The 72,089-nt window shown below is 49.0% G+C and overlaps 1 protein-coding gene across 1 annotated transcript; it reads left to right on the forward strand.

Moving 5' to 3' along the window:
- The first annotated feature begins 15,253 nt into the window (after nt 1-15,253).
- Nucleotides 15,254-18,120, forward strand: LOC146062786 (uncharacterized). Its single transcript, XM_083174801.1, has 3 exons — nt 15,254-15,393; nt 16,026-16,102; nt 16,826-18,120. Exon 3 carries the CDS (start codon nt 16,827-16,829, stop codon nt 17,763-17,765), a length of 939 nt encoding a protein of 312 aa, XP_083030927.1. The 5' UTR covers nt 15,254-15,393; nt 16,026-16,102; nt 16,826; the 3' UTR covers nt 17,766-18,120.
- Nucleotides 18,121-72,089: the final 53,969 nt, after the last annotated feature.

Here is a 72,089-nt window from a genome sequence, read left to right on the forward strand (position 1 = left end):
TTGTCTCTGCATTTCTGGTGTGAAAGGGGTATTACTTATATTAACATTTTGAATTTTAAAAATTCTTGAGTTGATATTTACAGAAAATAAATGACTTGCTGTGAAGGAAATAGACTTTTTGTTGCAGTTGTTTGATACCTAGATTATACCTAGATTAATAAACACAAAGTTATACAAATAATCCTATTTGTTGCGGGACATTCGCATGTGCAAATCATTGCGGCACTGGGTGCACTTTACAGCAGGCTGAATTAGCCTAAAAGCACTTGGCCCAGCGAAGGGTGTGAGATCGGGCTGATTTAAACTGTATCCACCTGTGAATCAGGCCCAATATCTCCAGTGTCAGATCTCCCAACAGATGCGAGGGGATACGCATAGACAGATGGCCTATGTGCATGACAAGCATGGACGCTCTCCGGGCTACTGTACTACTGTCATCAGGACGGGTACAGATTGATCACTGACAGAGATGCTTCTGTTCTCCAATAGAAGAAACACTGACCAGCTCCACAGTACCAGCTGTTCCTCTCATTGCTAGAATGACACTGTGCCTGATTCAGAGATGTATGTCAATGTATTTACAGATGTGTCTTTGTATGCAGCGGCTGCATGGAAATATGCAAATGACACAGCTGCCAGGATTTGCATTAGGACACAGTGTCACAAAGACACAGTGTCACTCACAGATCAGTCATTTGTTGAATTCTGAGCAGCCCTAACATCCCTGTTACTCCCCCAAAAAGCTCCCTGACTATCAATCACGGTGTGTCATGCGAATAAACCATCATGGTGCATGTATTATGTGACTTGAACGCATGCGTCAAGGGCATAGTTACCATAGGTGCAGGGAGTGCTGCTGCTATGGGGCCCAGAGCTGAGAGGGGCCACTTTCCCTGTCACAGTTACATGTATTATATACAGGGGTGTAACTACCATAGGTGCAGGGAGTGCAGCTGCTATGGGGCCCAGAGCTGAGAGGGGCCACCTTCCCTGTCACAGTTGCACATGTTATATACAGGTGTGTAACTACCATAGGTGCAGGGAGTGTAGCAGCTATGGGGCCTAGAGCTGAGAGGGGCCACCTTCCCTGTCACAGTTACATGTGTTATATACAGGGGTGTAGCTACCATAGCTGCAGGGAGTTCAGTTGCTATGGGGCCCAGAGCTGAGAGGGGCCACCTTCCCTGTCACAGTTACATGTGTTATATACAGGGGTGTAGCTACCATAGGTGCAGGGGGTGAAGCTACTATGGGGCCCAGAGCTGAGAGGGGCCACCTTCCCTGTCACAGTTACACATGTTATATACAGGGGTGTAGCTACCATAGGTGCAGGGAGTGCAGCTGCTATGGGGCCCAGAGCTGAGAGGGGCCACCTTCCCTGTCACAGTTACATGTGTTATATACAGGGTGTAACTACCATAGGTGCAGGGAGTGCAGCTGCTATGGGGCCGAGAGCTGAGAGGGGCCATCTTCCCTGTCACAGTTATATGTGTTATATACAGGGTGTAGCTACCATAGGTGCAGGGAGTGCAGCTGCTATGGGGCCGAGAGCTGAGAGGGGCCACCTTCCCTGTCACAGTTACATGTGTTATATACAGGAGCGTAGCTACCATAGGTGCAGGGAGTTCAGTTGCTATGGGGCCCAGAGCTGAGAGGGGCCACCTTCCCTGTCACAGTTACATGTGTTATATACAGTACAGGGTGTAGCTACCATAGGTGCAGGGGGTGTAGCAGCTATGGGGCCCAGAGCTGAGAGGGGCCACCTTCCCTGTCACAGTTACATGTGTTATATACAGGGGTGTAGCTACCATAGGTGCAGGGAGTGCAGCTGCTATGGGGCCCAGAGCTGAGAGGGGCCACCTTCCCTATCACAGTTACATGTGTTATATACAGGGGCTACCATAGGTGCAGGGAGTGCAGCTGCTATGGGTCCTGGAGCTGAGCTGGGAAAAAAAGGAATGAGAGACAGATACATTTACATTGAATCATCAGCGCCATTTCCCAGCACTTTAGCAAGTATAGTATCTCTTACTAACTGATTTGGGCTCATCTACATTTGGATAAAAGTCATTATATAAGATTCCTCTCAGATGTAGCAGTACACACCCACGCTTCTAGGTGCCACGTTCACAATCTCTTTTCGCAATCTCTCCATATATGGTACTAGACATATACTTTGGGTGGAGCATGACACACCCCCTCAATGGGGCGCTGTGCAAAAATTCTACTACCAACTATAATCTACCTGAAACTAGTTTTCAAAAGTAGGCAAGTATGCCAGGAACCCATGAGCCATGACAACCAATCGGATAGTTTAATTCAATGTATAATTTGCACAGATCTATCAAAGAAAATGTCTGATTGGTTGATATTGGATACTGCTTATTTGCACTTTGTTAGTAAATCATCCCCATTGACATGTATTGGCAACCATTCTGGGCTGTTAATGGTTCCCTGCTGGGTCTATAGGGCCCTACATACGCAGAGATTTGTGCCAGAGATTCATAAAGGGAGATTCAGCATGGGAGATTTCCCTTAAACTGAATTTTTCAGATAATGAGCCACACACACACAGATTTGTGCCAGAGATTCATAATGGCAGATTCAGCATGAGAGATTTCAAATCTCTCACAGAAACTTCAGGGGAATAAAAAAAAAGTATTCAAATGTAAATAAGGGGTTGGAATAATGCCTGGGGGAGTGTCACCTGTCAAACTCTCTGACCTGCAGACCCATTCAAGTCTGCATCAGGAAATCCCAGATCATAGTATTCCAGCTTACTGCAAGCAGACATGTTTCCCAGCAGTCTCACGCATACACTCACAATAGTCAATCTATAGCATACCTCCCAACTGTCACGATTACAGCGGGACAGTCCCGATTTTCGGGTCCTGTCCCGCTGTCCCACCCGCGGCAGGCATTGTCCCGCTGCGGGGGGTGGCAGTTGGGAAACCCCCACAATCTAATAGAATAGACCCTGTGCGCATGCGCACAGCGTCTATTCTCGTATGAAAATGAGGTTGCGGCTAATTAGCATAAGCCGCGCCCTCATTTGCATACGCCCCGACCCCTTTTCGGGCGCTTAGTTTCTGAGTGTCAGCTTTTTGTAGGATGTGCCCAGACACATGTAAATGGTCTCCTTAGCTGGGCAAGGATGTGGCAGTGCTGCATTCAGTCACCCTTCCACTGGCCTCTCTCTCCTCAATCTCCTGAGTCCTGCCTGGCACGGGCACTACTGGGAGGGAATACCATTCTTTACCTGGTAGGGAGGGGAGAAGCATCGGGCTTTGAGATGGGGCTCTTGTTCAGGGGTCTTTGCCTCTGTGGGAGAGTCACTCGAAAAGCCCGGTCTAGTATCCACTCCCAGGAAGAAGGGAAAAGCTGGGACCGAGTAGATTGCTCTCTGGTCCGGGGGTAACATGTCGCCCCCGGCCAGTGAGACAGCGAAAAGCCCAGCCCAGTACTCAATCCCTGGGAGAGGTGAAACGTCGGGACTGAGTAGGTGGTTTCTTCTTCCTCAGGTGGTCTATTTGGGCCTCTGCGGGGGAGACTCACCGAAAAAGCCCGGTGGAGTATCCATTCCCATGCCGGGGGTCGGAAAGGGCCCACTGGCTGAGCAGAGAAACACTTGGTCGGACGCTGACTGGCTGGCTGCTTGGAGTCCGAGGCTGCACTGTGCCCCCGGGGAAACTCGGGGGTGCCGAACATGCACGGGTGATCCCAAAATCACCATGCACTAGTATGGCACTAGCACTGCGCACTTTCCCTCTAGGTATGCGCTTCACGTCCTTACCTCGTCCTTTTGGATGGGGTAGGACAATTTTTCACACCCCCACCCCGGCCTTCTGGCTGGGGTCCTCTTTATTATTTATTTCTCTTCTTCTTCACGTTCGTGCACTTTTCACGTTTTCTGTTTTCTGTAGTGTGTCACGTTTTTTTGGGTTGTGTGGTCGTCCCTTACGGGCCTTCCATTTCCCCAACGTGCCAAAGCTCTCGCCTTTTGGGGAGAGCTGCGGTCCCCCCGAGGACGACCCCGAGCCGCAAGGCGGAGGGAAGTCCACTGCGGGTCTCTCCAAACCATGGGGTGCGGAGGACCCACCGTCCTAACCCTTTCGGGGGTTGAGGAATGAGGGTCTCTCTAAGCTTCGGCGAAGAGGACCCACCGTTCCCTATTTTCCCCTCATCGGCCTTATGGCTGAGAGGGGTTAGGGGAAAAACGGGGCCCGTCTCCTTCGGGAGATAAGCCCACTCGATCGCACGGCCGCTTTTGCACGTGTTTAGGCACAGCACTGGTGGTAGGGAGCACACCTCGGGCTCCTGAGTTTCTTCAAACTCAACTAGGAAGTGGAACATGTGAAGTGGAACATCTGGGGAGGGGGGCCATATCCACTGGCCAGCAATGTTTATTTATAAGCTGTGCCACCAGCTTTTTTTAAATCTATATATTGGAGGGGGGGGGGGTTATTCCATATGAACATTATTACATTCATTGGTGCCCTGTGACTATGCACCCCCCCCCCCCTCCAGATGGGGAAAATTAAATGCATTGGTTGCACAGTGGTATGCCCCCCTCCCCAGATGGTGAATATTAAAATGATTGGTGGCCAGTGACTATGGCCCCCCTCCCCAGATGGGGAATATTCAATTCATTGGTGGCCAGTGGCTATGCACCCCCCCATGGGGAATATTAAAATCATTGGTGGCCAGTGGCCAGTGGCTATGCACCCACCCCCCCATGGGGAATATTTACCTCATTGGTGGCACAGTGGTTGTGGGTATGTGGGGAAGGACCCCACCAGATGGGCAATACATTGGTGGCACAGTGGGGAAAAATAAATACTTACCAACTCCGGAGTCCAGCGTCGCGTCCTCTCTGTCCCGCAGCGTCCACACAATGAAGAGTGAGGTCACGGCGGGACCTAGTCCAGAGGTGTCCGGTGTCCGGCTTCATCAGGGAGCGGTGTACGGCGTGTGAACGGGGGCGGTGTCCGGCGTGTCAAGGCGGGGGGAGGCGTTGTGGGACTTCGGGGCGGCGTTGTGGGACTTCGGGGCGGCGTCCAGCGTCGCTCAGAAGGCCCTGCTCACATCCGAGGCCACAAATGAGCAGGAGCTTCTGAGCGACTGCTCTAGATTGACAGGCAGGTCCATTCTGAATCCTGGGCAGATTCAGAACGGCGGGGGCGCGCATGTAAATCGCTGTGTGGGCTATACACACAGCGATTTACATGCATTTTCAGGGATTTTCTGAGTGATTTGTTAAAATCGCTTAGAAAATGCCTGAAAATTGTGCTGTGTGTGGGGCCCTTATCTATAGTGAGCAAAGTAAGGCCCCCCATACACTAGCCGATTTTGGTCAGATTTCAGCCAGATCAGTCGGATCTGGCCGAAATCGGACCAAAATTGGCTAGTTTTGATGTCCCCTCAGATCCGATGCGCGGTCCTGTGCGCATCGGATCTGCGTCGGGTGGTCGGACCTGCTGCACGTCCGACCACCCGACTTGGGACCTAGTGGGGCGGCGAGGCGGTAGAGGGAGCAGGGGGGGCTGGGGATGCTGCGGGGGACACAGGCGGCATAGAGCCGGGCAGGGGGAGCCGGCGGGAGCTGTCAGTGTTGAATAAAAAAAAAAAGCCCATACAATGCATGGGCGGCCTGTGATTGGCTGAGCGCTCTCTCAGCCAGTCAGCAATTGGCTGAGAGAGCGCTCAGCCAATCACAGGCTGCCCATTCATTGTATAGGCTTTTTTTTTTTCTAGCACTGACAGCTCCCGCCGGCTCCCCCTGCCCGGCTCTATGCCGCCTGTGTCCCCCGCAGCGTCCCCAGCAGCGGGGGACACAGACGCTGTCCCCCAGCAGCGGGGCACACAGACGCTGTCCCCCGCAGCGTCCCCAGCAGCGGGGGACACAGACGCTGTCCCCCGCAGCGGTGCACACAGACGCTGTCCCCAGCAGCGTCCTCAGCAGCGGTGCACACAGACGCTGTCCCCCGCAGCGTCCTCAGCAGCGGGGCACACAGACGCTGTCCCCAGCAGCGGGGGACACAGACGTGTCCCCCGCAGCGTCCCCAGCCCCCCTGCTCCCACCTCTGTAGCCCCCCCCCCCCTGCTCCCCGGGTTTTTTACATGTGATAAATCGAGACGATTTATCACATGTAAAAAATGGCACATCAAGTGCCAATCTAATCAAGCTCCCCCGGGGAGCAGCCGGGGAAGCTCAGGGGGAAGTCGGGGGCGACTTGTCCTAAGGACAAGTCGCCCTAGTGTATGGGGGCCTTAACAGGTCTACTGTATGAACAGCTACTTATCCCCAGAGATCTAGAGTTATGCTAAATATCAGGGACATTTGCATTTCTATGAAATCATTAGCATTCTTAATGATAATGTAAACCGATGGTTCCCCAGGTGTAGGGACACACCTGCCAGACAGGTGCTACACAATTCATGTTAAAGTTACACATCAATTTATAGTAATGTGAGGTAATATTGTGAGACCATTGAAACTGGTTTGCTGCGTGACTTTTATATGGTCACAGAACTTTTTAAATATGCTTTTTCCTACAGTAGGCAGCTGGTTACATTAGTCCTTAGAGCCGCCAGATGTATCAAGCGTTAAAAGTGTTAAATTGAAGTGTGATAAAGGACCAGCCAATCAGCTCCTACCTTTCATTTTTCAAACCCAGCCTGTAACATGGTAGTTAGCAGCTGATTCGCTGGCTGTTTATAACTCTCCATTTTATCACTTTTTGAAGCTTGGTACATCTGGCCCTGAGTCTCATGGAATGTCCAGGAGACTTCAGAAAAAGGGGCCTATTTATCATAAAATATTTGTAGCTAATTACCCGAAAACACACCTTCCAAATGTATGTAGAAAAGGCCACGGCCAGTATATCAGAGCTCATGTCCAAGTGTTTTCCCAGTGGTGCATCCCCCCCCCCCTCCCCATTCTGATCACATATTACAATGCGATCCTTGGTGGAAAGATCCCGCCCAGATCGCTGTGATTATGCGATCCATAATAAGTGGGCCTCTAAGGGAGAGAATCCCATTACTTACATCCCTACAAGATGGGTGGAATACAAGGTTGGCATAGCCACACCATCCAAGTGAATGATAATGGAAACTACTATATGCACCAAGAAAGGTGACAATCGTCTAGCGGCACAGTTGGCATGGGCCCTTGATACAAGTCCGGCTGGGGTAAACAATATCTGCTCTGCCCCCTCTCGACACCCTGGTAGGACATGTGCTGTGATGATGATGATGATGATGAAACAAGTGACATCAAGGTTCAAAAGGTTCAAGGTTCTCCAAATTTTAATTATATTTTTCAAGCGAAACATATCTCTGTCTCTCTCGCTGTGTTTATATTAGATATATATATTATATATTATATTATATTATCTAGATGCCTCATGAGATGGGTCAGTCCCATGTGATCGTATGGTTGCCGCCCAGTAATGCTCATTCCACATATTGGGGCATATTTATCACAATCTGAATCTCAGATGTAGTATACTCACACCAATACTCAATGCGGTCGTCACAGGGATGCACCAGTTATCGCATGCAGGGAGCGCGCTTGTGAAAAAGCTCTGTCCCTGCGAATCCACTTACTGCTAAATTTCATGAAAAATGCCCTGAGATTGTAACCACGCATGTGCCGCTGCTGAATACCCCTTGTGACACCCACAACCCCCGACCCGACCCTCTGATAATATGTACCTGCAGCCATGACTGGTGATCCTGGAGGGCTGCTGGTCATTTGATCATGAGATCAATGTGCTTTGCTAGGATCTCCTGTCCTATAAAGTGAACTGACGCTTTTCAGCATCACTTTACTGCACCGGGCGTCACAGCAGGAGTACAGAGATCCGATGACGAGCTGCCCTCACTGGAACACCGGTGTCTGAGTGTTGGTAAGTGCATTTTTTATTTTATTTTTTTACACTAGTTCAACTGCCATCTGGGATACCGGCCGAATTCTGCCTTTTTTTTTTTTTAGGGGCAATCATTCCCCCCCCCCCCCCCCCCCCAAAACCCCCCCCCCCCAAAACCATCCAAGTTCAGCTGGCATCCTGCACAGCCCCTCATCTTGGATGTTATGACATACAGCCAGGTGTGTCTATCGTGGCTGATTGCAATGGGCAGATCTAAGCACAGCTTTCTGTGCCAGCCAGCAGAGAAGGCTGTGCAGTAGCAGGGAAACCAGAGGGAATCCCAGGATAATGCTATCTCAAGATAGCATTATTATCACAGGGCTCCCGCCGTTGCTTTCCATTTACAATTTTGTTTAAAATTCTGTGCAAATCTCATTTCCCATTACAAGCATAGAAAATGTGATCCAGTTACTAAAACAATGTGAATTTAAGAGCTTGGAGGATCATTTTGCTAATTCTTCTACATTTGCATTATAGTACATTCCAGTGATACCAAAATAATGTGAAAAGGGTTTGAAAACAATATTGATAAATACTGTATGCTCACAACAATGATCTGCCAATGGAGGCATCGGGGCATCTGCAGTTCCCTAAGCGTTTGCAATCTGCAATTGAATGCACAGCCTGTAGGACCATCTAGAGTCACAGTGTGAAAAAAATGGCCTTTTAAAAATCTAACACGGGGCAGGTAAATCCCAGCACTGCAGTAGCACCAGGCCGCAGATAGGGTTAACCAGCAGCAGCTGCATGTGTGTGAGTAATATAGCAGAGGACTGGGACACTGGTCATCTGCTGATGGGGACAACTGTTGTATATCAGTAATATATCTGTGAGCTGCTAATGTTGGCCGAGATGATCATTTCTTCAATTTCTAATCCCTTCTTGAACAAATGTTTCCTGTCTGCAGCTGACCTCCCAGTGACTGCCCGCAGACCAGCAAATGAGACCGCTCACTGCTTTTACAGAGCAGCCAGAAATCACACACCATTACCCTGTTTGCTTATGGTAATGGCAGATTTGTCAGACATTGCTACCACAGTAGCCCCGACAATTCAGACCATGGGAAAGGGAGATGTTTGGGTAAACGCTCTTGTGTTACTTGGCACAGCTACTGATGAGGTGCTAAGTGCTTTCAGGTGCACAAGGCAAGGTGTCAGACAACACAGGCAGCAGCCACCCCGCAGTCACACAGAAGGCCGAGACAAGCTGCTGCACCCCAGGAGGCTCTTACCATCTGTGCCCTGTGTGTGTGTGTGTGCACTGACCGGAGAACAAGGAGCTTCTTCACAGGGTCTCCCTGCAGGATTCTAACCTGGACACAGAACGGAGTCATCTGGATTCCAGATCACTGAGCGCTGGAGGAATGTGGAACCGGACAGAGGGCCAGATTCTTAGCTTCAAAAGTGATCAAATGGAGAGTGATAAACAGCCAGCCAATCAGCTCCTGTCTGACATTTTTCAAACACAGTCTGTGACATGGCAGGCAGGAGCTAATTGGATGGCTGTTTATCACTCTCCATTTTATCACTTTTGAAGCTTAGAGAATCTGGCCCACAACCAGTGAATACACCACAATTTCTCCCGCCACATACTTTGAATCCTAGTCCAAGAAACAGCGTGCCATGTATGACATCATTGTGTAACTGTCCCCCTCTATGCAATAGCATCAAGCGCCTACTGTACTGGAGGTTTGGCAGGTCTAGTCTTTCTTGCATGGGAGAATTTGAGGATCTCCCTTACACTCCGGCGTATTTGGTAACTTTGTTTTCATCTGGAAAAATGGCATCCAATTCAATGGCTGCAATGACGTGAATTGCAACACAACAGGGACGGGCATTGGAGTGTTCGCCATTGATGGTTACCATCGATGGCAATACTGCAATCGGTCATCAATGGTAGCATACCATGTAATGGATGACCATCAGTGGTTTTATCTATCGACGGACATGACTTTTCTTTGGCTTACTGGCTCGTAGACCAATCAGAAGTTGGAAAAATCCTTTCGATGGTTACTTTCCAGCCAAGATTCCAGCCCAGGAGTAATGCTGGGTACACACCAGGACGACTAGGGCCCGATCCGCACAATCTAGATCCAATTCCGATCAATTGGATGTAGATTGTGTGCTGATTGGGCCCTTTTCTGACCTGGTGTGGACCGATACCGATCCGATGCGCGGTCCCGCGGGTCGGTCGGTCGTTATTGAGATCCTACCTGCTGCAGGTAGGATCTCAATGACGACCATACAGCCGGGTGCGGGTCGCCATCGGATCGGACCCGCTCACGGTGCACATCGTGAGCGGGTCGTGCCCCCCCGCGTCATCGTGAGCGGGTCGGACGAGACACTGACGACCCGCTCACGATGTGCATCGTGAGCGGGTCGTCCTGGTGTGTACCCCGCATTAAGGTGCCCACACACTAGAAAGATCTGCGATCATAAGATGTGCGCATAAATTAGCCTTCAAATCTTTTGTCCGATCTGGACAAAAGATTTCAGGCAAGCGCACATCTTTACCAAAGATTTTTCTTAAGATCCCGTGTGCGTTCCTGTGGATCTTTTGTTAAATCTTCTGATCTTTTGTGCAGCACGTAAGATCAGAAGATTTAGCAAAAGATCCACGGGAGTGAGCATCGGCCGATTTTCGACCGATTATCGGTAAATATCGGCCGATATATCGGCCGATTTATCAAAAAATCGGCCAATCGGCCCACAAATCGTTCTAGTGTGTGGGCACCTTTTCGGCTTTACGGTTTTCTCCGAATTGGGGGCTGGCGATTGTCATGTGACCTCCGACGCAGCACCCCGAGCAGGCAGGGGAATGCCTGCATTCATGAACAGTCCCCCACCAACGACAAGAGGGGATGAATTCGCTGCTCTACGAGCATGTCTGAATCGGTCCCTAAGAGAACACATTTGCAAGTGGATCAGTGAATTACGCATGTTTTAGTCGAAACTTTGTCTCTTTTCTACTATTTTCCACCAAAGCAGATTGATCAAAGTGTAACCTGCATCATCTGAAAAACCTTCCGAAAATGGCCGCCCTGATTAGGTGTGTGCTGATTGTTCTGGACGATATTGAATACCACCCTATGGGGTCCATTTACGTAGGATGGCATATACAATGTGATCTGGGTGGATTATTACCGCCAAGGATCGCATTGCAATATGCGATACTATGGTGGGGATGTATGTCCCTGTAGACGTAGGGACCAGGTGCTAGGGGGGGGGGGGGTCTGCGCATGTGTGGTTAGCACTGCACCCCTACCTCTGCTGACCACACAGCCCCACTGGCAGTGCCATCTGTAGTCCATAGGCTACAATGGGCTACCACTATCTCCGAATGGCAGCGGCCTAGAGACCCGATGCTGTCTGATATTGGTACATCGGGCAGCATCACATCCATCATTGAAACCTATAGGGGGTGCAGCGGCAGTACAGGAGAGATCACAGCAAGTACCAGACATTCCCGCTGCGGTCCCTCCTGATACATTCAGGGGTACTTAATATTTGTGGCTAATTCGTTTATTAAATGATATATAGGCCCCTATGTATTATATGTCTGACTGAGTAGATAGGTACTTGTTTCCTAGCACGGCCACACCGATATCAATCTTGAGAGTCTTGAGCATCGCGTCGCATCGGTGGTTTTTTGGTAAGGTAACGATGGTCCCGACCGATAAGATACCCCCGATATACTTTTGTACTCACGATGTATTTTTTTCGCGTCAATATTCATATCGCCATCTTGTTGATTGAGTCGGGACCATTTAAATTGTGTACCCCCGACCGACGCGATAGTACCGATTTACTTATTTTATCACGATCTTTGTATTAAATCGCGTCGGTCGCGTCGCATGTTTAAGGAAAACACCCCGATGCTCACGATGCACACGATTTTCTTCTGTCCCATTGGCCCAACGATTTTCCCGCTGTTTAGGCCCTTTTTAATAGGCCCAATTAATCTATATAGTCCATCCCCCTATAAAATCTACCTAGTAACATATGTTTTCATGTGTTGGAATGTGTGTTTCTATGTCAATATGAAATCTTCCCAAGCATCAATGTCAATATTTACTGTCATAGTCCGGCCCCTTACTGTCAGCCCCTTCTGTTATTTTTTCCCCTACTGCCTTTGTGGGTTTGTCTCGGTAGGAGTGAGACGTGTATTCAGTTGCTAGTGATTTCTTGGACGATTGATCCTTTGCTGGTGATATCTCCCTGATTGATCTTGTGCTTCGAATACTATTTGCTGTGGATCCTGAGCCTTGTGCTGCGGATTGCTGTTCATCGAGTGGATTATTGCTGATCCTGATTATTCTGCGATTGACTTCTGATTGATTTCTGCTGATCCTGACCCTGAGCCGTGCTGATCTTTAGTCCTGAGCTGTGGATTGGTCTGCTGTGGAGTGCTCTGTGGGTGATTTGAAGACCTCTGAGATGGCTGAGGTGAATATGTTCTCACTGCCTACAAGTGAGGAGGAGGCAGTGGCGTTTCTGCAGCGCCATCATCTGCTGCCATCAGAGGCTACGTGCGACAATGGTCATCCGATGCGGCTGAATTTGAAGGAGACCATGTGGCGCTGTAACGTGAGGGACTGCCGTTTGAAGCGGAGTCTGAGAGCAGGACTGTTCTTTCCTGGCTGTCGTTTGCCTTTCGCTACGCTGGTCCGCTTCATATTTTCCTGGGTGCAGGAATATACCAGCATTGACTACTGCGAGAAGAATTTGTCCCTCTCTAAGAAGACGGCTGTCCTGTACAACAAGTATATGAGGGAGGCCTGCCTGCTGGACCTCATGGCGCAGCCGCAGCGCCGGATTGGAGGTCCCGGCATGATCGTCGAGGTGGATGAGACCCTCTTCGTCAAAAGGAAGGCGAATGTTGGACGAGTTTTGCCTCAGCAATGGGTCTTTGGTGGCATATGCAGAGAAACTGGCCAGTGTTTCGCCACCAAGGTTGCCACTCGGGATGCCAACACCCTCATGGAAGCTATCCTGCAGTTTGTGGAGCCGGGCTCTCATGTGTACACTGATTGCTGGAGAGCCTACAGTACGGCCCAGCTGAATGCTGCAGGATATGAACATGCCCAGGTGAATCACCGTTATAACTTTGTAGACCCTACAACAGGGGTTCATACCCAGAATGTTGAACGGATGTGGGGGGCATGTAAGTGGCGGAATAAACGCCACAGGGGCACCGCCAGGCATATGCTCCAGAGCTATCTGGAGGAATTCATGTGGCGGAAGAGCCTGGGACAAGAGAACCCTTTTGCCCGCATACTAATTGCCCTGACTTTATTGCCCAAGGACTCTTGAGATTTACCCCCATTTCTGTGCCCCCCATTAATGCTGATGTCATATGTTTTGTTTGCCATTGAAGTTTTTCTATTTTCAATTCAAAAGTAAATTTTCAAAAATGCTTTTAAAACACTTGTGTTTCTTGTCTCAGGTGAATGATTTGTGATGGATGAATGCTATGGAGTCACACCACCACTACCCAAATAATTTTTGGAGTGCGGTGAGTGTAGTGAAGTACTAAGTCAAAATCGTGGTAAGCGCAGCAAACCCCAAGAAGCCTGTGTGGGTTATTAACATTATAATTTTCATAGGCTTCTGGGGCTTGGGGCCCTCACCATGGTTTGGACACAGAGAACCACTTTTTTTAAGCATATTAAGCATGCTCAACTTTAAGTTGACATGTTTAGTCGACATGTCAACATGATACACATGTTGACATGTTTAAAAGCATATCGCGTCGGCCGCAATGTACTGTGAGCTTAACAGCTCAATGCTGCCGACCGACGTGACATGTACTTGATTAAGCACTATATAGTGCTTAATCAAGATCTTAACATGTCCGTCGCGTCGGGGCCGTTTTACTACGACTCCGACCGACGCGACCGATCAGTATAAGCACTATACAGTGCTTAATACTGTTCTTAACATGTCCGTCGCGTCGGGAGCATTTTACAATGGCTCCGACCGACGCGACCGATCAATTTTGAAGTAACTCCCTGTATTACGCGCTACACCGTCAATATACAAAGAAATATCGCGTCGGTCGGTCTTATGCATTGTCGTGAGCGTAACATCACCGCCCGACCGACGCGATTTTTCTGCCTGCCGGAAAAAACGCGCCAAAAGCACTCTGGGGAAGGACATCAGCAGCCATTTTGATGCTAATCAGTGAGAGCACTACGCAGCAGCTGTGTCTGTCTCCCTGCCCCTGCACAAAACAGTAAGTACATTTACAGATTTACTGAGCATAGGTGGGCCTTTGGGTTTGTGAACAATATATACAGGGTTAGGAGGGTGGGGGTGGGGTGGGGGTGGGGGGGGGGGGGGGGGATTTGGAGGGGTAGGGGTGCTTACTGTGGTTATACATGTGTCCTTCATATATCATTTGTTTGAGGATTAGGGGTTTATCATTGCCTGTATAGAGTGGATAATGCTTATGTTCAAGGGGTAGTGCTTATCTACATAGCTATAAAGTGTTTATGTGCAGTAGTTTATGAAGTGTATGACTTTAGTGTCAAGGCAATAATGATAATATGGATAACACAGGTTTATGTATATCATGTGCCTGGAAATGATGTACTGTGTGTTATAATACATACAAAATAGTCTGTTGTTTCTGATAGTAATGCATGGTGACATAGACTGTAATGATTTCTTGGTACATATTTGTTAAATAGAGCAGTTTGAGGTGTGTTGTGCTTGTTATTGAAATGGTGCAGCAGGCAGTATGCTGTGTCTACTTTATAGTAATTTCCATGTAAAGTGGTTGGTAATTGAAGTGTGAAATGGCCCCCACAATTGTTAACACCACCCCCACTATCCACGTGAACCCGAAGCGTGGCGAGCGCAGCGAGCCCCGCGAGGGGCGGCGGTACGCGTCCTCCGACCTTTTCATGCCCTACTATCCACGTCGGCGTGGAGTTGAGAATATAATAGTGTGGCGAGCGCAGCGAGCCACCGAGCCCGAAGCGTGGCGAGCGCAGCGAGCCCCGCGAGGGGACGCGGATACCTTCACAGGTAAGCGCGTCCTGTCGCGGCCTTCACAGGTGTCCGTGGTGATGTGGACACCTGTGAAGCCCGCCAGGGGACGCGCTTACCTGTGAAGGTATCCGCGTCCCCTCGCGGGGCTCGCTGCGCTCGCCACGCTTCGGGCTCGGTGGCTCGCTGCGCTCGCCACACTATTATATTCTCAACTCCACGCCGACGTGGATAGTAGGGCATGAAAAGGTCGGAGGACGCGTAACGCCGCCCCTCGCGGGGCTCGCTGCGCTCGCCACGCTTCGGGTTCACGTGGATAGTGGGGGTGGATTTGAATGTCATTCCATTTTGATTATTGATGTTTTTTTTATCTGTTTTGTGGAATTGCAGTTGCGGTTATCGGTGAATTTGACCAACAAGATATTTTGAATATTTTGGAAGGCAATTCTACCTTTGAACAGAATAATGTAAGTTGTGCTTAAATTGTGCTTCTAATAAATTTGTTAATGTACCTAAAATGACTTTTTTTCACAGTGTACCACCCCCACTATCCACGTGAACCCGAAGCGTGGCGAGCGCAGCGAGCCCCGCGAGGGGCGGCGGTACGCGTCCTCCGACCTTTTCATGCCCTACTATCCACGTCGGCGTGGAGTTGAGAATATAATAGTGTGGCGAGCGCAGCGAGCCACCGAGCCCGAAGCGTGGCGAGCGCAGCGAGCCCCGCGAGGGGACGCGGATACCTTCACAGGTAAGCGCGTCCTGTCGCGGCCTTCACAGGTGTCCGTGGTGATGTGGACACCTGTGAAGCCCGCCAGGGGACGCGCTTACCTGTGAAGGTATCCGCGTCCCCTCGCGGGGCTCGCTGCGCTCGCCACGCTTCGGGCTCGGTGGCTCGCTGCGCTCGCCACACTATTATATTCTCAACTCCACGCCGACGTGGATAGTAGGGCATGAAAAGGTCGGAGGACGCGTAACGCCGCCCCTCGCGGGGCTCGCTGCGCTCGCCACGCTTCGGGTTCACGTGGATAGTGGGGGTGGATTTGAATGTCATTCCATTTTGATTATTGATGTTTTTTTTATCTGTTTTGTGGAATTGCAGTTGCGGTTATCGGTGAATTTGACCAACAAGATATTTTGAATATTTTGGAAGGCAATTCTACCTTTGAACAGAATAATGTAAGTTGTGCTTAAATTGTGCTTCTAATAAATTTGTTAATGTACCTAAAATGACTTTTTTTCACAGTGTACCACCCCCACTATCCACGTGAACCCGAAGCGTGGCGAGCGCAGCGAGCCCCGCGAGGGGCGGCGGTACGCGTCCTCCGACCTTTTCATGCCCTACTATCCACGTCGGCGTGGAGTTGAGAATATAATAGTGTGGCGAGCGCAGCGAGCCACCGAGCCCGAAGCGTGGCGAGCGCAGCGAGCCCCGCGAGGGGACGCGGATACCTTCACAGGTAAGCGCGTCCTGTCGCGGCCTTCACAGGTGTCCGTGGTGATGTGGACACCTGTGAAGCCCGCCAGGGGACGCGCTTACCTGTGAAGGTATCCGCGTCCCCTCGCGGGGCTCGCTGCGCTTGCAACGCTTTGGGTGCGTGTGTATAGTGGAGGGACACAAATATATAATTACTTCTGTTGTCAAATGTGGTGTAAATTGCATTTATTATATCATATGCTATCAATATCTCAGATAAAATTTTTTTTTTTTTGCGGATTGTATTTCAGTTTGATTGTGTTTTTTTGGCCGTTTAAGGGAATTAGTTTAAAACTCTTTTTTTTTTTTACACCTGCTACTGACTGAGGTAAATGTTTTTTTTTTTTTTGTAGTGTGTTAATGAATAACAGTGCAGTGCGTTCATTTTAATAGTGTAAACCTAATTTTTTTTTTTTTTTTTACAGAATGGCCCGTGAGGTTGATAGAAACGTCATGAAGAAGTTGATCGATCTCTACAAAGAGAATAGATGTCTGTGGCGAAAAGATCACATGGATTTTCACAACCAGGCAAAGAGGAATGAGGCCTTTGGGAAGATCTCGGCCTACGCTTTGAGACGTGTCCCTAATGCAGACGTCACGTGGGTCCGAAAGAAGTTCACTAATATGCGGACAGTGCTGGTGAAGGAGCACAATCGGGTCCAGCAGTCGCGGTCTTCAGGAACTGACCCTGCAGATGTGTACCAGCCAAAGTTGTGGTACTACGACCGTATGCTCTTTATTGTGGAGGAGCAAGGAAGGAGGGAAGCAGAGGGAACTGCTACGGATGAAGACTCTTCATCCACTGCACAGGAGAGTGCTGACGTAGTAGTTCCCTCTGAGTCGTCGCAGCAGGGTGAGTCGTTGTCGGAGGTGGCGCCTCCTGCGGTGGCGAGCACCTCATCAGCTCCCCCCAGGAGGCGTAGAAGGAGACGTGCGACAAGACCTGCTGCTACCGGCCAGGAATATTGCTGCCCATACAAGGAGGAAGCAGTAAACAATCCCTCAGATGACTGCAAAATGTTCACGAATCATGTGTGCGCAGAAATGCGAAAGTGGAAGGGATCAACGCAACACCACTTTAAGCGTGTGCTGTATGGCCTGATGTTGCAGGCAGCAGAGGATGATATCTGTGCTGACTGCAACGGAACGTCATGCCGCAATGCGCACAGACAGCCACCACGCCCACACCCACATCACCCCCCCATGTTCAGTGCGCCGGTTGCTCCTCCGCCTGCCCCTTACTATGCGCCGGGACCCCCTATGCCACCTCCCACTGATCCCTCGACTTTGCCTGGTGCTGTGTACTCCGCATTGCGGAATGTGCAGCCCTCCACCCCAGGCGAAGAGCGTTATTCAAATTATTAATTCGGCTAATTTGACTTTTAATTTATAATTTGGCAGCAATGTTCTTGTTTCTCTTCTTTTCAGAGTACTCTACTATAATGAGTTTTTAGTCATGTACTACAATTTTGGTTGGTGAACGTTGCAGTGCGGTCTTCCTGAATTTTGCGATGGCTGTACTAGTTTTGCTCCTTCACTAACCACTGTTCTGCATATTTGTAACTTCTTTCGGATTCATGTGATTGTTTGCATTAGTGGGCACTGTTTTGGAGTGTGCCGTGATCTTCCCACGCCTCATTTCAATTTGCCTGGTTGTGATAGCCAGGCATCTATTCTCTTTGTACTGATCGATCAACTTCTTCTGATTTTGTATTTTGTGTGTCGACATGATATTTAAACTGATTTTGTATTTTGTGTGTCGACATGATATTTAAATTGTTAAAAAATAAAAAATTAAAAAAAGAAAAAAAAAAAACAAAAAAAAAAAAGACAAAAAACATAATATTTGTATTTATTGAGATTTTGTATTTTGTGTGTCGACATTCGTATTGTTTAAAAATAAAAAAAAATGAACCTAAAGAAAAATGACAAAAAATATTTTAAAAATGACATTTAAATTGTTAAAAAAAAAAAAAAAAAAAAAAGAAAAAAAAATAAAAAAAATAAAAGACAAAAAACATAATATTTGTATTTATTGATTGTTTTCTATGTAATGTAATAAAATATGTTTCATTAAAAAAAAAAAAAAGGAAAAAAATAATAAATTTTGAAATACGTTTAAAAAAAAGAAAGGTAAAAAAAATAACTTTTCAATAAAAGTGTTGAAATATATTATCATGTGTCGTGTTATTTATTATTTCGGGTGTAAATGTGTGTTTAAATTTGCGTCGCTCGCATCAGGGCCATTGAATAATGACATTCAGTGCTCCCGATGGGAACGATAGTTCAGGTGTAGTTTGAAATAGTGTGTAAATTGTAAATGGGTGTTTGCAATAAAACACATTTAATCGCTCGCGTCAGGGGTATTGAATACAGACATTCAGTGCTCCCGATGGGAGCGATAGTTCAGGTTTAGTTATAAATTGGGTGTAAACTGTAATTGTGGGTGTAAATGTGGGGTTCAATTGGAAGCAGCCATGTAAAACCATAAAATGGCTGCTTTTGATAAAAAAAATGTCGTAGCTCATGTCAGGGGCATTGAATAGTGACATTCAGTGCTCCCGATGGGACCGATAGTTGAGGTGGAGTAATGCTGGGTACACACCAGGACGACTAGGGCCCGATCAGCACAATCTAGATCCAATTCCGATCAATTGGATGTAGATTGTGTGTTGATTGGGCCCTTTTCTGACCTGGTGTGGAACGATTCCGATCCGATGCGCGGTCCCGCGGGTCGGTCGGTCGTTATTGAGCGGATCGGACCCGCTCACGGTGCACATCGTGAGCGGGTCGTGCCCTCCCGCGTCATCGTGAGCGCGTTGGACCAGACACTGACGACCCGCTCACGATGTGCATCGTGAGTGGGTCGTCCTGGTGTGTACCCCGCATTAAAAATAGGGTGCAACTTGTACATGTGGGTGTAAATGTGGGGTTGTATTGGAAGCAGCCATGTACAACCATAAAATAGCTGCTTTTGATAAAAAAATCGCGTCGGTCGCGTCGGGGGCATTGAATACTGACATTTAGTGCTCCCGATGGGACCGATATATGTTAAAACCCCCGATATCGGTGAATGCTTCAATTATCGCGTCGGTCGCGTCGGGGACAATAAATCCTGTCATTTAGTGCTCCCGATGGGACCGATATCTGGTAATCCACCCGATTTCAGGAAAATCTGCAATTATCGCGTCGGTCGTGTCGCGGTAATTGAAGCATGGTACACGATACACAGGATTAGCAAAAATCAAGAAAATCGCGTCCGTCGGGGGTGATCGCGGCCCTTAAAGTGCACTAAATAAGTGCCGCGACCGATCCCGATTGTGGCCGTGCTAGGAAACAAGTACCAGTAGATACAAAGGGGTCTTAGTAAAAACTGGACCCAGACAAGACTGGAATGCCGGACCGGACACTACGAGCTCCAGAATGCAGAGTCTTGTCCGGGGGATTCCTGTCATAGCTTTCACCAGGGACATGGGGAAGGGGAGATTACAGCCTCCATGTGTGGTCCGGAACGTTCCGGTTTTTGCTACATGCCCACACGATACAGGCAGGCATTATTCCTTCCCCCTCCCCCCCCCCCCCCCCTATGGACAGGACAGCCCCGGACAGACACCCACCTTACCGGACACTACAAGCTCTGGAATGATAGAAATCGATGAATGTAGCCTGTCCGGTCCGGCGTTCTGGGGTTCTGTCCAGTTCTGGATTTCATCCGTACCAGCTAGAAAGTGCAGCTTTCCTATAACATCTTCAGAACTGTTTAACTGTGGAATCCTTAAGGACAACTCCTCAGGTCTCCAGATCTGTCCCAGCTGCTCTGACACTTGCATTTCACAACCTGGGGATTTAGTAGGCACTGGGGAGTCAGCCCAGAACCGCCGTTTGCTTCTCTTTCTCCTGACAAATTGCTGATTAATAAATCAAAGGTCGCTCGTTATTCTGCCTTCAGCGTCTACCGAACACATAATGAAGAAAACCTGAAAATTTTCTTTAACAGAGACCATTCATTCCTCAGAAGCTCGTTACTGTCTATTTAACTACATCATAAATTGAGTAGTGTGTTTTACTAATGACTGGGTTTTTACCAGTTGTTACAATCACATATTCAATTTCTTACCATCCTTTATATATATATATATATAGCTCTAACATAATCCATCATACCTATCAACTTTCGCAGTTAGGAAATTGGGAACTGCTGGGGTGACAGGAAGATAGTGGGTGACTGGGGAGGCTGGGGTGACAGGGAGATAGCGGGTGACTGGGAGGGTTGGGGTGACAGGGAGATAGCTGGTGACTGGGGAGGCTGGGGTGACAGGGAGATAGCGGGTGACTGGGGAGGCTGGGGTGACATGGAGATAGTGGGTGATTGGGGAGGCTGGGGTGACAGGGAGATAGCGGGTGACTGGGAAGGCTGGGGTGACAGGGAGATAGCGGGTGACTGGGGAGGCTGGGGTGACAGGGAGATAGTGGGTGACTGGGGAGGCTGTGGTGACAGGGAGATAGTGGGTGACTGGGGAGGCTGTGGTGACAGGGAGATAGTGGGTGACTGGGGAGGCTTTGGTGACAGGGAGATAGTGGGTGACTGGGGAGGCTGGGGTGACAGGGAGATAGCGGGTGACTGGGAAGGCTGGGGTGATAGGGAGATAGCGGGTGACTGGGGAGGCTGGGGTGACGGAGATAGTGGGTGACTAGGAAGGCTGGGGTGACAGGGAGATAGTGAGTGACTTGGGAGGCTGGGGTGACAGGGAGATAAAGGGTGGCTGGGGTGATAGGGAGATAGTGGGTGACTGGGAAGGTTGGGGTGACAGGGAGATAGCGGTTGGCTGGGGTGACAGGGAGATAGCGGTTGGCTGGGGTGACAGGGAGATAGTGGGTGACTGGGGAGGCTGTGGTGACAGGGAGATAGTGGGTGACTGGGGAAGCTGGGGTGACAGGGAGATAGCGGGTGACTGGGAAGGCTGGGGTGACAGGGAGATAGTGGGTGACTTTGGAGGCTGGGGTGATAGTAAGATAGCGGGAGGCTGGGGTGACAGGGAGATAGTGGGTGACTGGGGAGGCTGTGGTGACAGGGAGATGGTGGGTGACTGGGGAGGCTGTGGTGACAGGGAGATGGTGGATGGCTGGGGTGACAGGGAGATAGTGGGTGACTGGGAAGGCTGGGGTGACAGGGAGATAGTGAGTGACTGGGGAGGCTGGGGTGTCAGGGAGATAAAGGGTGACTGGGAAGGCTGGGGTGACAGGGAGATAGTGGGTGATAGGGAGATAGTGGGTGACTGGGAAGGTTGGGGTGACGGAGATAGTGGGTGACTGGGGAGGCTGGGGTGACAGGGAGATAGTGGATGACTGAGGAGGCTGGGGTGACAGGGAGATAGCGGGTGACTGGGAAAGCTGGCGTGACAGGGAAATAGTGGGAGGCTGGGGTGATAGAGAGATAGCGGGTGACTGGGGAGCTGGGGTGACAGGGAGATAGTGGGTGACTGGGGAGGCTGTGGTGACAGGGAGATAGTGGATGACTGGGGAGGCTGGGGTGACAGGGAGATAGTGGGTGACTGGGGAGGCTGGGGTGACAGGGAGATAGTGGGTGACTGGGGAGGCTGGGGTGACAGGGAGATAGCGGGTGACTGGGGAGGCTGGGGTGACAGGGAGATAGTGGATGACTGGGGAGGCTGGGGTGACAGGGAGATAGTGGGAGGCTGGGGTGACAGGGAGATAGTGGGTGACTGGTGAGGCTGGGGTGACAGGGAGATAGTGGGAGGCTGGGGTGACAGATAGTGGGAGGCTGGGGTGACAGGGAGATAGTGGATGACTGGGGAGGCTGGGGTGACGGAGATAGTGGGAGGCTGGGGTGACAGGGAGATAGTGGATGGCTGGGGTTACAGGGAGATAGTGGGAGGCTGGGGTGAAAGGAGATAGTGGATGACTGGGGAGGCTGGGGTGACAGGGAGATAGTGGGAGGCTGGGGTGACAGGGAGATAGTGGATGACTGGGGAGGCTGGGGTGACAGGGAGATAGCAGGAGGCTGGGGTGACAGGAAGATAGCGGGTGACTGGGGAGGCTGGGGTGATAGGGAGATAACGGGTGACAGCCTATTGTCGAACTTTTGTCAGTGTCGAACTTGGGTATGTTGACCATTTCAAGGTGTCGACCTAATCACTGTCGACCATTAGTGATCAACCTAGTGACTGTTGACCTAGATACTGTCTACCTTTTATACCAGAACCAATCTTATTACATAAGTGAATGACCTTGTTTGTTGGACACATGAGTTTGGCTGCTCTGGCTTGGGGCATGCATGGCAATTGGAATATATGTTTTACATAAATATTATATTTATTTAATGGTTTTTCCAGTCTGTGCAAGTGTGAGTGCCTGGGCGTGCCTGCGCCTTTCCTGACACTCCCAGAAAAAGCCGGTTACCACCCCCAAACCCCAGCTTCCTGTCAGGCAACCGCTAGTTGTTTTGTATTTACGATGCATATGCATTTTCTGTCATTATTTGGGCTTGTGCGATGCATATTAAACACATTCGCAGTCATTTGATAATCGCTTGATCTGTGATTTTGCTGATCACTGATCGACTCTGACTCAGGCTCTGAGTGCGTGCAGCACTTCGCCACTTCTTCTGGGCTCCAGGACAATCTCACCTCCAGCAACGTGCTCGTCTTCCCCACATCTCTTGGCTGGTATCCAGCATGCTGGAAAAAAATGTCTCTGGGAAGAGGAAAGTTCAGCAGTGTCTGGCTGCAGCTAGTTCTAGCAAGCTGTTGCTCACATTAGCAGCTGTTTATCATATCCCTATGGACGGTGACGGCTGAACAGGCCACTGAGAAGTTCAGTTCACAGCAGAACATCCAGGGGGTCTTCTTAACTAGACAGGAAAAAACAATGAGAAACATATGGCATCATACTGCGGAAATGGCTGTCGGCTAATTCTCCAAGTCTCCGCGATTAACTGCAGCACTTTATAGCGAAACATAGGAGGGCAATTCGTAAAAAGGCCCAGCTGGATGAGAGTAAAGGCCTCTCCCTGGCGATGAAAACCCTTATCTTTTGCTATTTACCAGAAGAGTGGACCTTTGTCCGGATTGGTAAGAGTTAACTTGCCACTTCGCCAGTCTCTGCAGATGTGTCAGGCATATGTTTGTGTAGATTCTGTTCTTTCTGCTACACCAACATTATGTATGACCAGTGGTAGCACCTGCAACCAGCTACTTGTAGATCCATCTGTGACTAATTCAGATGTGGATTGTATTAATATCAGAGGTGCGCGCATGGGGGTTTCAAATACCTGGAAACAAACCCCCCTGATGAGCCATTTTTTTTATTTTGAAACAAAGACAGTTGTCTCAGCAAGAGGACGCAGTATCGTATCATCCCCGCCACCATCGGGTGGCTTGTGGCACCCATGTGGACAAGCAAACCTCCTGACACCACGCCTTGCCACCCCCTCCCACAACTGGTATCCGACTATCAATCACTGACAGTCTAATGCTGTCCCTATGTAGAACGGGTCTTGTGCATGCACAAAGTACCAAACATCTGTTCTTCAGAGCCAATTACAAACTAACCTGTATGAGGCCCTCGGTGTGTCTGATTTGGGGTTTGTACGTAAAGTGGATCTAAATGTGGAATTTTTGAGATTAGAAATAAATTCGACAATCCACCTATATCCAGAGTCGGCCGGCCGCTTCTAGGTGACCGCACTCTCTTCATCCATCCGCACTCTCCCCGTCCTTTCATTAAAAAGAAAATTCCTGCGTGTGCCAAGGATTTGCATGTGCATGAGAAACAGGACTGGAAAACAGCGAATGTAGTCCCACTACACAAAAGTGGAAGAAAGGAGGAGGTAAGCAACTATCGTCCAGTGAGCCTTACATCAGTAGTAGGGAAATTGATGGAAACACTCTTAAAACAAAGAGTTGTAGAATATCTCAAAACCAGTAATTTACAGGATCCAAAACAGCATGGGTTTACTGGGGGAAGATCATGTCAAACAAATCTTATTGACTTTTTTTGACTGGGTGACTAAAGTAATAGATCAAGGTGGGGCTGTAGATGTAGCTTATCTAGACTTTAGTGTGTGCGAGCGCTGTGGGCGTTCGCACACAGCGGCTGCACATGCGCATAAAAACATGCGCAGTCGCAAGCAAACGTAACCGATTGAATCAGAATACTTCCCTAATAGGGCAAGATTCTCAACTGAATTTAAAGAGCGGTATTTGGCAATATGCTGTGTAATTAATTACTGTGCGCAGGAAGAATACTGAATGTTCCACCTCTCACACAAACACGGGGACTTTGCTTTCATAACCCAACAAGAGGATAAGTTCTGCAGATATTCATCTCCTGCTTGTTCTGCAGAATGCATGGAATCTTAATCTTTGGGCTGCGATAGCTCATTACTAATAACGGCACATATTTTCGAAAACTGGCAAATACGACTCTCCCACTAGGAATATGCGATTTCCACATTGCTCTTGTCATTGCCCTGTGTATTAATGACCGTGGCTGTGATCTCAGACATTCTTGGAGGTTTTGGTCCCGGAGAATTCAGTAGGGAATTTCACCGGGCACTAGGACGATTCTGGCCATTAAAGGGGGGGGGGGGGGTTCTCCCACCATAGGTCATGTTTATGCCTCTCCTAACACATTCTAGACTCCATACTATGAGATTTATTTTATTAAATGGCCGTACATTCCAATGGCTGCTCAGTTTCTTTGCATTGCGTGTTCCCCATGCCTTCACGCGTCTCACCTGAAATCCATTATAAGTGTGAGGGGGCACAGTACACTTCGGGACAAAAACGTGAAAAACTAATGTCAACCTTTTGACTATCAACCTGTCAACCTTCAGTGATCGATCTAATGTATGTCGACCTTTATTGAGTGGAACCTATATGACCCATACCCATGATAGCCAGGTCTCTGGGGCTGGGACCAGGAAGGAGCTGAGTGGCTGGAGGACTCTATGTGGAGCTCACTTGGCAGTAGGCACCTATATAGACGCTCATCGTCTGCTGATCCGCTCTGCCAGTCCCTCCATTGGTTGCCTGTATATTACCGTATTCAATATAAAACACTTCTACTTGCTTATAAAGCTATTAACCATACCGCACCAGCATATATCTCTGCACTTATCACAAAATATCTCCCATCTCGACCGCTCCGCTCTACACAAGATCTGCGTCTCTCTTCTGCACGGATCACCAGCTCCCATTTACTATTACAGGACTTTCATCGGGCTGCTCCCATCCTATGGAATGCCCTTCCACGCACAATAAGACTCTCCACTAGCCTCCAAACTTTCAAGCGTTCCCTGAAAACAAGTTGGGATCATTTGGTCTACAGCATGATGTTCGACACCATTAGGTTGACATGGGAAAATTGTCTGTCATTGGATATGCAACCTCTGTACACCTACAATCCCTGAGTCCCCCATTCTCATGTGTAGCTCAATACTTAAAGGAGGATAAACCAATCATGTTGACTTGAGAGAGAGAGAGAGAGAGAGTATAACTTAATGATACCATGTACTCCAATGAGATAGCAGTAAGATACTTTTTAAAATCTATATTTCTGATGTACCCCTGATGAAGTCTTATGAGAGATGAAACGCATAGGGGCCCTTCCCTGTGACGTGCTTAGCTGGGTGCCGGGGGGGATGGGGGGTCTGCACGTGCACAGTTAGCACTGACCTCCCGCTGACCGCACTGCCCTGCTGGTGGTGCGGTCTGTAGCCCATAGGCAAACACTCGCTTCGCCGTGGCTGCACACACCCTGCACATGCGCAGAAATGCTCATGCGCAGATAAAAAACATCGCGCTCGCATGCGAGCGCACAAACAAGAATAACCCCCAATGTGTGCTTTATATAAGAAACTGTGAACCATAAATAAATACATTGCAACATTATATCCACTGAACGGTGAGTTCTGTCCCTTTTTATCTCCCCTGCTGGGATTTATCATCTCTCTCTCTCTCTCTGTATATTCCCCCTAGTACCGCCCTGCCAGGCTTCTGAGCCACTTACATATATGTCAGCTGACTGTGAATGAGCCAGAAGCTGCGCTCCTGCAAATAATCATGTAAACGAGAAATAATGAGTGTGGCTCTAGAGGCGGCACACCCACGGCTTTCCCAGCATTGAGGTCACTATTGCTGTGCGCTATGGCAGGCTCACACTGATGTCTGGGCGGGCAGACGGAAGGGCCCGCAGTAATGTGCCTGGACTCTGCCACTCTCCACAGGTGCTGTCCTTGTTTGCATTCCCAGGCTCACACTGAGCATACAGCTGAATACAAACAGGCACAAGTGCTGGGTTACTCAGTAATTTGCAGAACACAGTCACAAGCTGTGCGGTCAGTCCATCAGATTGGTTCATTAAAAGAATTGCAGGGAACTTTATCTATACAGCTTTCGCAATACCATTACATAAGGCCAGATGCACTAAGCTTCAAAAGTGATAAGCAACCAACCAATCAGCTCCTAGCTGCCATGACACTGACTGTGTTTGAAAAATGTCAGGCAGGAGCTGATTGGCTGGCTGATTATCACTCTCCAGTTTATCACTTTTGAAGCTTAGAGAATCTGGCCCAGAATGTCATGTACTCTTGTGCCTTATATGATCGGGCAGGGTCCTTGGGTCGACACTGTTATGGTCAACATACATTGGGTCGACGACTGAAGGTGGACTGGCCTTAGATCAACACCTGAAAAAGGTTGACATGCCTAAGGTCAACAGGTCGACACAAGCATTAGATCAACCTGAAAAAAGTCAACATGGTTTTTTTTTGTTTTTTTTTGGGTCTCGAACGTCGACATGGTCGATATTCTCACAGAAAAAGTGCACTGCACCCCCTGGCATGGCACGCCATGCTTCGAGCACCCTATTATATTCTCCCTCTATGCCCTAGTGGATGGTAGGGCATGAAATACCGCCTGTCGGCACATGTTGGCACTAAAAAAGTGAAAAACCCACGCAACCTTCTAATTGTTTACCTAATGCTGGTGTCATCCTTTTGACCCTGTAGACCTTTTTCAGGTGTTGACCTTTAGTGTCAACCTAACGACTGCATTCCCATATGACCACCTCTGCATAGACACATACTGATGTATAGGGAATGCATGATGTATACGCTCAGTATAGCTCACAAGAAATCCTCAACACTTGAAACTTGCGGCCTGATTCAGACGTGTACGCTAGGCTGTGTATATTCCGATCCTAGTGCACAGGTGAACGCCTCTGGGGTGTCTCAGATCTGTGGGCGCCCTGTGCGGAAAGCCGGAGGGTAGCTCACATCCGCTGACGTCAGCTGCCCGCCCCCCGCATCCGCAATCATCTGGGAATTGCACATGCGCAAAAATCGAGTGGAAATTAGAATAACCCCCCCATGTTCAGAGCCCACCTTAATGCAACTCTAATGAGCCCCTGCAGGGGCGTAACTAGATATTCGTAGGCCCCATAGCAAAAGTTTGTAAGAGCCCCCCATTTAGCAACTGATGGTGATAAATGTATGTAAAATATATTACTTAGATGGTAAAGATGGGCCCCCTTTAGCTCTGGGCCCCATAGCAGCTGCACCCATTGCACCTATGGTAGTTACGCCCTTGAGCCCCTGAATATATGCTGTTACTGACATGCTGTGCTCTAAATGTTTAATCCACTTAAAGAACACAGAGGGGTAATGACAGACAATCTGACAACAGTTCCACCAGTTCATTGACAGCTGGTACTAATGTGCCACTCGGAGCCCTTCTGCGGCTTATTGCTACCGGCGTTCTGTCTGTAGCTCACTCTACCTCAACAGCTGCAATATCAGAGGCATTCCATGTCCTGTCCCGCAGGGAGCCACACACGTCTGCTGTGTGCCGTCACTGCCCTACAGTTGCCCTCAGACACCGTACACCTCTACATGTCCCTCCATAATCAGTGTGTCCTCATGTTTCCAGTTCTGGTCATCTGCAGACTTTACAGAGCCATGTGGTGCAATGCTGAAAGATTTACAGTCACAATAGACAGAGTATTCGCCAGGCATTATCTCATGCGTTATAAATGGATGCATATCAAGGACAACAAATAAAGAATGTGTTCTGTGTGAGTTTGATAGATAGATAGATAGATAGAGCGCCAGTGGAACATTGACTGTATTTCTCCAGGACTTTTCCTATCACAATAGTCTGGGTAACAGTGAATGTACTTGCTGCGTGGTAACAGGCTGCCGTTGTACTGGATTGGATGCCTACTTGGCTCGTCCAATACGATGTAATAGCAGCCTTGCACTGCACTCTGATGACACTGAAACGTCACCAGACTGTTCTGCAAAGTGTCAAAGAATCTTTATCGTAGATTGTCCAGTATTGTTTGTACTAGACCAGACCATCAGGCCTTAGAGCAACCCTACACTGTCTCCTATAGATCGGCTCTCCTAAGATGCCATGGAATGCACTGACATATCTATAATGGGTGCAAGGTGTTTGGTGCACATGGTCCCCTGGAGGTGGCTCCAGGGCCTGATTAAAGGTTCCAGGTACCCTAGGTTAATACACATGTAGCTCCCCTTGTAATGCTGCTAACCACATGTGTATGGGCGCTCAGGGACTCGCCAGTCATACTTCCCATGTGTATGTAACTAAGGTTATACAACCGGCATGTTGGCTTGTGGTGCTGTAGCACAATGTACATAAAGTGATGGTTCCATCAGTAAGTTACATTGGCACAGCCACCTTAGGAACTTCTCCCTCCACAGTACATCAGGTGCCTCCTGCTGCAGTAGTAATCCAACCTACGTCCTACCACGCAACATCATATCACTGCAACACCATCGGCTGGCTTGTGGAACCTATGGAGATCCTTGGCCTTTTCTCTCCTTCTATACCGCGGTGACCCGCTCCCTAGATGACAACCCACTGACTGTCCGCCACCTGTGTCGCAGAACGGGTCTTTCTCATGATCAAAGTACCGATAATCTGAATCAGGCCACTATGGCTTAAACCAAACCTAACTACTGTAGCATAATTCGAACCTCCCCTTGGTGGCTTAGCTAAAAACCTCCCATCCCGCAGCCTAATGTCAACATTCTGAGACTTTCCACGTGGTCTCAACAATATGAATATCAACATAGTTACTGTTGACCTAATGATTCAAAAAGTAGTCTTTAATCTCTAAGAATGTGGATTGATGATCACTTAAACTGTCAATTTTACATCCTAGAAGTGTATTGATTCCAGTGACTACAAATAGCTCTGTGCCGTTCCATTACCCGATCTCACAATGGCGGAGACAGCAATATTTAATGAGTGGTTAAAGAGACGGAAGCTTTGACTTCACCATTAAGTTAAACAAAGGCAATAATCAATATCGCTTATCCAGAAGAGAAGACAAAGGGTTCTTATATTTTGTGTGGTGTTACCACTTAGCATCAAGATTGCTGATGAAAGTAATTATAATGTAAACGTGGGAACCTATCGGATGCACAACTTGGCTTCATATCCTTGTTCCATTTACATAAATTACTTAAAACAATTTATGACGGAGCTTATCAAACAATGCAGTTAAAGTCTCCAGATAACAATAGATACATTATATCTGAATGGGACTGTGGAAGAAATTCAGAGGCGTTATTTTTTGTATAATAAATTCCTGCATTAAATTCAAAAGTAAATGATAAATTAAATAATTGAATTGTTTATGTTAGCAATAACTGACCCTAAATTCTAGATCTATCGATGGGAACTAGATCTTTTGATGGGGTGCCGATCGCATCCCATCGGTCCGGATGCCAGCATTCCGTATACCAACGCCGGGAATCCGGCAGCCATCAGAAAGACCGGCGCTGGATCCTCGAATGGATCCGGATGTCTACGCAGGAGTCCCGACAGTTCGCGTCCCAACTAGTAAATATACGGGAAGTGGTAGTGGTTTATTTTGTTGGAAGCCAATTAACCTACCAGTATATTTTTGGATTGTGGGAGGAAACCGGAGTACCCGGAGTAAACCCCCGCAAACACAGGGAGAATATACAAACTCCGCACAGTTAGGGCCATGGTGGGAATCATCTATGACCTCAGCGCTGTGAGGCAGTAATGCTAACCACCATCCGTGCTGCCCCAATGTTGTAATGCTCAACCTCTATCTCTTCTTCTCTCTATATTTCCCTCTTTCACTCTCCACTCTCTCTTTCTTCCATGTCTCTTTCTGATGCTGTCTCAATCCTCTCTCTCTCTCTCTCTCTCTCTGGCGCTGTTTCCCTTTCCCCTCTCTCTGAACCTGTCTCCTCCCCTTTCTCTCTCTGATGCTATTCCCCTCTCTCTGATGCTATTTACACCCCCACCTTTTCTCTGATCCTGTTTCCCTCTCCTCCCCCTTTCTCTCTCTTACGCTGTTTCCCTCTCCCCTCTCTGTGACTCTATCTCCTCCCCCTCTCTCTCTCTAATGCTGTATCCCTCTCCCCTCTCTCTGACGCTATCTCCTCCCTCTCTGGTGCTGTTTCCCTTTCCCCTCTCTCTGACACTGTCTCCTCTCCCTTTCTCTCTATGACGCTGTTTCCCTTCCCCCCCTCTCTAATGCTGTCTCCTCCCTCTTTCTCTGATGCTGTCTCCCTTCCGCCTCTCTCTCTGACACGGTCTCCTCCCCCTCCCTCTCTCTGACCCTGTCTGCCTCCCACCTCTCTCTCTCATGCTGTCTCCCACCTCTCTCTCTGATGCTGTCTCCCTCCCTCTTCTCTCTCATTCTGACGTTCTCCCTCCCTCTTTGTTTCTCATTCTGACGTCTCCCTCCCTCTCTCGTTCTGTTTCTGACATGGTCTCCCTCCCTCTTTCTTGTTGTGACGTTTTCCTCCATCTTTCTCTCTTTCTGATGCTGTCTTCCTCCATTCCTCTATCTTTCTGACACTGTCTCCCTCCCTTTCTCTCTTTTTTGACAATGTGTCCCTTCCTGTACCTCTCTCTCACTCTCTCTCTCTTGCTACCCCAATGCTGGGTACACACCAAAGCCATTCCTGTGGACGCCGGTATTGTAAACTATATCGGCTGTGCTCCAGGAGAACGATGTACTGTAGTGCGCATACACACTGACCAATATCTTCACAATATCGGTCAGTGACGTCACCTGCCCCCCCGCTCCGTACATGCAGCCTCTGATTATATTGACAACTGACGATACAGACAGGGGATGTGCACATCGCTAACGATATTGACTGTCCAGATCATTACTGATAAATCGCCAAGTGCGTATTGTCATGAATATGTGTGTGTGGGGGCGGGGGGGGGGGGGCTTTCAAGATTTTGCTATGGGTACCACAATGTTCTTGTTACACCCCTGGGTTAAGCACTTAGAAGGGAGTTAGGCTGTGGGGTGGGGGGTTAGGTTTAGGCAGTGGGGTACAGGGGTTCGGTTTAGGCACTAGCTGTGAGGGTTAGGGTCAGGATGCAGGGGAGAGGAGGTTTAGGGTAAGGGACAGATGGGGTGGTAGGGGAGAGGTATAGGACACTTATTTAGCCTTGTTGGATCCTCCACAGGATGCCGGGGTCGGTCTTTTAAAATCTAACAATCAAATCATATAAAGGGTTCCACATGAGGGTAACCTATCTGGGTAAATGCCAGCTAAATTTAACACTGGCCACGTTACCACATAAAGGGCCAGATGTTCTAAGCTTCAAAAGTTATAAAATGGAGAGTGATAAACAGCCAGCCAATCAGCTCCTACCTGCCATGTCACAGACTGTGTTTGAAAAATGTCAGGCAGGAGCTGATTGGTTGGTTGTTCATCAGTCTCCATTTTATCACTTTTAAAGCTTAATGCATCTGGCCCACAAGGTCTTCACCACAGGGCCCTTGCGCACTGGGTGATACAAAGGACGATCTTGCTCAATTTGGCCCTTCAGAGCGATATCAGTCATTATTTCCCCCCAGTGTGTACGCTCTGCCCGACGTACGATGTACACTCATGAGGGTCATAAACGCCCCCTCCGACATCTATGCATATCCATACCAGTGAGCGCATCATTACCCAGTATATACCCGCCATAACTCTGCATTATAAATATAGCCTTAAGAAAAATATACCTAGCACTGGTCAATTGCCAAAACACCTGTTTTTAACGATAACCAGAGGCGTAACTCTGGGAGGCAATGGAGTCATCTGCCGCCGGGCTCCTGCTCCCAAGGGGGCACCTCTCCTCTCCTGCCAGTTTGAATCAGTTCATTAAAAGCCATCCATATTGCTTCTGTGGCTGACTCCCCCTCATAACATCATTTTTGCAAGTGTCACAACCTGTATTCCTGTATTAGAACCCATGACCTGTCTTACTGGAGACAGACACCTTACTGATTGAGCTATATGGGGAGGCACCAATATTTATCTTGCCTCCGGGCAACTGGGGCGAATTTACACCACTGACGATAACAGTTATTTTCCTAAATACAGTATGAAGCTAGACTATGGTGTTTGTTTCGTCACAAGAAATGGGTTTCTGATGTTTATGGCATGCTATAAGTCCCCAGCCCCTGTCATAATCGCACACAGTCAGCGAGAGCCGGGATAATGCGCTCACACACAAATACTTGTGCAAGCTTCCTATGCTTATGTGAACTGAACGTAAAGACCCGTGAAATGGCATCAACCAGTTCGTCATTGTTACTTTACCGCAGGACTTCCCCTACGCTTTGTGCAAGATCCTTTGTTGAATGTGAACTTTTCACCTTTTCATATTCAGAAAGTTTGCACAGCGGTGTGAATAGTGATGGGCAGTCAGATCCTAGAATGTTGTCCTCTGCAAAACGTAGCATAGCTTCCTGGCATGGCCATAGTATGTTCCATATTTGTTTCTGGATGAGGTGTGGCCAAGCATCTTGGGTTTTAGCACTTAGGCCCTGCGACTGTCTTAATGACCGCCTAGGATGCAGGTGAAGAGGAGAAGCAAACATCCTGCAATCTCAGATTATCAGAGAAAATTCTATATTAATTGTTTTCATTTTATTTTATTAGTTGTGTACTGTCATTGTGTTCCCCCAGTTGTGTACTGTCCTTGTGTTCCCCCAGTTGTGTACTGTCATTGTGTTCTCCCCATCCTTTGAAAAAGTTGTCTGTGGACAACGAAACGCGTCAGGCTACACTCTCTTGTTGGACATTGGACTTACTGACACCCCACTTGGACCAGCTCCCGTACACAAACCTCCATCTTTATTCCCCATTTATCAACTGCAAACCATTTCAACTGGAAACATCAACTTGGGACACCACCACCTGCTTATTCTTGGGGCCTATCCTTACTGTGAGTCAGGACCATCTCACACCTGACACAAATAAAACCAAGGTACAAGGCATCCAGTAAGTTATATGGACACCTACCATACCAGTTCTCATTGGGACAACATTATTGGAGATTCCTAAAAACATCTGGAGGGGAACAAGCGGGACTCATATTAAGTATATCTTCCATTGTCCTTCAAAAATTTCACACAATTGAGTGCATTTTTTACTATTTTTATTATTATTTTAGAATTATTCTTAAAATGAATCTTTTTATATGTGATACCCAAATGATCAAAATATTTGTAACTGCATTTGTAGTATATTTAAGCGCTCCACCACCATTCTTTTTTTCTATATCCCTTTTTTTTGGGGAACTGACCCTCCCAGAGTGTGAGCAGCTAGCTCAACAACCCACTCCATAAGCGCCTGTATTTTTCACCTAGGTGAATACTTTCTTTCTAGTGTACTGTCATTGTGTTCTCCCAGTTGTGTATTGTCATTGTGTGCTCCCAGTTGTGTACTGTCATTGTGTTCTCCCAGTTGTGTACTGTCATTGTGTTCTCCCAGTTGTGTACTGTCATTGTGGTCCCCACAGGTAACAAATATAAAATACATTGACCCTTTACATGAAAAGAAGAGACCAGTAAATAACAGTTGAGCTGGTGGTCGCTGTAAACTGGTTTGGGCATCTCAAGATCTGGGGGCACACTTGAGAACAGCTCAAGGCACACTAGTGTACCACGGCACAGTGGTTGAACAGAGTGCAAAATTAACTGGCAGACGGTTCATCTGGAACCCTCCACAGCAACAACCACCATGTATGCGCAGACGTCCCAGCACTGATGTAAGCACACTGCAGGGAAGGGCATGATAACCGCATACTGCAGTGCAGTCTTGGGCTCCAATATTGCACCCAGATCACATTGCAAATGATTGATAAATAAGCCCCTAAGTGCAGTGCATGAATTGTTGGAATCTGATCTAGAACCTCCACTTAGATGTATCTGTATAACTGAGCACAGAAGTCAAACCGATTTCAGTATCTACTAAAACGACATGAATGATATATGTAGAGTCCGGAAAGCGTACTGTATAATGCCTCCCGGCTGCCTTCTGAGCACACAAAGGATCCAGATGATTTACAAGTTCTGCCATCAACTGTCGATACGTAACTAGCAATCAGAGGATATCACTTAGCTCATTAGCATTCCATTATCTCAGCACAATGGTGTCATTGTAACGCAAATGCTGGGTGATGGTCAGTAGCAGTAGGATTGTCACAATTGTCACAGAGATGTAAGGTGATGATTCTGTTGTCTCTCTCGGCTCACAGATGTGGCCAACACAGTGCCCACAAATTCCCATTGTAATTGTAATTACCTTTCCCTTTGCTATGGTTAGAAAAATGGTTCATGTGGTTTGCTTCCAAACAAGGTTCTGTGAGGTTGAGACATCAGGGGACTTTTACATAAGTGGACAAATGTTGTAAAACCTTATATAAATATTTATTTTATTATTATAGTTCATTTATATGGCGGAACAAGGGTCAACAAGTTAAGTACTATTAACTAGTGTTCCTTCTAGGAACCAAACGGGGCAGGGCGCTGGAGGGGCGGACCAGGCACGGCGACGGCACATATGGGGGAGTGCCCAGGCCGCCGCGTCACAAATGGGGCGTGCCCGGGCTGGCGCGTCACGAATGGGGGCGTGCCCGGGCCGGCGCGTCACGAATGGGGGCATGCCCGGGCCGCCGCGTCACCGAAGGGGGCGTGCCCGGGCCGCGCATCACCGAAGGGGGCTTGCCCGGCCGTGACTACGTCCCCGAGCTGCCGGGAAAGCGCTGTGCACCACAATCTATGGTGGAGCTGGGCTTCACCGGTGCACTCTGGCAGGACAGGCAGCAGGCTTTTTTAGCGGGGCACTGCTAGAGGGGCAGGGCGCATTTTGCCCTTTAAAAATTGGGCAGGGCTAAAACAGCCTAGCGGGAACACTAATTAACTATAGAAGTCAATACTTAATCAGCCAATCCGGAGCTGCATAGATAGTATTTCTCCAAGTCATAATCCTCCACCACCTGTAAAGGGCCCTAGACACGGAGAGATTTTGTGCCATAGATTAGGCAACTTTAGGGGAAGGGGCGGGGGGGGGGGGGGGGTCAGAGGTGCTATGGGTGGGGGAGGGGGTTCTGAAGTGCCGCAGGTGGATAAGTGGGGGTCAGGGGTGCCGCATCGCCCACTCAGAAGGCCCTGCTCATCTGCCCCTGACACACATGCGGGAGATATGCAGAACCTTCTGAGCGACTGCACTGAAATGATCTGACCCGTCCGTTCTGAATCGTGGGCAGGGCCGCAGGCGAGTATTGAAGTCGCTGTGTGGTCTACACACACACAGCAATTTACATGTGTTTTCAGGCATTTTCTGAGTGATTTAGTAAAATCGTTTAGAAAATGCCTGAATGTCGCCCTGTGTGTGGGGCACGTAAGAGACACGGATCCTATAACGCAGATATATCTGTATATTTGTTCTACTAACATCTTAATGTTCCATTATGCTATGTAAGATGCGCATGTGTCACCCCTGTCTGCTCTCCCTTATATGACGTTAGCTCTCACGGGCAGGGCCCTCTCCCCTCATGTGCTTTGTAGAATCAAAATGACAGAATGGGAATGGAATGGGTTGGGGATGGGCCTGTCTAGGGCATAAGGTGATAAAGTCATCCTATGAGAAGAAAAGGGGCGAGATTTAATAGAGTGTGATTTTTAGGCCGAATTCGCACATTTTCCGAAAATTGCACATTTAATTGGATGCAAATTTCCCAAGTTGCATTTTGAGCTGTCAATTTTTTTCTCACACTTCAATTCGTATCCAGATGTTTTCCCATTATAAAGTATACAAACTTGCAAATTTAATAGTGTGCAAATTTTGATATACGTTACCAAAAATCGCAAAAAAAAAAAATAGACAGGTTCTGACAGGCGAATTTGACAGAACCTTGCACAGATCATTGACATCTGTGCCTGGTTCTGTCTTAAAAAATGTGTAAAAGGTAGAATTTAAAAAAAAAATGATAGCGTGGGGTGGGATTTTTTTTTTTAAATCAAGGGGACCCTATTTCTTTTGCCCCATGATTTTTTGAAACCAGGACCGGTTCTTTGAGCCCGGGGCTGGTTATGCTCAGGAGGGGAGTCCTGAGTATAACCAGCCCCGGGCTCAATTAAATGGTCCTGTTTTCAAAAAATCACGGGGCAAAAGAAATAGGGTCCCCTTGATTTGTTTTTAAATCCAGCACCAGGCTCAAGGGCCGGTCCTGGTTCCCAAAATATGGGGGACAATATGACTAGGGGTCCACCGTATTTTGGCAACCAGCACCGGGCCCAAACAGCAAACAGGGTAATGCCACAGCCGGGGGAAACTTATTACGTAAGTTTCCCCGGCCAAAGCATTCAGCGTTGTGGCTGATCAGCACAGGCAGGGACCCTGGAGAAGAGGGGACCCCCCAATAAAGGGGTCAACCCCTCCAGAGTGACGCCTGCCAGGCTGAAGCCCGGGGCTGTCCCCGGTGCCCCTGGGTTGGTGGGCATCAGGCTGATAAACGGTTAAAAGTAGAATAAACTATTGTGTATTTTTGTGGAACTACAAGTCCCAGCAAGCCTGCACCACATGCAGGGACTTGGAGAACCACAAGTCCCAGCATGCGGAGCAAAAAAGGGCCCGCTGGGACTTGTAGTTCTACAACAGTACAAATAGTGAAAAAACACACACATAGGAACAGTAAAAGTTTATTACACACATAGCCCACTCATACAATATCATTATCACTATATTGACACAAAGGATCGGTCCCCGTCTCCTGTAGAATCCATTTGGGGTTCCTGTTGAAAGAAAACATACTTTACTCAAATGCTGGCTTCTCTGCTTCTCCGGGTCCCCACAACGCTGTAGGCACAAGAGGGACTTGTGTTTACATCTGTGGCTCCGCCCAAAGACCAGATTGGTGGCAGGTAGAGAATGCTGGACTCTGATTGGTGGATAAACAGCCAGCCAAACAGCTCCTACCTGACATTTTTCAAACACAGCCTGTGACATGGCAGGTAGGAGCTGATTGGCTGGCTGTTTACCGTTTAATCACTTATGAAGCTTAGTACATCTGGCCCTGTGTTTGTAAAATGACAGTTAGGTGCTGAATGGCTTGTATGGTAAGTCTCTGTTTTGTAAGTACATTTGTAGATGTACTTTGTTAGATGCTGCGGAACTCTTGTGGCCCCGTATAAATAAATAGAATGATAATTGCTCATTCATCTGCCCACGTGTCCTCTGCTTACTTAAGGCCCCCATACATTAGGCCGACTTGTCCTTAGGACAAGTCGGACCCAATTCTCCTGTGAGCCGCCCGGCAGCTCCCCGGGAGGCTCACATACAATTTGTCACTTGATGAGCCAAATTTACATGTGATAAATCGCTTGTGATTTACCACATGTAACGGGGAGCTGCGGGCTGTGAGGAGCAGGGGGCAGGCGGTGAGGGGCAGGGGGGCGCTGGTGATCCTCATCAGGGGGAGCAGTGGGGCGGGCGGCGGGTCCCTGAGCACTTAACTGGCCGGGCTGGGGCGCAGGGAGCCGTGCAAGAAGCCACTGCCGTCAGCGGGAGCAGGGGGGGCAGCGCAGAGTACCAGAGAGCCGGGGCAGGAGAAGACGCTGCCGGGCAGTGTTGGGACTCGGGAGCAGAACAATTTAAAAAAAAAAAAACCCATACAAACGCATTGGAAGCCATTGATTAGCTGAGACCTCTTTCAGCCAATTAGCGATTGGCTGAGAGAGGTCTCAGCCAATCAATGGCTTCCTATGAGTTTGTATGGGCTTTTTTTAATTTTTTTTTAAGTGCTCTACTCCCGGCGCCACTCCGTCTTCTCCTGCCCGGCTCTCTGGTACTCTGCGCCGCCCCCCCCCCCCCTGCTCCCGCCTCCTCTGCCCGGCTCCCTGCGCCGCCCCCCTGATCCCTCCGCCCGGCTCTGGTAGGTCCCCCCGCCAGCTGCAGTCCCCGCACGGCTCTGGGCAGCACATAAGATTTAGAAAATCTTATGTGCAGCCCGTCGGACCTGCCGACTCCGATTTGCACGGGGCCGCGCATCGGGTCGGAGCGCATGTCTCCATATGCGATTTGGGCCGATTGTACGGCCCGATTCATCCGAATCGGGCAAAATCGTGCCCAAATCGCATAGTGTATGGGGGCCCTTAAATCCGAATTGTAACTCCCTAGAATTAAACCGTTGTATTTATTTTTTAAATAAGCTATAACGCATATGTTCCCCGATGCTGGTCATCAGACAGCTTGCTGCTTACTCTACTAACACAATATCTGTCCGGTGATATTAGCTTTTCTTCCTGGCTGAAGGGGTCATAGAACTTGTTGTGTGTCTGTGATCTGTTTCCGGCATTTGACATGTACGTGCCTGTATACAACACGAAGCTCCGAGCTATTCGTCATCGGCGTCAAGTCTTCAGCCACTGCTGGTGGAACATTTCACTCAAATACTGTACACCTTAATCTTATTGATTGCTTGTCGTTTAAGTATATATTTGGAAGAAACATCGCAGAGACATCAACAGGTCCAGTAAAAATCTAGCCAAAAGGAACGACAGGGATCTATATAATGGCACACACAGAGCGATATTCAGCCACTTTGTGAGCGATTTTACATAATTTTACAAAATCACTCAGAAAGTGGCTGTCTCTCGCTGCGATAGGAATGCTCGGCCACGTGGGGCCTGCTTGTTATTGTCGCTCAGAGGCCCACGCATCTCTACTTGTGTATTGGCCTTAGGGCAGATATCCAGTTTAGTGGCAGGCTGGGGAAGGCTAAGAGGCCAGTACACGTCGGGCAGGACGCCAGGTAGCAGAGGCACGGGTATCACAGGCCTGTGATACCCGTGCCTCTGCTACCTGGCGTCCTGCCCGCGTGTGTCCGTCCAGCTCGTGGATCCAGAGTTCAGACAGCGCAATCCAGCGTTTATGGTCTTCTTCGATCCGGAGCCTGTGGATAGTACATCGGAGCGGTGTGCCCCTGGTATTTGTTTTAAAATCTTGTGGTAACCAGCCCACAGTGTTTACACTATCGGTACGAGCACTTGCCTTTACCTGATTTTATATTTGTGATATACCAATTAAATATCATTTACATGCACCATGGAGCGCTCCTCTTCTGCTTCTATATTTTATATATATATATATATATATATATTTTTTCCTACATGCTCATCGCCTCGCGGTTACATGTTCACTGCCAGGGGTTACATGCTCATTGCCAGGAGTCACATGCTCATTGCCTGGCAGTTATATGTTCATTGAAAGGGGTTTCTTGCTCGTTGCCAGGGGTTCCATGCTCATTGCCAGGCGTTTAATGCTCACTTCCCACCAGCACACCCAGAATCCGGCACTTTTACCTAGCACCATACACAATGCGCTTCCCTGACAGAGATCCAGTAGGACCTCTGGCATCTGTCTCCTCCAAGGAGGCGGCCATTATTGGAGGGCCGTTTTCAGCAGATTTCCTGCAGATGGCCAAACTGCATGGTATCTGCAGAGAACCTGCTCCCCCGGCTACCCAAAGCCACCGTTGGACTATGGTGGCATTGTTACACCACGGCCTCCCTAATAACCATTCAGTATGGCTGTGAATACACATCTTCACCACTGTGATAGAGGAAAGCATCGTGCACTACCCAAACCTCCGAATGCAATATATGTTCGGTTCCACCTAATGAAATTGCAATGTTCTTGTTGTACTGAGAACTGTACAATGTCATTTAGAAGAACAGATCCTAGACATAATGTAAAACCATATTAATTATAATAACGATGCGCAATTCCTTAGAAACTCAATATGTTAATTTAATCTCTGGTCTCCGATAACCGCATTAGATCTTATTACATTTCATGGAACCTGCTATTTGGCCAGCGTGCCTGAGCGATGCGGTGATGTCATTTGTCCTGGCTGCGTCCATTAGCGCACATTGCAGACGGAGGACGTCTGCATCCAGATGGAGATCGCTAGGAGACAGGGGTAATCTGAGACCATAATGGCATCCACGGTATTCAGCATTGTGAATTGGCTGATACCTATCTGCGTTACATCATGTGCACACTGTCTTCCACTTGTTCCTTATCCAGATTTCTCAGGCAGCAGACAGCGGACGGCTACAGTATTACAGAGTGATAAATATACTGACACGTACAGGAATGGAAATAAAATCTCATGAGCAATTCATAAACGTCCTGATTTGTTGTATGGGAGCAGAGAATGGGCAGGTGCTGAGCAGTGCGGTGGGGAAGGAGAGACATAGGGGGTTATTCTGGTTGACTGCAAATTTGCAGCCTTGCAAGGCCTCCAAACCCCGCCCGGTGGGCCGCCCACCCCCCCCTCGCAGCACGGGTTCGCGAATAGATATTTAACATCCATTCGCAGGCTAGGGGAACCCGCCCCCATTGAATGATGGCGAAGATGCACGCATATTTAAGGAAGTGGGTCGGCAGCTGGCATCCGGTGATGTCAGCTGACCGCCCCTCCACCCGCGTCACCGGGCGATTTGCTCAGGAACACCCAGAATTCTCATGGGCGTTCCCATGGGCAAATCTTTTTTTGTACAAGATGGTGTAAACTGTTGCGCTGTCTAAAATGGCAAGAGGGCTTCTTTTATCCTCTTCTTGGTCAACCGTCGGTCACCCGAGAGTTTAGATCAAAACAAGACAGGGAGAGACATGTCAGAGAAAGGTGATCACAGAATGTCCATACATGGTATCCGATCTGTGTTACTGCCCTGTCACCCCTGCCCTATGTGTACATAAAGGTATCTTTTAAGTTCACAGCTGGTCCCACGTTTCCAAATGAATAGGGGTTACCTTTCAGCCATGCCCTATATGCACATAAAGGTATCTTTGGTTATCAGCCGTGGATCTTCCCAATTACAGATACACAGATCAGCCACTCCAATGTAATCCACAGGTAAAAAATATTTATTCACCACACATAAATCCAGGATAAAAATTCCAAAACAGGTACACAAAATTCACAGAAAAATTAAAAAAGGATAATGTCACTGGGGTCACCTTCGCACCACCTCAACTCACCCGGGTTATAGAGTTTGAGATGGGTCTGCCGCTTGGAATGGAATAATGGCAAAGGGTCCCAGGACAAAAGAGATAGTAATTCCTCCTCACCAACGCATTTCGGGCCCTTAGAATGGCCCTTTTTCAAGGTATATCATGGGGAAATCGCCCTGCCCGCTGCCACCGCATGCCCCCCCAGGTTTAAATGCTTGATACATCTCCTCCAGTGCCCTCATATAGGAACAGTACCGCATTCAGGACCAGAGGTATCAAGCTTCAAAATTGTTAAAATGGAGAGTGATAAAAAACCAGCCAATCAGCTCCTGCCTGTCATTTTTAAAACCCAGGCTGTAACATGGTAGTTAGGAGCTGATTGGCTCGTGGTTTATCACTCTCCATTTTATCACTGTTTGAAGCTTGATACATCTGGCCCTCAGTGAGATATTTTTACATTATGTTTTGGATATAACAGGATGACATTATTGTAAGTAGAAATGAAATGTCCTGTAACCCATAGCAACTGTAAATTATTTTCAGTTACAGTTCAGACATTGAAAGCATTACAGTAGAACATTATTCATCACTGCCCCCCCTGAACAAATGGGGCGAGAGCTTCATATTTGTGTTACTCTTCTGCGGTATCATATTAAAAGATAAAGCTGAATGCGAGCAGGGAGGGCCTAACGCTCGCCAAGCAGCTATGGATATCCGCCGTGACAGTACGATGTATATTATGGGAGATCAGAGGTAATTACGCCGAACCATATTATGATAACATGAGGACACTAACCCAATAATCAGCCAGTCCTTCCTGTTATTGGTTCATGCTGCAAGGTCAGTGCGTTGTGTACGTGCAAGTGTCTTATTCATCATGTGCGGGTTATACTGCGGCTGACACAAGCCACCCATCTGCGATAAGGCTGGAGACTCCCCCCTTCCCCTGGTGTCTTTGGCCTGGGCTTATGATTATGTCATGTCAGCAGGAGGATGCATTCCTCAAAGTTACATCAGAGCTGCCTCCCATAATCCTGTGCAGCTTATACACTATACAGTATATCTGCCCCTCCCCTCATCGCTGTATCTCTATTCCTGTCTGAACATACTGTATGTCCCTGAGGCCGAGGTGTAGGATTGATCTATTTATTAACAATCAGCTCAAATTAGCAATCCTGCCAAAAATGGCAACGAGGTTAGCATTGCTGCCTCATATCACTGAGGTCTTAGGTTCCCATCAAGGCCCTATCGGTGTAGAGTTTTTATGTTCTCTTCATGGTTTAATGGGTTTCCTCTCACAATCCCCTAGCATCTGCAAGCTGCCACACCCCACCCCTGCAGCCTTCCACAAAAGCAGGTTGGTCGGGGGTTCCGTGGCGGTGTGACATGGGTGCCGGGGGCCCACTCCCCCTGTCTTCGTTGGAATGGCTGTGAATATAAGTCAGTCTCCACTGACTTATACTTGCGTGGCCTGAAGAAGTCTTTAAATGGTTGGCGACCAGGTAGAATAGAAATTAATTTTGGTACTTCCTCATCTTTGAGGCCACCGCTTACGCTACGGAACTTATGTAGCGAACGTCGAGCCGCGACGGTTATTTTCGGGGTCCTCCTGTGTCCATGCCACCATCTATTACCTTTAGTAAAGTTGTGGCGAGTGGAGCAAGCGAGACCACGAGCGGACAATCGCGATTCATGCAGAGGCTAACGTAACTGGCGGAAACAGTGGCTGCAAAGATGAGGAAGTACCTTAATTTTTAATAAAATGTTATAAATATACCTGATAACACCTGGCCAGTTTACATTAAAGCTGCACAAACTGGGTACACACCTAAAGATTTATCTGTCCAATCTGTCTGATGAGAACAAAAATCTGGTAATGTATCCCCCCCCCCCCCACCCTCTATCTAGGGGCCCCCTGTGGTTGGCATGTATTAAAAAAAAAAGTGGGGTGGGGTAGTGCTGCAGCTTCACCTATCTGCCAATGTGACAATGATTATTTGGTGCTGAGCATCGGGAGCCAAGGCACACTGACTGCACTACAATGCATTACTGGGAGTTGACTAAGTCCCATGAGACTATGCACAAGAGGTCAGAAGCTGAGAGGCTTGTGCTGAGCTCTGCTTCGTGGAGCTCATTATATGATTCTCAGGCCCATGGAAGATAGCAGCGGCCTCATCATGGGAGGGTTTTCAATCAGAGGCAGCTCGGAGCCTGTCAAGGCTCCTACAGAGTAAAGTACAGAGGGACAAACACAGGCTTTTCATGTGGTAATATATATATATATATATATATATATATATCTCTTATATATTTAGCCAGATCTGTCACTCAACCCCTGTGGAGAACGTTCCTGTGTAGAACAGTTTCACTTTCATGTGTCTGACGTTCCACCCCCTTGACATCACCTCCCCCCGCCCAGCCAGGGCTACAGTACACGCCCACCATCCACCATTACTCCACAGCCACCAACCACCATTACTCCTGCACATCCCTACCCTCTGCCAGGACCCCCCGCGACCCCCCCCCCTCCCGCGAATCGCGGGACCCCCGCGACCCCCCTCCCGCGATTCGCGGGACCCCCGCGACCCCCCCTCCCGCGATTTGCGGAACCCCCGTGACCCCCCCTCCCGCCATTCGCAGGACCCCGCACCCCCCCTCCCGCGATTCGCGGGACCCCCGCTTTCCACCCTCCCGCAAGTCGCGGGACCCCCGCGACCCCCCCTCCCGTGATTCGCGGGACCCCCGCGACCCCCCCTCCCGCGATTTGCGGAACCCCCGTGACCCCCCCTCCCGCCATTCGCAGGACCCCGCACCCCCCCTCCCGTGATTCGCGGGACCCCCGCTTTCCACCCTCCCGCAAGTCGCGGGACCCCCGCGACCCCCCCTCCCGTGATTCGCGGGACCCCCGCGACCCCCCTCCCGCGATTCGCGGGACCCCCGCGACCACCCCCCCTCCCGCGATTCGCGGGACCCCCGCGACCCCCCTCCCGCGATTCGCGGGACCCCCGCGACCACCCCGGTATCCGGACTATTGTTAGACAGCACTTACATCGACAGCCATTACATCGACACCATTAGTTCGACACCTCAATAGGTCGACATGGTTTTAGGTCGACATACCATTAGGTCGACATGTCATTATGTCGACAGCTCATTAGGTCGACAGCTCATTAGGTCGACAGCTCATTAGGTTGACATGTTTTAAGGTCGACACTGCCATTAGGTCGACAGTGTCTATGTCGACAGTCAAAAGGTCGACATGGGTTTTTTCACTGTTTATTGAGCCGACATGTGCCGACAGGCGGTATTTCATGCCCTACTATCCACTAGGGCGTGGTGGGAGAATAAAATAGTGTGCCGAGCGCAGCGAGGCACCGTGCCCGAAGCATAGCGAGCGGCTGTGGTACACTTCAAACTGTGTCCATGTCGACTGTGTCGACATTTCGGCCAAAAAACAGTGAAAAAACCCATGTCGACCTTTTGACTGTCGACATAGACTCTGTCGACCTAATGGCAGTGTCGACCTAAAAACATGTCGACCTAATGATCTGTCGACCTAATGAGCTGTCGACCTAATGAGCTGTCAATATAATGACATGTCGACCTAATGGTATGTCGACCTAAAACCATGTCGACCTATTGAGCTGTCGAACTAATGGTGTCGATGTAATGGCTGTCGATGTAAGTGCTGTCTAATATCCGTCCCAGACCCGACCACCCCCTCCCGCGATTCGCTGGACCTCCGCCACCACCCCCTCCCGCGAAACGCGGGACCCCCGCGACCCTCCCGCAAATCGCGGGACCCCAGCGACTCCTCCCTCCCGCGAGCCCCCTCCCGCGATTCGCAGGACCCCTGCATCCTCCCCTCCCGCGATTCGCGGGACCCCTGCGACCCCCCCTCCCGGCATTAAAAGGGCCCCCCGCGACCCCCCCTCCCGCGATTCACGGCACCCCCCCTACTATGATTTGCGACCCCCCTCCCGCAATTCGCGCCGCCCCCTCCCGCGATTCACGGAACCCCCCGTAGCGCCCCCCTCCCGCGATTTGCGGGCCCCCTCGGCACTTCTCGCGATTTGCGACCGCCCCCTAATTCAAACATTCGGGGACCCCACCTCCCGCGATTCATGCCCCCCTCACGCAATTCACGGCACCCCCCTTCCTGCGATTCGCAACCCCCCCCACGACCCCCCCTCCCGCGATTCACGAAACCCCCCGTAGCGCCCCCCTCCCGCGATTTGCGGGCCCCCTCGGCACCTCTCGCGATTTGCGACCGCCCCGTAATTCACACATTCGGGGACCCCCCCTCCCGTGATTCATGCCCCCCTCACGCAATTCACGGCACCCCCCATACCCCCTTCCTGCGATTCGGAACCCCCCACGACCCCCCCTCCCGCAATTCATGCCCCCTCCCGCGATTCACGGACCCCCGCACCACCCCCCTGCGCCCACCCTCCCTTGATTCACGCCCCCCTCATGCAATTCACGGCAACCCCCCACACCCCCCCTCCTGCGATTCGCAGCCCCCCCTACGACCCCCGCCTCCTGCGATTCATGACCCCTCCCGTGATTCACGGACCCCCGCACCACCCCCCCTTGACTCACGGCACCCCACGCGCCCCTCCCGCAATTCACGGACCTCCGCAACCCCCCCTCCCGCAATTCACTAACCCCGACAACCCCCCTCCCGCAATTTGCGGACCCCCCTTCCCACGATTAAAGCCCCCCCCGCACCCCCGCCCACGATTTGCGGACCCCCGCCCCCTCCCGCTAACCACGGATCCCCACACACCACCCACCCACCCGCAATTTGCAGACCCCCCAGACCCCCTTCCGGCAATTCCACCCCCCAGCGGACCACCGCGGCCCCCGCTCCCGCATTTCACGTACCCCCGTGACAATGGGGGATCCTGTACCACCACAAGCAGGTACCGCCCCTAGGTGGGAAATCCGGCCCTGGCTGCCGCACTGCAGGTTTCCCCACTGCCCTCTGCACCAGCGCCACAACTTTTATCAATGTCTTGCCCACATACCACTATTATACAGCCTCTTGCTCTCATGCACGCTCACTCCCTCCCAGTGGGAGGAGACGCTCACCCACTGCCGGGAGCTGCATACTGTCCCCCACCCTCCTCCAGTTCTAGGGATGCCCATCGACCATCAATGATTTTCAAATAATCGATGGTTTATGGCCGATGTTGAATACTTTTGCCATCAATGTGGGAGGACACTGCCCTGCCTCCTGTTCTCCTGCCCCGTAACTTCCGCCAGTGGAGACCCGCTCACCCTGTGTTGCCCACATTCCCCTATCATGCTTTACCGCCCAGCCTCCTGCTCTCATGCACCCTAACTCCCACCCAGTCGGAGGAGACACTGACTCCTGTATTTCTGTGCTGCCACGCTGGACCCTCACCCACTGGCAGAAGCTGCACAGTGTCCACCACCCTCTTAAGTCCCCCGTATGCCCACACACCCCTATCACTACCCAGCTTCCTGCTCTCCTGAACCGTAACCCACATACCCCTATCATGCCTCATATCCCAGCCTCCTGCTCTCATGCACCCTAACTCCCACCCAGTAGGAGGAGACACTGACTCAGGGCCACCGTCCGGTACTCCTGTGCTGCCACGCTGGACCCTCACCCACTGCCAGAAGCTGCAATACAGGGCATCTTTCATACAATTCTAACCATATTTCTCACAATACAAATGTTCACAAATTAAGGGGCGTAGCCCCTTACGCCGGTGTGAAGAGCGCCCGTAGGGCGCGATGAATCACCTAGTATATATATATATATATATATAAAGAGAACAATGATACCCAGCGCAAATGTCCTTAATGATATCAGAGTCCACAGTATCCTGCAGTGTGTGCAATCTCCTTCCACAACAATCGTACCAGGATCAGTTCAATAGATGCTTGTAAAAAAACAGAGAAGAGACGCACCAAATGAGCAATAAATTTGATAACACATTTAATGAACAATAAAGCTCACATACATTGCAGTTTAGGTACTTGTTTCCTATCTGGGCGCCCGCTAAGTTAATTGCGCACCATGCTATTCTCCGTAGAGAAATCTGATCGCATCGCATCGTACACATACACGATATTGAACGATGCGATGCGATGCGATCCGATTCAATTTCCCATAGGAAACAATGTTAAATGGATCAATTTACCCAAATCAGCATAGGGAAGAATGGTAAATGGGCCAGAAACCCCAAAAAAACCCACAGAGCAGTGGAATGTCCCCCCAAAAGTAGTTGACGCCACCCCGCCATCAACGTGAACCCGAAGCGTGGCGAGCGCAGCGAGCCCGCGAGGGGCGGCGGTACGCGTCCTCCGACCTTTTCATGCCCTACTATCCACTAGGGCGTGGAGTGAGAATAGAATAGTGTGGCGAGCGCAGCGAGCCACCGAGCCCGAAGCGTGGCGAGCACAGCGAGCCCCGCGAGGGGACGCGGATACCTTCACAGGTAAACGCGTCCCTTTGCGGGCTTCCCAGGTGTCCGCGTCGCCATGGACACCTGGGAAGCCCGCGAGGGGACGCGTATAACTGTGAAGGTATCCGCGTCCCCTCGCGGGGCTCGCTGCGCTCGCCACGCTTCGGACTCGGTGGCTCGCTGCGCTCGCCACACTATTCTATTCTCACTCCACGCCCTAGTGGATAGTAGGGCATGAAAAGGTCGGAGGACGCGTACCGCCGCCCCTCGCGGGCTCGCTGTGCTCGCCACGCTTCGGGTTCACGTTGATGGCGGGGTGGCGTCAACTTCTTTTGGGGGGACATTTCAATGTTATAGGGTGTTTTTGGCCCATTTACTATTGTTCCTATGATAATTTGGCTAAATTGAGCCATTTCACATTGTTTCCTATGGGAAATCGAATCGGATTGCATCGCATCGCATCGTTCAATATCGTGTATGTGTACGATGCGATGCGATCCGATTTCATTACGGTGCCGTACGTAGAAAACCTTGGCGCCCAGATAGGAAACAAGTACCGCAGTTTAAAATGATGTGCTTGCCAGCCTAGTAGTTTTCAGAGTCACCGCAGACCCCTCCGACCATGTACACAGGACACCGCCACTCAGCCACAGACCACTGGATCCTAGACCAAGACGCCGGAGCCCCTCACACGGACAAGCAGGACTTCAGGTGGAAGACGGACGTCACTACATCGACAAGAATAAGCCACGCCCAACGCGTTTCGACTACGGTCTTCGTCAGTGTTTTTTTTACAAATATATATATGTGTATATCCCCCCCCCTGCAGTTACCCATTGACCAAGTTTATACTGCCTTTTCTCTGTGTTTTGACAGTGTAATATTCTCCCGTGCAGTTTGCAGCCTTAAATGACAAGTGGGAGGGGGCCCCCTTGTCTAAAGTGCCCCAGGCCCCCCGAAGGCTTAATCCGGTCCTGTCTAGGTTAGTATACTTTCATATATAATATATTCAATTGATTATCTTGTGTATCCAAATATATTAGTAGGATTATATATATATATATACAGTGGTCGAAGTGGAAATTTTGAAGTGGGGGTATGGAAATTTTGAAGTGGGGGTATGGAAAAGTAAAGAGTGAATATAGTGCGCACCTTCGGACACCCCCCTGTCCATCAACGTCCCCTGCCAGACTGCCCCGTTGTACAGGGGTATTACAAAAGCACAATATGTGCTGCTGAGTGATCAGATTAAAGTGGGGGTATGCCATACCCCCGTATACCGCCCCACTTCGACCACTGTATATATATATATATATATATATATATATATATATATATATGGTGCAGAAATGAGGCGGCACTCTCGGATTTAGAAAAAAAAAAAACGTGCTATTTATTATCCGACATGTTTCGGGCATGTGCTGCCCGTCCTCATGTCGGATAAAAAATAGCACGTTTTTCACGTTTTTCTAAATCCGAGAGTGCCGTCTCATTTCTGCACCCTATACCAGGACCTGCGGGTCCACAGTGGAAGGCACCGGGTCAGCATTTATTGGACCTCAATTTGGGAGTGCCGGCTAATACACGCTGTGTATTTATATATATATATATATATATATATATATAATGTCTGATTGTGTGTCTCCAAAACACTGCCAGCTGTTGGTAGCAAGTAAAACTACATCTCCTTCTCTGTCACACATGCACAAACCATACCTCCTAACTTTGAGGAGGGAGGAGGAGGGACGCTGGTGCGCAGCTAAGACGCGCATGAAAATTTGGGGGGCATGGCCTAGTGGGAAGGGGCATGGCCTCTACTCGCGACGCCCCTGCGAGGCCACACCCCCAGTTTCAACGCTGTAAGGGCATGAATACACGCTGAACAAGAGTCCGTCCTCGCAGGTAGGTAAAGAATAGCTGGTGGTGCCCATTCAAAAGGAGCATTTCATTAAAAATGCAGGCAGGGGGCTGTGAGTACTTTGCTCTATAGTGAAGCGTTCGCATCTGTGTGATACCATTGCAAGATTTTGCAATCGCGGAGAGAGACCCGCCGGGGCGGCCTTGCTTTGTGCTTGGTGTGGCCTCCCTATTTTTCTCCTGACTAGATCATAGACTATCATTAGTTAGACAATATCGCTAACTCAAAATCTCCAGTGCATCTGGTCAAAATAGCTTAGTCAAAATTGGCCATTAGACAAAATCTCACCATGTGTATGGGGCTTTGTAGATTTGCGATTACTCGTCATGCTGAATTAGACCCATAGAGTGGGGCGGGAATGGATGTGAATGAATAGTAAAGTGCTACAGAATATGTGTGCGCTACATAAATACCTGGTAATACACTAGTTTGCAGGAATCTATGATCTGCAAACTCTCTTTGTTCTAGGGAATAGGATTGCCACCTAGCAACAGCTGGTGGGTTATGGTGTAAGCCTCCCGACATACGCTGGAATGGTATAGTGAAATAAAATTTTCACTTACCTTACCAAAGCCAGGGGAGTAGGGAGCTTAGCTGCTGATGCATGACATGTGCACAGGCAGTGCACATATACTGCAGGTCATGCAGGTGCACTCTAGTCACATGCACCTGCTGTATATAAGGCTAAGCTCCGCCCCCTGAGGTCAGATTTTACAGAAGCTTACAGATGGCAATCCTAAAGTGGAACAAGAGAAAAATACCATTGTATGCAAAGACCATTGTATGCAAAAATAAATGTTAACTAGAACATTCATAACGAACATAGATCAGATCTGAGAAACTCTACTGGAAGGAGTAAGAATGAAACTGGGTTGGACTAGGAACCAACAACTGAAATAACTGCCATGCTGTATTGTAGCCAGGCATGTTATAAACTGAGGCAAACTTGTGAGTATAGCAGAGAAGAGGAAATAATTAATTTCTGATCTTTAGGTGACTGCACTTCTAGGCCTTTGGAGTGCCTTGAATCAAAGGATAAGTTAGGTATATAACCGAACCTTAGAGAGAACAAGCAGCAGACCTAGCAAGGTACTGGGTGGGAAGGGTGGGAGCTGTTGCTAGGTGGCAATCCTATTCCCTAGAACAAAGAGAGTTTGCAGATCATAGATTCCTGCAAACTAGTGTTTGTTCGTCGGGAGGCTTGCCACCTAGCAACAGCTGGTGGGTAGACTACCACACACCTGGTGGTTGCTCTAAGGAACGCAATTCTTTGAGAACCAGAAGGCCTCCAGCAATGTCTAAAGAAAGTCCAAGCGGATGAACAATGTGCAGCTTGCAATACAGGCTGAAATGGTATGCCTCTAGCAGCCATTGAAGTAACTGCGTCACAGTGAAGGGGATGGCCTCTGAAGTGGAGTGTCTATTCCAGAACTCTGTATGGTGGAAACTATACACTCCCTAGTCATAAAAAGGTCTGGCAGGATGAAAAATATTCTGGCATGTGAGAGAGAAGTTTGTTTGATGTCTCTCCTTACAGGTACTGTGAGGGGTAAGTAAGTGGATTGGCAATCAACTATACAAGGATCTGGATCTGACTGGTCTCTGACCAGATCACATTCCACCAGAGGTGTGTGCATGGAACTTGTTTTTGTGTGTCCCCGTAGAATAATAAGGAAACCCATTGGCGTAGGGGTCATCCAGGTTCAGATATGTGGTTTGACGAAAACTCAGCCCCTCTGGCTGCAAAGGCAGGGGCTAACAGTGAAGCTAACTTCTTTGAAAGGCCAAAGATATCTGCAGATGGTGGTATAGTGGCCAAGAAGTACAAAAAGGGATTAATGTCCCACCAGGTAGAATGCCATAGCATGGTGGGCTAGCTAGAAAGAATCCTTTAAGTATTCTTATTCTCTGAGGCCTGGGATAAGGAGAGCTAGAGTCAAGCCATACATACATGTTTCGAATGTGGTGGCAAGGAAGTCCAGAGTTATGCTAGGCTCGGAAAAGGGGCCTGAAGAAGGAAGGTTAGAGGACTGTAAGGCTAGAAATTCAATTATGGATTGATATCTGGATCTTTTTCTAGGCCTAAAACAGGCAAGGCGTGGAAAAGGCAGAGAGGTTGGGAATGGTCTGCAACCTAGTAATGTTGCAATCCACATACAATGTGGAAGATGTTTCAGTAGGTCTGTGCTGCCCTGGAAGCAGTCTGTAGATGAACCTAGAGGAAGGCCGGAACCTTGTGAAAAAGGTTGATAAAGGGAACAAAACTCTGGAGGGCCAGACAGAGTATGCCAGAAATATTTGGGTATTTTGGACACGTCTGTTTTGATTTTGTGGATGACCCACAACCGCAGAGCCAGAGGGAAAAAGGCATATGAAAGTGGAATGTCAGCCCGCGAAAAAGGACATAGCATCCATGTGGAGAGTCCCTTGATATTTGGATATGAATGTCAGAACTTGTACGTTTGATGGTGTTGCAAACGTATCCACTTGTGGGTGACCCAAGGTCTTTGCAATTCTGAGAAAGATCTCTGGTGTGTTATGACAGCAGTGGGATCTAAATCTACACCTCCGAAGGAACTGGAGAGTCGCTAAATCCACAGTATGACTGGTTATGTATAAGGAAATGGCTATCTTGTTTAACTCTTCTTGTATGCATGTAGCAAACAGGAGAATGGACCGCTGTACTGCCCACTTCCAGGCATTTATTGCCTGCTGACAGAGAATGCAAGATCAAGTGCCTCTTATTCTTTTGAGGTAGATAAACAGTGGTTTTGTTGTCCAGACATAGCTGAACTGAATTATCCCGTGGGTCTGAGGAAAATACAGAGGATATAGCCAATCTGGCAGCTCTTAGCTCTGAGATTGATATGAGCTTTAGAATCTCAAGCGGTCCACTTCCCTCCTACTGTATTGCACTGGGTGAATGCCCCCCAGCCCATGAGGGATGCATCTGATGTGATGACTATGTCTGGAGTAGGAGGTAGGGGAGATCTGGAATAGGAAATGTTTTCCAACTGTGAATCTCCCTGTGGACTATGGGAGATAGTATCATTTTGTCTGTCCTAATCCTGTCAAATAAGGGATGATAGGAGGTTCTGGAATTGTCTGCATATGAGAGGTACGTGGAGAAAACCCAGGATCTGAGGCTCTCATTTTCCTTATCAGCCTAGCCAAGTCTCTCAGTGAAAACTGAGCACCTAAGAAACAGACTTGTATGGCGTTCCACTTGTCTGAGGGAACCGCTATTGATAAAGAAGAGGAATCTATCAAAGACCCCAGAAAGACAACAGATTGGGAAGGTATTAATACAAATTTCTCAAGGTTCTTATGAAAACCTAGATGCCAGAGGAGCGACAGGATAAGATACCTGGGAGAAAAGGGGGACAATTGTTCTGCATGCACTACCAGGAGATTACCTAGGCAGATAATAACAGTGAACCCTTTACTGTCTGAGGTGTGTAATTGCTGCCTTCATGATGCATATGAGTATGTAAGGGGCATTGGACAGTCCGAAATCCATTACAGTCCAGTTGCATGGAACGTCTCTCCACAGGGAACTTAGCAGCCTCCTATGATTTGGATGTTCCAGTATCATGTTCAATGCCTCCTTCGGGTCTGTTTAGCTACAATGTTTAGCTTGGACCAGCCTAAAGGGTATATCTGGTAAACCCTCCATATGGAAAGACCAAGGTTTCATATATATTCAGTACTGGCCTATATAAAAAGGTCCTGTTTCCTTACAGGGAAATGGTAGCTGACCCAACCTATTTGCAATTGTCTGCCGACTCGATCTAGCCCTGTTAAAGGGCCAGGGACATTATTTATCCAGCATCCAGAACTAGTGTTCCCTGGATGGGAGCATATCTGGTTAGGAAAAGGAACAAGGGGAATATGCCCCTCCTCCCACCTGTACATGGTAGTCCGCCTACAGGAGGCCAATGCTCTGGAAAGACAGGGAGGAATCCTCTGTCTTTATTAGGATGGTATTCACTTCACCTCTCGTGACCTGTGTCTGGGAGAAGCCTCCTCTGAGCACTCTGTGGCTGTCACATTGCTCTAGGTTCAAACTGCTGGCTCTAACAGAATGACCCTCCTAGCAAACAGGCCCCTTGAAGGGCTGGGGACTTTAGCAGAACTTAACCTTGTGTATGAAGTCAGGACTGAAAGATCAGAATTAGGTTTGGGACATCCACTGATGCAGGAGCTACATTACTGAGATCTGCACTTGCTTGCTGGCAGTTCTGCAGGCATTTGAAATATAATTAAAGGCCTGGCCAATCATCAGGGTAGCTCTATTAACAGCTTTCAATAGGGCCATTTGGAAGCAGGGAATCTAGGGAGTTCGCTGGAACCCTTCTTACTCTGCCTTATCCAGGGCAAATAATACTGGCCCACAGTGTCAGTTACTATGAACTTTATTTATTTTTATTTATTTATTTTTTGCAGCACTTTTCCCCCCACATGTGCTGAGAAAGCAGAGTCAATCTCTAGGGTAAAAAGGGCAGGGATTTCAGGAATGCCCAGGTGTTACAGAGAACAATCTGTCCTCCTTAATGAGGGGCTGCAAAAGCCAGCTGGGTGAATTACTACACCTCAAGCACTTGTTCAGGGCAGAGTGTGCTGTGTATAGCATAAATGGGGCATTTCACTTGCCAATGCCACTCAGGTCATTTGCAAATCACTATGGCCCTTATTCAGAATCGTGCGGTACGGCCCGCGTGCGGCCGTACCGCCGATGTTTTTTGTCTGCACATGCGCAGAGGTCATTCTGCGCATGTGCAGCCCCCTTCGCCGCAGACGGATTTCGTCCGCCGCAAAGGGGGCGGATAGGGGCGTGAGGGGCTTCAGCCCCTCATTTCCCTATGTGTACGCCCCGCGTTTCATGGGCGTTCCCATGCAAACGCGGGGCGTATGCATGGTAATGAGGGCATGACGCCCTCATTACCATGACATGGGGGCGGAAAGCTGACGTCGCCGGATGTCAGCTTTCAGCCCCCTTACAAGCTCCCACACGGACGATTGTCCGTGTGGTCTGAGCTTGCGGGAGCTGCCGCGGCGTGCGGGCCTGCCTTCGATGGTCGTCGACCATCGAAGGCAGGGGGCAGCTCCCACCATGGTGGAGGCGTAGCCTCCACCATTTTTGAGCGGATCGCCAGCCGTCCGTGTATGGACGGCCGTGGCGATCCGTCTGGTGGGCGGCCCTTGGTTTGTGCGGTCGGAGCCCCGTGTGCGGCTCTGACCGCACCAACCAGAATAAGGGCCTATATTCACCCCTGTGAGAGGATTCACTGGATCTTGTTACATCCTCCAACTCCCAAGCCACTCCCTGTGAGTTAGCTGGGGACTGTGTACTGTGGTGACTAGTCCCTTTTCTGAGCACTAGTCCCTGTTATGAGCTTGTTGTTGAGCATACTGCCAGTGACAGGCAGGAAAATGTGCCGGCCATGGGCAAGAGAGGGTGGTCTGTTACAGACCTCTCAGGTATTCCTCCTGCAGGCAATACCTGGTAAAGAGATGTTATTGCCTGAACAGGCATCTCTTGAAGAAACATGTACTGTTGTTTGTTTATTTTTGTGCCTTTCCACAACACTGTGAGAATAGGCAGAAGGAGGAGACTCTGCCTGTCTGGGCTCTCCTTTCTCCTTTTACAGACCTCTCAGGTATTCCTACTGCAGGCAATACCTGGTAAAGAGATGTTATTGCCTGAACAGGCATCTCTTGAAGAAACTCTGCCTGACTGGGCTCTCCTTTCTCCACAGAAACTTCCCTGCTGTCTTCCGACCTGACAGGGTTAAATAACTTTCTCCTCTTAAATAATACCTCATTCTGTGAGGAAGAGGAGGTATAAGCAGCCACAGCCATGTAATGTTTGGAGGGCCGTTTGTTTTGCTGAAGGATGGGGATTTTATTAGTCTGTCTGTAGCAGACACAGACACAGCTTCCTCCTTCCTTCAGCGCTGAGGTAAAATCTGACCTCAGGGGGCGGAGCTTAGCCTTATATACAGCAGGTGCATGTGACTAGAGTGCACCTGCATGACCTGCAGTATATGTGCACTGCCTGTGCACATGTCATGCATCAGCAGCTAAGCTCCCTACTCCCCTGGCTTTGGTAAGGTAAGTGAAAATTTTATTTCACTATACCATTCCAGCGTATGTCGGGAGGCTTACACCATAACCCACCAGCTGTTGCTAGGTGGCAAGCCTCCCGACGAACAAAAAACAATTAAACCTATTGCCTCCCATTGCAGTGGGCGATACATTGGCTGCTTAGCCAGACCTGTGCTTTCTGGGTCAGTGCATGAATACTGCTGATTATGTACTGAGCAATGACAATCAGTCACTGTCAACTAGGGTCTTTAATATGAACAGCCAATCAGAGGGGATTTCCCATTTTACCCATTGTATTTTTTCATTTACTATGTATTTCTTCATGATTTCATAGGGAAGAATAATCAAGTTGACAGTGAGGTCACAAAGTTGATGATGATATATTTATATACAATGGGGTATATTTACGAAGATGGTAGTTCTTTTAAAGGTGGGATGTTGCCCCTAGCAACCAATTAGATTCTGCTGTACTGTTCATTTATTTAGCATCTTCTACGGTAGAAGATCATTGATAGAATCTGATTGGTTGCTAAAGGCAACCAATCAGATCTTCAATAGAACTCCCATCTTAGTATATTTATTCCAATACAGTATACTTACAGGTGTGGATCATTAGGTGACAGTCAATAGGTTGACAACTATTGGTCAACAGACAGAAAGTCGACGCGTTAAAAAGGTCCACACACATTAGGTCGACATGGTTAAACAGCCGCCACGAGCAAAAGGTCGACATGAGAGAAAGTTGTCGTGAGTTTTTCAGGTTTTTATTTGGTGTCTTATGTCGACATAGGTCGACATGGACACCGTATTAGCATGCCGTGTCCCCCTGCAAAATAGCATTATTCGTGTCATTTTTGTGAACCCGCAAATTCTGGAATTGTGTCAGCAGCTTCGGGGGATGGGGAGCATGCGGGATACTTGCCCACCTTCCCGGGGGGCCGGGAGAGGGACCCGATTTTCAGCAGCCTCCCGGCCATTCCCGGGATTGTAGCCAAGAATGCTTAAGATGCACATTTCACACTTTGCATTTATAGTTTTTAACATTCCAGCAAATAAACTGAATATTCTTCTTACTGAGCCCCACATTGAGTTTCAGGGTGGCATCCCAGTCTATGGGTATAGGAGTGGGCTGGTGTAAATCCCTGTGTTTGCCAACAGCGGGACACAGTTACTATGGTGAGAAACATATAAACACGGTTATCTAGAACATATTACAGAAGTATGTGCTTCTGGCTATAAGATAAATTACAGTACGTGCGAACATATTGTCTGAAAACCGTCATCTGTCTTTTCATGTCCTTTGCTTCAGACCATGATGATCACAGACTGCAGCAATATACAAAATGTAACAGTTATGCAATAGTTTTAAGCTGTGTCATCACAAAAACTTTCTTTAATTGAATTTGCCTTGTATGTATTTATTAGTATTTATTATTAGCCACAGATGTAACGCATGACCGTCTGGTGTTAAACTCCCCATCAGGTATCCCCAGGTCCACACCTTCCATCTCACCATAAAATTAACCTAAACCTTAACACTAACTTATCTAATAAAAAAGACACGGACACAAGTGCTGGCGTTTCAAAATGAATGTCAATTTATTTTGACAATTAAACTAACTATATATATATATAATGGTGGCGGCACCAAAGAACGGTCATTATAGGAAAGTGGGGTTAAAGATGTTACCATACACACCATCGCTGGTGATCGCTCTCCCCGGTCATCCACTCGTGCTAGTGGTGACCACCACCCCGGGCGGGAGCATGGCCGATGACCATCGATGTCAGGAGAGAGCGACACCCCACTATCTACACACACACATGAAGATCTTACAAGGATGACCGTTCTTTACCGCCGCCGAAGAGAAAAGAAATAGGGAAGGGTGGGCGGGGCTTTTTCAGACAGAGGAAGAACTTCCTGTGAGTATGTTCCTTTTCTTCCCTGTCTATACTCCTCCCACAGCTCTGATAGGCCTTGTGCCCATCCTATTAACATATCAGCTGACCTTCCAGCGTAACCTGGGGAACCATCAGGGGTTTATGCTCACTCAGTGCTTACTCAGCATTCGTGGTTCTTAAACTCCCCATCAGGTATCCCCAGGTCCACACCTTCCATCTCACCATAAAATTAACCTAAACCTTAACACTAACTTATCTAATAAAAAAGACACGGACACAAGTGCTGGCGTTTCAAAATGAATGTCAATTTATTTTGACAATTAAACTAACTATATATATATATATAATGGTGGCGGCACCAAAGAACGGTCATTATAGGAAAGTGGGGTTAAAGATGTTACCATACACACCATCGCTGGTGATCGCTCTCCCCGGTCATCCACTCGTGCTAGTGGTGACCACCACCCCGGGCGGGAGCATGGCCGATGACCATCGATGTCAGGAGAGAGCGACACCCCACTATCTACACACACACATGAAGATCTTACAAGGATGACCGTTCTTTACCGCCAAAGCTAGGCCCTAAGCCGCAGCACCGCCACCAAGTAGGAAAAACGCTCAGCACTGTGTATCTAACCAACTAAAAACATCGCCCAAAAACAGAGCCACGCCCTCCGGGCTCAGATGAACGCCATCGCTCCTATACAGCGCACTCCGCTGAAAGCTGATGGCGTCATGGCGAATAACACCCCCGCCATTGGTCAGCAGATACTTCTCACTGCAGCGTTCACCGTCTTCCGTGAACGCTCCAGGCGGGGGCAGGATACCGCATTTCTCCACACTATCCTTGATGTAATGGAGGACCACACCAACTTACATGCAGGCAAATACAAAGAAATAAATAGGGGTCCCGCACAATCACTGAGCGTAGCTCGAGAGCAGTCGTCCGCCCTAAGTCATTACCACCCAGGTGGAAATTAATGACCCTCGGGACCCCAAAATCTCTCAGGGCTCGAATCAGCCCAGCCTGCAGCCCTTTCCACAGCATACCTCTCTCACCCAGCCACCTAACCTCCCCAGCTCGACTAAACACGCGTACATCAGATGCTACCCAATAGACAAAAGAATGTCCAATCATCCAAATGGACTTAACGTCCTGTCGACCTGAAATATTTATAAGGGGTTAGAAGGCTGTCGACAATCTTGCATACCAAGCGTTCACCACACTTGTTAGAGAGAGGAACGAGAAAAACCGTGGCCGACCAGCTCTTGAGGCACAAAACACACCGTCTGGGGTAAACTAACAAGTACGCCATGCCAGATTGTGATTATAGCCGAATTGTGCCCCCAGACGGATGTGAAAACACACCTCAAGGCCCCCACTGGAAGTTGACGAGCGCTTATGCGTCCAGTCGACCATGGTGAAAGTGACAGATAAGGCTGGCCGAATGTACCTCGGAATGCTGCCGAGCGCCATCGACCCAGGGACTGAATCTCTGAATCGGAGCAGCCCTCCGCAGCCGCCGAGGTAGCAGCCCCAATCCGAAAGGAATGCGACCCAAATTCCTTTGGACCGAGACCCGTGGCCTCCAGCGCCCGTCCCAATCCATGGCAAAACTGATACTCGGTGAGCGGTGACCCCTCATCATGCATCAGCCATGCACCAGGTAGGTCTGGGTGCACCTGCGCGAAGGCCGTAACCAACGCCACGGGGCACACCCCTTCCACCGCACATGGGAGCAAAGACAGCCACCGCCCCCTTCCAGCCAGGCTAGTCTTGGAACGGCGCAGGTGACATAGCACCGAATCCACATGGACCACCAGGTCATCCACGGTCAATGGTGAGGGTATTCGCTATTGACGGCGCCACCAGCTCCCAAACCTGAAGGCACCATGATACGCCGCTGTATACGCCATTCGGAACGGGACCTCATAGTCAGGCCCGCAAAATGTCCCTCAGGGCACCCAGCAAGGCTGGGAGCAACGGCAATTCAATTGGTCGCCCGCAGTCTGGGAGTGCCGGCGAGGCGCGCAGCCATCCACGCAACGCCCTGGGCACCAGAAAGGACCGGGACGGGTCCGCCCTACCAAGCCGAGACAAAAGAAAGGCACCCCTGCCAGCATCCGGCGTACTGAGGCAACAACGCCCCAAGGAGTACCAACTCCATACAACGGCCACCCTAGCCGCACCAGGTGTCTTACCTGCATGAGGGGCAGACAGCCTAAACTGTTCCCCCTTGTGCCATCCTTCCTGATAGCACCCCCGTGTCCCGGGCATGATAGCCCTCATAACTAGCTCCTCCCTCCAGTCCAAGCATCTGAAGTGCCTGCCTCCGACATGAGGCTCACCTTTGTGGACATGCCAGGGGTCCCGATGGCCGAGTTCCGGGAACAACCACCAGAGGGGGAGCTGGCCCGCCCTGTGAGGCCTAAGTGGCGAACGGCCTGAGCTCCTGTGCCACTGCACATGTTGGGGACACAATTACGGGCGCCACCCGTGAAGAGGCTGTAACCCCAGGCAGCTCATCAGGGGTAGGCAAAATACCGGGTTGGGAGCTGGCAGAGCCCCAGTAGGGGAAAAACCCAGACATGCGGTCCATGCAGGAATTCAGAAAGGGCCATAAACTGCTGTACTCCCTTACAGGGAGTAGGTGGCAGGGGCCCTACACCGCATCAGCCCACAGAGGGGAATTATTTTCGGGAACTACCCAAGACCCCCTTTAGCGCTGCACTGAGGGACCAGCCTGGTCCTCCGCAGCCATCGTCGCCTGGCCGGTCCTGCAGGAGGCATGTCCCCGGGGATGGACAGGAGTAATTGGGGTCCCACAATAGGAGGGGTGGCCGTCCCCAGTAGCCTGCACTACCAGCCCTACATCCCTGTCACACATCACCCCGCAGGCCGGTCTAAAGGGAGAATATACAAACATCTCACAGCTGGAGCCATGGTGGGAACCAAACCAATGCCATCAGTGCTGTGAGGCAGTGATGCTAACCATTACACCATCTGTAATGCCGGGAACGCCAGAGGGGCGTGCCGCGCTCGTGGCAGGAGTACACCGCCCCTTACCTCTAACGGACCCATTATATAATATGGTGGTGCCCCTTAAGGGGTTTGAGGCCTGCCTCATGGCGTTAACCATCGCGCCAAGATGCCGCACCTCCCCAATGGCGGGGACTGGGCAGTGGCATCATCCAAGCGGCCCTGCCGCGCCCCGGGGTCGATGCGCCATAGGCACTACTCTGCCCAACCCCCCAGGCTGCCAGGAGGTCCTGGCGCCATTGCCGCGGCCTACCCCTTAGTGATGGGAAATCTAGTTAATTTTCGTGACTATTTTATTATGATCTAGTTCGCCCAACGATTAGCTCAGAAGACTACCATATATCTATATACTCGAGTATAAGCTCACATCTCGATAACATTTTTATGTTGAAAAATGCCCGTCTCGGCTTATACTCAAGTGAGGGTCCCACTTGAGTCAATAACCTTCCCAGTATTTAATGTAGACCCAGGTGCTTAGGCTTATATTGGACGACCTCCACTCGAGCCTACCTACGGCAGTCTGTCCGTCTCATTATTCCATCAGAGACTGAGAGGCGTGATTATAACTAGATGAACCAGACTAACTAATTACGCGCAGAGCAGGGATTTCTAATATTAGCGCATTGGAGGAGTAATATTCTTGTTAGGATGATCAGATGGGAATAATCTGATTTATTAAACCTATTTTAGAAGGAGTAAAATATACAGCACCCTTATACCCCCTTCACACTGCACTGCACGGTATATTGCCGTTGTTTCACAATTTAAACACGTTTAAGGCAAGCAGAAAGTGCCAGCTGATTTACCGGTGAAAGAGAACCGATATTTCAAAACGGTCCTACACGTTTTAGGGCCATCTGTTATGCAGTGAGAATGGCTCGAGACGGTATTTAGCAAAACAAACATCAGACTACAGACCCGTCCCCTACCCACTGCCTTGAAACGTGTTGAGGGGATCAAACGGGTTGATTGATGTGAATAGTATTCAAATGGCATTCAAAGCGGCCATCTACTGCAATGTCAAGGCTCAGACCTGGCTTGAATACCGCCTTAAATACAGCTTTGTAAAGCGTTTAGGCAGTGCTAAAGCGCACTATAGTGACCCATTCTTTGTTTAGCTCTACCAAACTTGTCCCATTTTGGTTATTATTTTCAATTCCATAATATGCCATTAAAATACCCAAATTCAGAGTAATATACTGTCACTATTTTTGCTTTTAAAATACAGTATTTAACCTGTCCCTTTCCCCCAATGTAACTGACTTTAGCGAGAGATAAAGTAAAGAGTTTGCAAAATATCCCGTCAGTTTCTGACATTTATCTTCCACAGCCCAAATGTGACCTAAGCCGATCGGTTGCCAGGGGAAACTGCTCCACTTTATGTCTCATGGAGGTTCATACATATCCCTCTTTGTCCTGTGGAGTAAACAGAGCTACAGTATATAACATCCTAAACATGATTGGGAGTGTAGCTCGTGACCTAATAGGAAGGCAGCATGGCAGTGCCTACTATAGTTCAGCTCCATACACACCCTACGTGTGCCTGAGCACGGCAGTTCCCACATGGCAGCCCAGAGGCACTGTACAGTCTCGCTATGGCTGTATGAGTCAGAGATTAGTTTTTGGGAGCTGTAGGAAGGGAACTAACTGAACTACTGAACTATTCACATGACTCATGAGTCAACAGTACAATGTAGGTCCACAGAGTCTAGACCATGTCTGAGCTCAGCATTGCCCCCTGTGGAGCAATTATGTACTGCCACCTATGTACTGCATGAGAGCTGAATAACATGGCTGCTGAGGAAACCCTACCCAGATCCCAGCAGAAGATTTTGCACAGCAGTATGCTCAGGCCCTTAGGGGTGTCAGCGGGGGGTGCTGGACCATCTGGGCCCTATTCGGCCCCTGACCTCCTCCCCTGGCTCGCCCACGGCCCCTACCCGGTCTACTAACGGTGGGAGAGGGGGCCCTTGAAGGGAGACCCCTCTGTGGCACTCTAGAGGCCAGGATGAGGATGGATGATGGGCGAGTACTGTGCGGGCGCCTAACTGTGCCCTGAGCCTGCGTGGGGGTGGTCTGTGGGGCCTGTAACTGAGCGCCGCTGGCGCTGGACCGGGCAGAAGGCCGCGATCCAGGCCTGGCGGTATTGCCCGGCGTGCGGGGGCCTAGCCCTCTCGCACGGGTGTTTGCTGCACGGGCGCTACCCCTGCCCGACCCCCCTTGGCTGCCGCGAGCACCGCCGCGCGCGCCGCGGCCTCCGCAAGCACTACGCGAGGTCCGGCGCCCGGCCGCGTCATCAGCCGGCGCCGCGACCATCGCGCCATGACGCGCGGGCGGCACAGGAGCCGCAGGACCCCGCCGCGATCCCCTCCGGTCCCCACTGGAACCACCAGGGACCGCGCCGCTAGGCCCCACAGCCTCCCAATCCGCCCCCGCCTCAGCAAGGCGGGCGGGCGGGTAGCTCAGCGCGGCCTGTAGGCCATAATGCAGTTGACAGAGAGGGACAGGTGGAAAAGAGGGACAGATCTATTAAGAGGGGAAAGAAGAGACAGAGCAGTATTATAGATGAGAAGAAAACGTTTTAAAGACAAACGGAATTTTGATTGCTGCAGAGCAGCCTTGCCTGATCCTGCAGCAGCTTTTTCAGACAGAGGAAGAACTTCCTGTGAGTATGTTCCTTTTCTTCCCTGTCTATACTCCTCCCACAGCTCTGATAGGCCTTGTGCCCATCCTATTAACATATCAGCTGACCTTCCAGCGTAACCTGGGGAACCATCAGGGGTTTATGCTCACTCAGTGCTTACTCAGCATTCGTGGTTCTTACACAGTGATGGTCTCTCTTATATTTTAAGGTGCCCATTAATCAACATAAAACTCATTGTGTATAAGTTTTTCTCCAGCCAATCAGCTCACAACAGCTGTCATTGGTCACATGGCATGGCAGTTGGGAGCTGATTGGGTGGAGCACCATTTATCAAACCAACGCGTTTTATCACTTGTTGGGTAAATGAGCTCCTTAGTAAATATTTCCTCATACTAGTCACATAACCGGCGCACACCATGACCTGGGAGCTAAAGCACAGGGCAAGTTTGTTGCTTGGCCGCACATGAAATGTAACAGATTAGAGCAGGAGTCCTCAAACTATTTTGTTCTGGGACCCCATTAAACAATAAAAATAATTAGGGAACCCAGCAAGTGACTGCAGAAGGTCATCACTCATCACGTCATATGTGTAGTCAGCAGACAGCACATACATGGCAGCATTGTGGAGGCACAGAGTGATGGGAGGAGCCTAATATACCATAACCCATCACATCACATGTGTAGTCAGCAGACAGCACATACATGGCAGCATTGTGGGGGCACAGAGTGATGGGAGGAGCCTAATATACCATAACCCATCACATCACACGTGTAGTCAGCAGACAGCACCTACATGGCAGCATTGTGGGGGCACAAACTGATGGGAGAAGTCTAATATACCATAACCCATCACATCACACGTGTAGTCAGCAGACAGCACCTACATGGCAGCATTGTGGAGGCACAGAGTGATGGGAGGAGCCTAATATACCATAACCCATCACATCACACGTGTAGTCAGCAGACAGCACCTACATGGCAGCATTGTGGAGGCACAGAGTGATGGGAGGAGTCTAATATACCATAACCCATCACATCACACGTGTAGTCAGCAGACAGCACCTACATGGCAGCATTGTGGAGGCACAGAGTGATGGGAGGAGCCTAATATACCATAACCCATCACATCACACGTGTAGTCAGCAGACAGCACATACATGGCAGCATTGTGGAGGCACAGAGTGATGGGAGGAGTCTAAAATAACAGACAATTCAACAGATCTTTCAGACTCCTTGAATCACTGACTGATTAGAAAAGTCATCATCCTGATGGTCAGTAACATGGAGTCGCGAACCCATCCCGAGAAGGTTGGGACCCACTTTGGAGTCAGGACCCACAGTTTGGGAACCGCTGGATTAGAGCATTGGGTGCTCATGCAGTAGAAGTGCCTGGTAGTCAAAGATAAGCCGTCAAACAGAAAGGGCGGGATTCTCTAATACCTCCCGCAGCACATCGCCGGCACTCGCAGTTTTAATAATCGCATATGCAGTAACATATGCGATTATTAACGCCAAAGCGATGGCCGGCGATGTGCTGCGGGTCCCCCCTCCCTCCCTGAACCCTCAGCCGGCTGTGTGACGGCTCCTCTTCTTCCTCCCTGCACCCGGAAGAGGTGCAGGGAGGAGGAGATCACTGGTCCGGGCAGCACAGCAGGAGGCTGCCCGGACACAGGTGAGGGAGGGCATCGCAGATCGGCGCGGGGCGGCAGGGGACGCGAAGGGAAGCCCATAGGCTTCCATGGGGTTACGCCATATAGAACTGGCGTAACCCCCCGCAGTGAAGACCCTGCGGTGGGGCTTTGCTGCATATGAAAATGCAGTAAAAACCCTGAAAACTGGGTTTTTACTGCATTTTCAGTTTGGTGAATCTCGCCCACTATCAGATATCAGGGATCCATCACATGCAGGGCCGGTGCAAGGCACCGGAGCGCCCCAGGCGAGTCGGGGTGGGGGCGCCCCGGTGCCGGGGGAGGGGGGGGTACCTGTCCTGCGGCACTGTGTATTTAAAGCTGGCGGCGGTGGTAGAGAGGGGTCCCTGCAGTCAACGAGCGCTATCCGCCGGGCTATGCGGAAGCGCTTCTGTTGTGAAAACACTGGCCGCACGGCGCACGCTTATTGGCTGAATCTCAGCCAATCAGCATGCGGACAGTGTTTTCACAACAGAAGCGCTTCCGCATAGCCCGGCGGATAGCGCTCGTTATTTCTTATTGACTGCAGGGACCCCTCGCTGCCTCCGCCGCCAGCTTTAAATACACAGCACAGCAGGACAGGTACCCCCGCGGCACGGGTGGCAAAATGCCGCCCTCCAGTGGCCGGCGCCCTAGGCAAATGCCTAGATTTGCCTAGTGGTGGCGCCGGCCCTGATCACATGCCTGTATTCCTCCAATCAGTGTGGATAGAATTCTATACATTGTGTTACAGTGTGTACAGAAAATCATCATACTAAGGTGACCAATCGTCCTACTTTAGGGATGACAGTCCTTCTTTTGTAAGTTCTGTCCTCCCTCGAAAAGTGTCCTCGTATAGGTCCTACTTTTCAATATTTATTTGAAGATTAATATTCAAAGCACAGGAGGCCTTGAGAGCCTAACAAAGCAAGGGGCTTTGTTAGCTCCATCCTCCCCCTTTTTAGGCCCACCTTGCCCCACCCTGCTAGTCTATTTAGGTTTGCTCCTCTCCCCCGGCCATTTTAGACCTCATTGCTGTATCTAGCGGAGAAGATGTGCGCAGCAGAGAAGACGGCCATGTGGTCACGTGGAAGCTGAGAGGAATGGGATCATTGGACAGACAAGCATTAGGTCGACACCACTAGGTCGACATGCATGAAGGTTGACATGACTGAAGGTCGACATGCATGAAGGGCGACATGACAAGGTCAACATGGGTTAGGTCGACAGGGTCATAATGTTGACACAGCATTAGGTCGACATGGGCAAGGTTGACATTCAAAAGGTCGACATGGGGTTTTTCATTTTTTTGACCCAAATGTCGGCACAATCGACATGGACAACAAACACTCGACATGGACACCAAAACGTAGCACCGCATCCCCTTGCATGGCTTGCTGTGCTACGCTCGGCACACTATTTTATTCTCCCGCCACGCCCTAGTGGATGGTAGGGCATGAAATACCACCTGTCGGCACATGTCGGCTTTAAAAAACAGTGAAAAACCTCATGATGAGCTTTTGACTGTTGACCTTGCCTATGTCGACCTAATGCGGTGTCAACCTTATGACCCTGTCGAACTAACCCCATGTCGACCTTCAGTCATGTCGACCTTCATGCATGTCGACCTAGTGGTGTAGACCTAATGCTTGGTGACCCAGTGACCGTATCCCAGCTGGGGAAGGTCTGTGCCGGCTGCATGGGAAGTTTTTCTGAAAGTGTAGCGGACTGGTTTTAGGTGAGTCAGTTTATTATTTCAGTTTATGTCTTTCCCCTGATACACGACCGCCATTTTACAGGGCCATACAAATGTATCATATTATAGTGTATTATTGTTGCAATAAATGAAATGTTTCTTTTATTTACGATATCTTTTTCTGCAATTTATTTGTGTTCTTCGTTACATTATAAAAGAAGTTGTTCACCTTATCATATTCTTTATCAAATTACACAATGGGAACATAATAAATGTAATCAAACTTTTCCCAGCTTTATTTACACAGCATAACCTTCAGCATGGAAGTGGAGGCAGGATACCACACGTCTCTGGTCACATGACCAGAGCAGGAGCTGGAGATGAGGTAATCTCTTAGCGCAGGCTCTCCCTATGCTGCGAGCAGGTGCCGGGTGGCCTGGACAGAGATTGTTGTTTACACTGCACCGTGACCCGGGTCACTAGACACAGATTAATACCCCTTTCAGACAGAAAAAAAGACCCGGGAATTTCCCTGCTCTTGCCGTGTCGACCCGGGTTTTTCTTCTGTCTGAAAGGGTCAACACGGGTCTAAAGTTCCGGGACTTCGACCCAGGTATTTACCTGGGTTTTTCCCGGGTCTGTATTCCAAAAACCCGGGTCGCCGGCTGTCTGAAAGGAAACGACCCGGGTTTTTGGGATTATTACACATTGTTAGGCACTGATTGGCTCTCCTGGTGGGGTGCTGGCTGATTGGTTGTGAGGATAGGCTTTACTGATTGGCTGGGAGGGCATGGCAATGGAGCTGGCCTCTGAGGTCATTAGGGAGCTGAAAAAAGTATAGCATGGCCCACTGGTAGAAGCAAGAGGTGAGAGCTGCTGGCAGTGAGAGGGGAGGAGGATATCGGCAGATGACTGGGACAGTCAAAGATGCCACAGTGTACTCAAACATTGCAAATATACTGACAGCCATGTGAGGTAACATGTACCTTCCAGTATATAAAAACAATAACACTTGTTTACAACATATCCTTGTGTCATGCCATGGTTAATGCAATGCAGTGAGCAGTCACCACCCACTTTTGATGACCTCATCTCTGTGTGCCTTTAAAACTGTCCTATTCTTATGACACACAGAGTTTTGCAGGAAAAATCCGGCTTCTGTGTGAAAGGGGTCGACACGGGAAATACCCGGGTTTTTGCTCCTGTGTGAAAGGGGGTCAGCCCCTTGCTGCCTAGTTGTACCCGGGTTTTTGTATCCGGGAAATACCTGGGTTTTTGGGATTTTTCTGTCTGAAAGGGGTATAACCCGTTTTCACTGAGACATTTCTGGTTTATCATGGCAAAAACCTGGGTTTTAGCGGCAGTGGAAAAGGGTATATAATATTTGATTTGTATAAGTAAACAGTGCTTCACAGTGCCATATAGTGGGGAAAGAGCACATATGAAACAGGGACATGCAGAAAACATGGACATGTAACACAGGAAAAATAAATACAGTCCAGAAAACTATTTCACTGCCACTGTATTTTTGGCAACTAAAGAGTTACACAAAGCCGTCTCCCGTGGAAAGTGCGGACTCAGCGCATCCACCCTGATTGAACGGGAACAATTAGCGATTCTCTCAGACCTCTTAATCAACCTGCTGGGGCGATTGTTCTGTGTAAATGCGGGTGGAGGGGCAGCTGTTCCCATGGAGTGTATCTGCACACTTCCCTGAGCTCATGTCCTCTAGGTGTGTGGTCCAGTCTATTCTCCAAATGGCAGAGATCAGGGTGGTCTGCGCACCCTCCTTCTACTTAATACTTTTCCACAATCAGTTTCGCTTTTTTCTAAATCACAGTTGTCCTAACTGAGCTTTTGTTTCAGTCTGATTCTTATTTCATGGCCTCAGCCCCAGGCAACAAAATAGCATTGCCATTGTGTTTCTTATCATACTTGCGGTTCAGTGCAGGGTAATGTGAGGCAGGCCAGGCCAGTGATAATGACTATCCCGGGCCTGGTATGGGAGTGATAGGAGTCATGTGTCTTGGGGGTAGGGCTACCACCTCAACCCTTTAATTCTGGACAAATATTAATAATGCCGTGTTCACACTGCCAACATGGCTTTTACCCAGCATTTGAATGCCGGGGACTGCAGCGACGGACCTCCGTTCTCACTGCTAAGGCAAATTCCTGGGTGAAGCAGTTCTACCTGATAATTTGCCTTTTAACACAGGTTTTTCTGCAGTGTTAATGGGTCAACCCATGCCTGCATACTTGGGTCTCAAACCCGGGTAAAAAGCAGGGTTGGAGACCCGGAAATTTATACCCCTTTTACACCAAAAACCCTGGTCGGACCCTGGTCTTTGAACACGGGTGTTTCCAGGGTCGGACCCTGTTTCATACCCCATTTACGCAGCAATTCGAACTGGGTCGACCAGGGTCTGCACCATTTACACTGGACCTGGATCACCCCTGCCTTTCCTTGTGGATGTCATTACAAATGGCCTGCAGCAGCACCACATCTCCCCCCCTCCCTCCCGCAGCATCACAACACCCCCCTAGCATCACATCACCCCGGACACAATGTTTCAGAAGAAACAAGAGAAAAAAGATTATCCCTGGTGTGGTGCACCTATTACAAAAATGATACAATAATATTTAACTTTTAATTCATCATTTAAAATTTTTTTGCGAAATATAAAACACAGAGAACACTAAATAGAAGTGATAGACAAAAAGATAGAATAAGTGTGTTTAAAATAAGGTGGCTGGGTGGCGACGCACTGTCAATTGTTCTGTTTTAATTCTTATAGGGATATGTCCTCACAGGTTTCTAGTGTTGTGACTCCCCAGGGAGAGAGATGCTCGTATCTGGCTATCTGAATAGTGAGTCAATCTGCCTAGGCACTGTGTGTTCTGCGTATCCTGTTCGTCAGGGTGGATGCTATGTTGCTTATTACTATCCTGACATAGGGATCTCACGCAACCAGTGTCAAATTATGGCAAGAAATGACAGTCTAGGGTTTGAAGGAGCTAAAGTCATCAAATCTACAAGTCAAATGTAGAGTACTCTAAATGTGTGAATATGGTGAGCTGCAAATATATTTTGAAGCAGCCACCTATTATTCACAAAACTGTGCCCGTATGTCTGTGCCGCGTCCAAGATTATTATATGTGTGTCGCCAAAATAACTGTGTCAGTAAGACCCTTAGTTCATAGGGTCACTCCAGCATTAGCAGTGTATGGATATCGCTGTGTCAAAAGGTGGTTATAATTCCACATTGGAAGAGCCCTGGTTCATAGGTTCACTCCAGCGTTATTAATATGCGGGTATCGCTATATCAAGAGGTGGTTATAATTCCACACATAAGGGGCGATTATTGCGCTAATACACAGTCTGCAATGTTAACTGAGAAATTGGTCACGATTACCCTTGAGGGAAAGAGCTGACAAAGGACACAATCACAGATGTTTATAATAATCCCAAGTAGGGTGACCCCGTTATATCAGGTTCCGTTGTTTTATAGGTGGTTATAATTCCACATTCAATTATATCTGGGAGTGGTTTTAATTCCACAGTAACAGCGTGATGTTCAAGAAAATACTGAAATGAGTGGTTATAATTCCACTTTATAGAAAGCCAGAGATAGGACACAGTTTAAAATGTTGGCGCGGTCAAGTATGGGCAAGTGGACGCACTGTCCCTCAGATATAAATAAAAATTTACAAATAATTCGCAGTTATGTATCTGCTTTACACATCTGAATAGAGCTGACACAATGTTAGCTGGGACTCGCAACAAGCTGTAGATTTCAGCACCGTGGCTGCGCTCGCAGAGTCCCCAGAGTAATTGTTATATTTGTTATACTGTTTTACTTTGTACAGGATACATAATATAGTGACAGTATCAATAATGCATCTGCAGCGCTGTGTTTATTCAGAGGTATAGTGACCCAGACTGCATGTCGACTCTGCTGTCTGTATGAGAAATTTTTCTCCAAATAACCCCCTAGGGATATACCAGCAGTCGACCATGCAGTGCCGGCACTTGACTTGGCAATGACTCTAAGCTGCTATTAATGTTGGTACCGTGGCTATGAGTCAGTGCCACAGTGTAACATATTCTAGAGGTAATCTTAATAAATGCCCGAGCTGGAGTCACTCAAACAAAGAGTACGTATCAGAAACTGCCACCTGGGTAGACTTAGAGATCAGTCTGCTGCCAGGATTATATATCGCAATGCACCTTGTAAATCTGAGGTTTTGCAGGCAGAACCCTGTAATCGGGTTTTTTTTAACTAATAACCTGTGGGAAAAGATTACAGATCAAAATGCATTTCTAACAAAAGTGCGTCGCCAGACAGCACACCGCTAGCGGTGTGCTGTCTGGCGACGCACTTTTGTTAGAAATGCATTTTGATCTGTAATCTTTTCCCACAGGTTATTAGTTAAAAAAAACCCGATTACAGGGTTCTGCCTGCAAAACCTCAGATTTACAAGGTGCATTGCGATATATAATCCTGGCAGCAGACTGATCTCTAAGTCTACCCAGGTGGCAGTTTCTGATACGTACTCTTTGTTTGAGTGACTCCAGCTCGGGCATTTATTAAGATTACCTCTAGAATATGTTACACTGTGGCACTGACTCATAGCCACGGTACCAACATTAATAGCAGCTTAGAGTCATTGCCAAGTCAAGTGCCGACACTGCATGGTCGACTGCTGGTATATCCCTAGGGGGTTATTTGGAGAAAAATTTCTCATACAGACAGCAGAGTCGACATGCAGTCTGGGTCACTATACCTCTGAATAAACACAGCGCTGCAGATGCATTATTGATACTGTCACTATATTATGTATCCTGTACAAAGTAAAACAGTATAACAAATATAACAATTACTCTGGGGACTCTGCGAGCGCAGCCACGGTGCTGAAATCTAC

The sequence above is a fragment of the Crinia signifera genome, chromosome 3 (assembly GCF_055691185.1).
Source record: "Crinia signifera chromosome 3, ASM5569118v1, whole genome shotgun sequence".
In the NCBI taxonomy this organism is placed as follows: domain Eukaryota; kingdom Metazoa; phylum Chordata; class Amphibia; order Anura; family Myobatrachidae; genus Crinia; species Crinia signifera.

Bases quoted from the DNA above. Each gene is read 5' to 3' on its own strand.
- LOC146062786 (XM_083174801.1), top strand. From the start codon at position 16,827: ATGGCCCGTGAGGTTGATAGAAACGTCATGAAGAAGTTGATCGATCTC.